Source organism: Malaclemys terrapin, chromosome 9 (genome assembly GCF_027887155.1).
Source record: "Malaclemys terrapin pileata isolate rMalTer1 chromosome 9, rMalTer1.hap1, whole genome shotgun sequence".
Classification (NCBI taxonomy): domain Eukaryota; kingdom Metazoa; phylum Chordata; order Testudines; family Emydidae; genus Malaclemys; species Malaclemys terrapin.
Window position 1 is genome coordinate 99,427,431 of NC_071513.1, and position 68,599 is coordinate 99,496,029.

General features: G+C 63.4%; 1 protein-coding gene across 1 annotated transcript; it reads left to right on the top strand.

Moving 5' to 3' along the window:
* The first annotated feature begins 3,929 nt into the window (after positions 1–3,929).
* LOC128843591 (solute carrier family 12 member 9-like) lies at positions 3,930–56,661 on the top strand. Its single transcript, XM_054040523.1, has 13 exons — positions 3,930–4,158; positions 12,149–12,283; positions 13,416–13,553; positions 14,841–15,140; positions 16,436–16,543; positions 16,624–16,735; positions 21,076–21,233; positions 30,218–30,300; positions 35,390–35,514; positions 50,957–51,149; positions 52,402–52,576; positions 52,833–52,979; positions 55,304–56,661. The coding sequence occupies exons 1-13, from the start codon at positions 3,987–3,989 to the stop codon at positions 56,095–56,097; spliced, it is 2,640 nt and encodes an 879-aa protein (XP_053896498.1). The 5' UTR covers positions 3,930–3,986; the 3' UTR covers positions 56,098–56,661.
* Positions 56,662–68,599: the final 11,938 nt, after the last annotated feature.

The following is a 68,599-nucleotide window of genomic DNA, read 5'->3' on the forward strand; positions in this document are numbered from 1 at the left end:
AGACCTGTCTTGGACTGTATTCCTGTCATCCAAATAAACCTTCTGCTTTACTGGCTGGCTGAGAGTCATGGTGAATCGCAGGAAGCCGGGGGTGCAGGGCCCTGAGTCCCCCAATACTCCGTGACACAGGGATCCTCCCGGGGGGAGGGGGGGTGTCTGCAGAGCCTGTGGCCAGCCAGTAACTGCCCTGCGGAGTCTGGGGGAGGGCGGATGTGCCCAGGGAGCCTCCTGGAGGGCAGCTTGGGACCTGGGAAGAGAGGTGATGCCACCGCATGCCACCAAGGCCCTGTCCCGTCCTCTTCCACCTGCTCCCAGCCTGCCTCCTCCACCTGGGCACGGATGAGGCATTCTGGATTTGGATTGGCTGGGCCCCCTTGCAGTCATGTCTTCACCTGACCCTTCCCTGTGCATGCACGGCAATGCTCTGAGGTTCACAGGTGGTCCTGGCCTTCCAGCCTCCCCTGGGTGCTTTGCCATCAGACGCACCATCAGTGCATTGAGCGCTGCACACCCAACACGTGCCAGCAGGAGAGGCCATTCAGAGAAAGGAGCCCGGCTGGGTCCCATGGGTCCCCTGCCAGCATGTGACATGCCCCCCACAAGAGCAGGGGATGCGCAGGACTGGCAGGGGCATGTGCCTCCCGCAGGGCTCTGCACTCTTAGAGAGGGAGCTTTGTGCCACCTGCCCGGCCCTTGGCATCCGTGGTAACAGCCCTCGCAGCACGGGGGGCAATGCCACGACAACAGCGCCCCCGGAGCCCAGGGGCGGGAGGGCACATACAGAGTGGCAGGGATCCCCCAGAGCTTTCCCCACTGACCCCACAGCCACAGGGCAATGGCCTGCGTTGGCGTTTCAGGCTTAGCCCTGCTTCCCTGGAACCTGGGGGAGGTTTGCAAGCCGGGCGCCGTGGTTCCACGGAGGGGTTATAGCTGCTGGGTTCTTGCAGGGCGGTGGTTGGAGGCTGTGACGCCGCGGGAACGGCCTGCGCTGTTTTCATGCATGATACACGCGGTGGCGGCGGCTGACTGGCCCAGGCACTGCTCGGGTCTAGATGCTCCTGGGGCAGAGCCGGTGCCATGGAGCTGTCTGGGATACGATGCCAGTGGGCGCCCCCAGGATTGAACAAGCCACACCCAACGAGAGCATGGGAACTCAGCCTGGGGCTGCGAGGGGGTGGGGGTGGGACAAGGGACGGGGAGGTGTCGGGCTTAGCCAGGATCCCTGCTCTGGCTTGTAAAGGCTGCCGGGCCTCACTGCAAAGCCCCGCTGAGGTGCACTGGTCCCTGAAGAGTGGAAACGCCTCTGAGCAGAGGCTGTCTCAGGTGGGCTTCCTGGGCCGTCTCGGAGGCGGCGCGGCCTGTCCTCGCGGAGGAGCGGGAGCCTGGGGGGTCTGGCACGCTGAAGGGGTTCCTCCGAGAGACGTGGGGAAAGCTGGGGCATAGCACCGATCCCGTGGATCCGTGGCAGAGGCCCCAGTCAGCAATCGGGGCCTGTCAGGTCCTGCAGCTCCTCACCTCCCGCTGCAGGAGACTTCCCGTGCCTGCGGGCAGGGCCGGCACTTCCATTTAGGTGACCTAGGCGGTCGCCTAGGGCACCAGGATTTGGGGGGGCGGCAATTCGGCGGCTGGGGGTCCTTCACTCGCTCCGGGACCTGCCGCCGAAGTGCACCAAAGACCGGGAGCGCAGAAGGACCCCTCCCCCCCACCCCGCCGCAGAATTGCCGACGACGACCGGGAGCGCAGAAGGACCCCCCGCCTAGGGCACCAAAAACCCTGGCACTGCTCCTGCCTGCGGGCCCCTCGCCCAGGGGGCTGCAGCTCTGCGTGAAGGTGGGCCCCACAGTGAAGGGGCTGGAGGCTGGCTGCCTGGTACTGGGGGGGCTCTGCTCTGCCTGGGCCCCGGCCTGCTGGCTGAGTTTTATTGTCTGAGTTTATTGCCTTTTTATTTTCTCTCTCTGATTATGATGGTGCCCGGGAGGACTCCACTCTTCCAGGGGCTGCTTAAATCACCCAGCCAGGAAGGGAGGAGGGTGGGCTGGAAGGGGGGGGGACGTGGAGGAGAGAGGATGGGGAGGAAAAGAGGCCAAGGATGAGAGCAGGGTGGGGTAAGAGGGAGCAGTGAAAGAGAGAGGAGGAGGTGTGGGGGTATGTGGGGAGGATGGGGATGCAGGGGGAGGAAGAAGGCTACAGGTACATGGGGATGGGGGGGCACAGGTGTGTATTGGGACATCCTGGGAGTGCAGCAGTGTATGGAGGTGAATGGGGTGCAGGGCTATGGGGGGTGAGGGCCATGGGGGTGGCGGCTCTGGGAGGTGGAGAGGATGGGTGGAAGAGTGCTGTAAGGGGTACAGGGCTGGGATGTGTATGTGGGGGGGCAGGGCAGGATGGGATGGGGAGAAATGCAGTAAGGGGGATGGGGACATGGGGGGTGGGATCGGGAGAGATGCAGTGGAGGGGGTGGGGTGGGATGCAGTGAGGGGCTGGGGTGAGACAGGGAGGGATGCAGTGGGGGGGTGGGATGCAGTGAGGGGGTGAGACAGGGAGGGATACAGTGGGGGGACTGGGGTGGGATGCAGTGAGAGGCTGGGAGTGGGATCGGGAGGGATGCAGTGAGGGGGATGGAGGGGATGGGGTGGGATGCAGTAAGGGGGCGGGGGTGAGATCCGGAGGGATGCAGTGAGGGGGATGGAGGGGATGGAGTGGGATGCAGTGAGGGGCTGGGGGTGGGATCTGCAGGGATGCAGTGAGGGGGATGGAGGGGATGGGGTGGGATGCAGTAGGGGGCTGGGGCTGGGATCCGGAGGGATGCAGTGAGGGGGATGGGGTGGGATGCAGTGAGGGGCTGGGGGTGGAATCCGGAGGGATGCAGTGAGGGGGATGGAGGGGATGGGGTGGGATGCAGTGAGGGGCTGGGGTGGGATCGGGAGGAAGGCAGTGAGGGGGATGGGGAGGGATGCAGTGAGGGGGATGGAGGGGCTGGGGAGGGATGCAGTGAGGGGCTGGGGGTGGGATCCGGAGGGAGGCAGTGAGGGGGATGGAGGGGATGCAGTGAGGGGGATGGAGGGGATGGGGAGGGATGCAGTGAGGGGCTGGGGTGGGATGCAGTGAGGGGCTGGGGTGGGATCGGGAAGGATGCAGTGAGGGGCTGGGGGTGGGATCGGGAGGGATGCAGTGAGGGGCTGGGGTGGGATGCAGTGAGGGGCTGGGGGTGGGATCGGGAGGGATGCAGTGAGGGGCTGGGGTGGGATGCAGTGAGGGGCTGGGGTGGGATCGGGAGGGATGCAGTGAGGGGCTGGGGTGGGATGCAGTGAGGGGCTGGGGTGGGATCGGGAGGGATGCAGTGAGGGGCTGGGGGTGGGATCCGGAGGGAGGCAGTGAGGGGGATGGGGAGGGATGCAGTGAGGGGGATGGAGGGGCTGGGGTGGGATGCAGTGAGAGGGATGGAGGGGCTGGGGTGGGATGCAGTGAGGGGCTGGGGGTGGGATCTGGAGGGATGCAGTGAGGGGGATGGAGGGGCTGGGGTGGGATGCAGTGAGGGGCTGGGGGTGGGATCCGGAGGGAGGCAGTGAGGGGGATGGGGAGGGATGCAGTGAGGGGGATGGAGGGGCTGGGGTGGGATGCAGTGAGGGGCTGGGGGTGGGATCCGGAGGGATGCAGTGAGGGGGATGGAGGGGCTGGGGTGGGATGCAGTGAGGGGCTGGGGGTGGGATCCGGAGGGATGCAGTGAGGGGGATGGAGGGGATGCAGTGAGGGGGATGGAGGGGATGGGGAGGGATGCAGTGAGCGGGGCAGGGCCGGGGGGAGGTGCCCAGAGTCCGGGGCGGGGCGGCCGGGGCCGGCGGCGGACTCAGGAGGACTGTCCCGGGCCGGGGGGGCGGTGCTGCCGGGCGGGCCGGGGGCGGGGCGGTGCTGCCGGGCCGGAGCCGCCCCCGACTCCCCGAGGTGGCCGGGCCGGGCTGGGCGCTGGGTTCGGGCCGGGCGGCGCCATGGCGGGCTCGGAGCGGAGCCCCCTGCTCACCTACCGTCTGTGCAGCAGCACCTCGGTGGAGGAGCCCCGGCCGGGGCCGGCGCCGGGCTCCCGCAAGCTGCGCACCTTCCTGGGCGTGGTGGTGCCCACCCTGCTCTCCATGTTCAGCGTGGTGCTGTTCCTGCGGCTCGGTGAGTCGGGCAGCCCCCTAGGGCCCCCCCAGCCTGCCCCCCCAGGTTCCCTCCAGGAACCCCCCAGGTAATCCCAGCCCGGCCCCCCAGGAACCTCCCAGGCAACCCCAGCCCCCAAGGATCCCCCAGGGACCCCACAGGTTCCCCCCAGCCTGACCCCCCAGGGAACCCCAGCCCAGTCCCCCAGGATTCCCCCCCCCCAAGGACCTCATACCCTGGGACCTAACTTCTCTCAGTCCCCCTTCCTGCCATGGGCTGTCCTGGGGTGTCAGGAGGGGTTACTGGGCATGGGGGTGCCCTGCCCTGGCGTTTCAGCAGCCTCTGTAACCAGCTCCCCTAACTGTGGCACCCCAGTGACCCCCAGGAATCCCTTATAGCTCCCATAACCCCAGCATCCTCACACCTGCCCCATAGCCCCTCACTAGCTCCCCAGTACTCCAGCACCCCAGTTCATCTCCATGCAGCCCCGAACCTGCTCATCCCACCAACTCCTGTAACCCCCACTAACTTCCCATCCCCTAAACCTCGCCACTGTCCTACCATCCTCCAACCCCTCCCCCACCATCCCCAGCCCCCCAGCAACAGCTTCTCTCCCTAGCCCCCGATAACCTGCCCAGTCCTCTGCACCAGGCCCACAGTCCACATCCCTAAACCTGCTCTCGCAGCACCCCGATATCCCGGGAACCCCCATCCAAATCAGCGGCCTGTGTCCAGTGTTCCTTGACAGCAAAAGATCCTGCTTCAAGCCCAGGCCCTGTAAGACAACGGTGCCTTTGCCCAGAGTTTGGGGAGCAAGTTTTAGCAGCTGGGAAAATAAAGCCCAGAGCCAGCGATGGTACGAGTGTGAGTTGCCCTGTGTTGCCTGGCTCTGCGGGGTTCCCTTGTGCCACCTGGAAGGGCGGCGTGCCTAGGTGACTGTTGGGCTCCAGCTGGAGGAAAGCCCCCAGTTGTGTTCATGACCAGTGTGTGGGTGGGCACAGGCAGAAGCGCATTAACCTGCTGGAGACAGAGCCTGAAATTGCTCCCAAAGCTGGGGGCTGCGGAAGTGCTGCCTGCTTGCAGCGCCGGGCTCCGCTCTCCTAGTACAAATACAAACCAGAACTGAGAAAAGACAAAGCCCCAGAAACTTGGTTTTGTGCGGGGGGGGCTGTGCTGAAATGAGCAGGCAGCACCCTTTGGAGCCTTTCCAGCTGTCACTGAGGAATGTGGAAGTAAAACTTCTTTTCAGTTGCACTTTCTGGTTCCTGGGTTTGGTTTTCGTGAAGTTTGAGGCTCAGGGACCTGCTGTGAACTTCTGCTCCCAGCCCTTAATATTTAACTGAGGGAGTCAGTGTCTTCTCGGAAACCCCACCCTGGCCTCTGTGCCATTTTCTCTCTTCTCCTCCCCCCTCTCCTCTCCCCCCCCCCCCCCCCCCCCCATGCTAGGCTTGGTCTGGTGGATGCACGTAGCTGGCGATCACGAACCAAGCTGGGTTGGCATGTAGGATGCCCCTGACAAGGGCAGAGACCCGCTGGCCTACTGCGATCCCCTCTCAGGGAGTATCAACCTCCCATCTGTTGGGACCTCAGGGGTGCCCAAAGGTGTTTTACTCCTGCTAGGAGCGGTTCTTGGCCCCTGGTGCTATGGGAGAGCAATCTGGAGACTGTTCCTCCGTTAGCAGAGTCATCAGCTAAGGTGCTGCGGGCCCCTGAGGCCGTGCAAAGTCAGTCGCCGGATTGGGGTGTAAATCCAAGATGTATGGCTGGATTCTGTCCCCCAGCTCCCCTCCCCCCGTGCAGTGGAAGACAATGGGGGATGGCATGGGTGTAACCAAGGGCAGAATCGATCCTGCAGGATCTGTTCGGTGGGTGACGCTGCCCCAGCCAGAGGGAGCCCAGCGCAACTCCGGGAGCCCAGGCTGGGTTTGCAGGGCTGACTGGTAGAGAAAACATCCCTTTGCCTGTCACCTGAGCAGATCTGCTCCAGATGCACTGGGACACAGTGAGCGTCCCTGAACCCACAATGCCTTGCATATAGACGCGCCGCTAGAACCCGCCCCCGCCGCGAACCCCTCCCCAGATTCGCTTGGCTGAAATCCAGCCTCCTGTATTCCTCACCCCTTCTGGACCCGTCTTCCCCCAGAGATCCTGGGCTGCTGTCCTTCCCTGCTGCCCCACTCCTGTTCCTTCCACGCTGTGCTGCGAATCATTCCCTTCCGTGCCCTCTCCCTGCTCTGCCGGGCAGGTCGGCCGGCACTGCTGCCCCTGATTCCCCCTTAGCCTCACTGGCTCCATTCGTGGCCCACTGGGGGGTTTGACAGATTCCCACTGCCAGGGGTCCCAGTGCAAGGCCCCATCGGCTTCTGGCATCTTTAAAATTATCGCCATGTCAGCTCCTGGAGCCTTGGCTAGACTATAAAATCATAGAATATCAGGGTTGGAAGGGACCTCAGGAGGTCATCTAGTCCCACCCCCTGCTCAAAGCAGGACCAATCCCCAACTAAATCATCCCAGCCAGGGCTTCGTCAAGCCGGGCCTTAAAAACCTCCAAGGAAGGAGATTCCACCACCTCCCTAGGTAACCCATTCCAGTGCTTCACCACCCTCCTAGTGAAAGTTTTTCCTAATGTCCAACCTAAACCTCCCCCACTGCAACTTGAGACCATTACTCCTTGTTCTGTCATCTGCCACCACTGAGAACAGTCTAGATCCATCCTCTTTGAAACCCCCTTTCAGGTAGTTGAAAGCAGCTATCAAATCCCCCCTCATTCTTCTCTTCTGCAGACTAAACAATCCCAGTTCCCTCAGCCTCTCCTCATAAGTCATGTGCTCCAGACCCCTAATCATTTTTGTTGCCCTCCGCTGGACTCTTTCCAATTTTTCCACATCCTTCTTGTAGTGTGGGGCCCAAAACTGGACACAGTACTCCAGATAAGCCTCACCAATGCCGAATAGAGAGGAACGATCACGTCCCTTGGTCTGCTGGCAATGCCCCTACTTATACAGCCCAAAATGCCGTTAGCCTTCTACTAGGGCTTGATCCTCTGGTAGCGCCTCCGTCTAAGGGTGTGTCTGTACCACAGTCGCTGAGGTGGGTGGGGGTTCATCTGTCTAGCTTGCATACTGGAGCAGAGAAGTCGTAGCAGTGCGTGGTTCGATGTGGACTGTACCACGCGGAGCCCTGGGTAACTTCTCACCGAGCTGCCGCAGCTTTGCTGCTACTGTTACGCCCGTTAGCTGGATTAAAGCCAGCTTGGGTATGTCTAACTCGAGCTGCCCTGGGACTGCGGTGCGGGCATCCCCTAGAAAACTCCGGCCTTCCCCAGGGCTGAGTTCTTCTTCCAAAACACTGGGACTGTTTTAGCCCGTGCCGAGCCTGGGATTTGTAGGAAAACCCAGGCAGATGCATGAGTCATTTCCTATGAGACAGTCCTGCTGGCCGGGCATCCTGCAGTTCTGTCTACCTCTCTTGCTTTAACTGCGGCCGAACCAACGCTGAGCCACCGGCGAAGGGGTTTACGCTCTGGGCCCTGTGAGCTCCAGTTCTCTGGGGTTCTCCTTCTCCTTTATGTAGGTTCCTTCAGCTGTTGTTTTGTGAGTGCATGTCAAGCGCTTCCCACCGGTAATCAATAAAGCCCGACTTGGGAAATTTCTGCCCTGGTTTATGATCGAGAGGAAGCTTGCTGTGGCCTGGGCAGGCCTGAACCTCCAGCTTTTGCAGAACGGGCTAGTTTCTAGCCTGTATTGTGGGAAATACCATGTGCATGTGACTGGAGTGGGCTCCAGGGTGTGAAATTACCAGTTTGCTGCCTTGGGGGAAGCCCTGCACCTTACGAGAACTGGGTCAATTTTATGCTGTTGTTGGGGAGCTGTGAGCCCAGCTGCAGAGATGACGGGGGCCGATTTTGCAGGAGTGACCTCTCATTTTGGGACCCCCAGGGCCTGTCTCTGATCTTGCCTACCCCAGCCATACAGCAGAGTCGTCCCATTGGCTTCAGGGAGTTGTTCCCGGCTCCTACTGGTGTAACTGAGTGGAGGAGGAGCGGGCCCCCAGTGCCAGTTTGTCAGAGGTGCCAAGCGCTTCCTGCTCCCGCTGGGCCTGCTATGATGGGCACCAGTGGCAGTCTGGGCGTTGTGTCTGAAGCTAGGCACCCAGAAGGGGAGCCCCCCCCCAATTAGATGCTGCATCTTGAAGTTTGATCCTATGGCTTTGGGGGTGCAGGAGGAGAGGGAGGCGGGGATGGCGCTTTAGCAGGGTGTAGCCCCTGGATGGTGGAGGCCGGCCCTCGTGCCTTGCCCCGGCTTTGGCTTCTGGCAAGCAGGGTTCACGGCTGTTAAATTCATCAAGCCCTGTGCTTCAAAGCCTTAAGGACAAGGAGGCCAGTGTACTTGGCTGGACCATCTGCCGCCCTGCGTCCTGGGATGGCGGCACGGGGAGCGCACACCATCCCGTGTCTCGGTCCTAGGAGGATGGGAGCCAGCGCCTTCGTCATGGGGCTTTGCCGCTGTGGAGCTCCTCCGTACGTGCCAGAGCCCGGCCGGGGCAGCCTTCGGGGTGAAGCGCTGCTTCCCCTTTGGGCCGTGTGGGTTTCCTGTCTGGGTCGCTCCCTGCGTCTGCCCGGCTGCCTGAGCCCGATGTGGCTTTGGTTTTACTTCCATCATCTCCAGAGCTTGGGGGAGCCTTTCTCGTGAAGCACAGCATAAAGATGGCCTTACGTCCTCCGCCCCGGCGCTCCCTGTCTATCCAGGCAGCCGGCAGATGCCGCGGTAATGGGCGTTGGGGTGGGCAGCATGCGGGAGAAGGAGAGATCTAAGCTGCCGATTTCTCTGCACTATCTGCTCTGCTCCCCGGCCATGGAGGGTTAAACCTGTCCTGACTACCAGGCACCCCCCGCCCCCATTCCGTCACTTCCCAAGCCGGCTCCCTCCCACTCGCCCAGCCATCCCTCTGCGAGGTCTCCTCCGAGTCCTCACTGCTGGGGTGCCTGGGGCTCTACGGGCCATTAAAGGGCCAAGCCCCGGCCCCAAGGAGGTCACAGTCTAATTAGCAGGATACCAGAGCATGCTTGGGGAGGGGAGCCCTGCTCCTGGGCGGTGCAGGTCTTGCAGTGTGGCTTGTTTGGCCTGTTTGGTAACCGGTCCATGGCCCCTGATGACTTCCTGGGGGTGGCAGGGATAGAACTCGGCTCCCCCTGCTCCAGAAGCTCTGTCCTCTGCCTCTGGAGCAAAGGGAGAGTCTCTGGGAGCAGCGCGGGGCCTAGGATGCCACTCTGGTGTGCAGTTCTGAGTCCATCCAGCAGAGGGCAGTGATGCTCTCCCTCTCTCACTGATCATTGCAACAGGTGGTCTGGACGTGGTACTTTACCGCCTGTGTTGTGCAAACAGTAACTACACACACACACACACACCCCGCCCCTGCCCAGAGAACCAGGTCAGTGGATTGCTGGGCCGCCCTTGCTAGGCCAGGCCTCTGTCACAGCTCACATTCCTCTCCCAGGTGTCAGATCTGAAACTGGGGCATTCCTCCTGGGAGGAGCCTCCTGGGTGGGGGGAGCGATCTTGGCCCAATTTGGGAGGGGGTGGGGGAGCGATCCTGGTCCAGCTTTGGGGGTGGGGGGAGGGAGGGAGTTATCCCAGGCCCCATGGAGAAGACCCGACTGAATGGGTCTCTCCTCTCCCTGATGTCTCTGAGTTCTTGCTGGCTATCCGTGCAGAAATGACGCGGCCCAGGCAGGCCATCTTCCCCGCCCCCCCCTCCTCTTCCGCTCCTTGGCCAAGGTGCCCAGCATGGCCGTGGCCTCTCTTCCTGGCTGGAGTCTCTGGGCCCTTTCCTGGGGGTGGGTGTGATTCACCTGGATCCCTTGGCAAGCTGGGTTGCCCTGGGCTGTGGGGACGGGGCTGTCAGCAGAGGCTCACCCTGCCTAACGCCTTCCCTCTGGGGCCTGCGCAGCCTGCGGGGGTCTCGGGCGCTTGGCGGAGTTCCTGGGATCCCGCAAATTGCCCTTCCCAGGCCCAGCCTTTCCAGTGGGGGTTTACAGTCAGTGTTGCCGGGTCTATTTCCACCCCCGGCCCCTCTGCACCGGCCTTCGGGGATGCCTCCACCGAGAGTCACATACATGTAGAACATCAGAACGGCCTCACTGGGTCAGCCCAATGGTCCATCTAGCCCTGTGTCCTGTCCTCCGACAGAGGCTGGTACCAGGTGCTTCAGAGAGAATGAACAGAACAGGGCGATCATTGACTGACCCATCCCCTGTCGCCCCCTCCCAGCTTCCGGCAGTCAGAGGCTAGGGACATCCGGAGCATGGGGTTACCTCCCTGGCTAATAGCCATTGATGGACCTGTCCTCCAGGAACGTATCTAGTTCTCTTTTGAACCCTGCTCTAGTTTTGGCCTTCACAGCATCCCCTGGCAGTGAGTTCCACAGGTTGACTGTGTGTTGTTGGACGAAATTCTTCCTTTTGGTTGTTTGAAACCTGCTGCCTATTAATTTCATTGCGTGACCCCTGGCTCTTGTGTTATGCGGAGAAAATAACACTTCCTTATTTACTAAGAGAGGCTGGGTGCGGGCATTTTAAACCTGCCGTCTCTCTCTCACCTGGCGCAGCGCCATAGCCACGCTCAGTGGAGCTGCAGCCAAAGGGCTGGCGTGGAGGGAGCCGAAGGCTGATCCCACGGTGCCTGGAAGTTAGAGCTGTCTCTCCACTCTGGCCCGCCCCTGGGGTGGATTTGTGCTGGGGACGCCCATCCCGTCTCCGCCCGGTGGGTCACCGGCGCCTGTCCCGTTTGCCCGCTCTCATTCAGGGGCTTTGTCCGCTGCTCGTTATGCTTATTGGTGCGTAGCTAAAGCTGACAGGCTGCTGGGCGGGCAGGAGAGGGCGTGGCATCGCTCACCTACTTTGTGCCCATTCCAGTTCTCTGTGGAACAGGGCCACTTCCTGCATCCCCCAGGACGAGCCTGACTGTGCCGGGTTCTTTGCATGGCGGTGGTTCTCTCCCCCCCTTTGCTCCGTCTGGCGCTGCCTGCGAATGCAGCCCAGGGGCACGTGGTGCCTGGTCCTGTGAACCTGGGCGCTCTGCCCACACGTGGGACCCACAGAGACAGTGACCCGAGTCCGGGGAGTCTCACTTTGCTGTTCCACCGGAGCAGCTGGTTGTTTCCCTGCAGCGATTCCCTCCCGGCCGGCTGCCCGCGGTGCCCGGAGGTAGCTGGTACCAGCAGGAGCAGCCGTGGGGCTGCAGGGAGCCGTGGGGCTGCAGGGAGCTGGGCTGGTGTCGTCCTTCCCCAGCGCAGGAAAGCGAAACCTACAAGAGCTGTGTCTGGGATGGGGGGGAGGTGGCAGAATGACAGGAGGGGGATCGGTGGGGGGGCAGTGACGGCTCCCTCCCAGCAGCCCCATGAAAGCTGCCCCTCCCTCACGCCCACTAGGGGCCAGGCACTTAGCAGCCACCGAATGGCCATGGTTGAAGCAGAAAGCTCCCTGGGGACACCAGGCCAGGTGGATGTACAGGGACTTGCCCTGGTGATTTGCTGGTTTCCTGCCCCTCCAGCCCCAGCCCTTCACGGGTGCTGTTCCCCCTCCCCCGTGCTGTCTCAAGGCTCTCCCTCTGCATGGGGCTGGGTGTTGCTTTAATCCCCCGGTGTTTAGCTTTAAGCCCCTTGTGCCGCAGCGCGTGGGCTCTGCTAATTGCTCTTTTCCCTGGAGCGTAGCTGCTGGAGCAGCACAGTGGAGACGGGCGCGCAGGCTCCCACTGGTCTCTAGCAGGCAGGTTGTTCCTACAGTGGGGGAGCAGGCCCAAGGGGGGCAGGTTCTTGAGGTGGGGGGACACCCCTTCCTCCAGCCTGCCCAGGACTCCTGCGCCCTGTCCCCCACCCTGGCCCTGGGGGGCGGGGACACGCTGGGCCCTGCCACTCAGGGCTGGCCTGGCTCCACAGGGAGCAGTTGGCCGGCAGGAGGTGGGAGCTCTGTGTCACGCTCCCCTTTCCCCTTACTTCCCCCCTCTGCCGGCAGGGTTTGTGGTGGGCCAGGCCGGCTTGTACGAGGCGCTGGGCATGTTCGTGGTGGCCTACGTCATCATTGGCATGACGGTGCTGTCGGTGTGCGCCATCTCCACCAACGGGGCGCTGGACGCCGGCGGAGCCTACTGTATCCTTTCCTGGCACCCCTGCCTTGGTGCTGCCCTTCTCTCGCAGGGCCGGCTCCAGGCACCAGCCGAGCAAGCTCGTGCTTGGGGCGGCAGATTCTACGGGGCGGCATTCCGCTCAATCCTAGGGCGGCACGGACGCTTTTTTTTTTTTTTTTGATTGGTTGGTTCGCCGATCTGGCTGCCCAGTAGGGGGTGGCGGCGTGGAGGAGGGGAGCGCCCCGCTAGGAGCGGGCAGTGCGCTCCGTCTGCCCCAGGTCTGCAGCAAGCCCGGCAGGGCAGCCCGCGTCCTTCCCTCCCCGCCGACCGGAGCGGCGTGGAGCCCTCCTGGCAGGCGGTGCGGCGGGAGGGGCCACATGGCGAGCGCCCCGCTAAGCCCTGGCCGCCCCTTCTCTCTCTCCCCCCGCTCCCTCCCCTTCCCCCTGCACCCGCGCTCCGGCCGCCCCACAATTGTTGTTTTTTTGCCCTGCTTTGCCGTTCTGGCCACCTTGATTTTTTTGTTTTGTTTTGTTTTGCTTGGGGCGGCAAAAAAGTCAGAGCTGGCCCTGTTCTCTTGGCAGCCCATTCGGCCCGGTTCCCCTTGGTCTGGGTCTGTGGGGCAGCAGTTCGGCCCGGCAGAGCTGGTCCCCTGGCACGCGCTGCGGGGGTGAGCTCCGGGGCTCCGCAGACAGACCAAAATCCCCACAGCCTGTGCCCCTGGCTGGCAGCCCATGTGCCAACCAGAGGCTTTGCTTCGCTGCACTCACCCCTCTTCCCAGCACGTGCCCCCTTTCCGGCTGGGCTGTGGCCTCAGGCGGCCGGTCCCGGGGGGAAGGGGAAATCCTCAGCAGCGTTAACTGGAAGTGCTTTAGAAAAGGGAAGCTGAGGGCTTTGGGCTCCCGCCCTGCTCACCACAGCCAGCTGGGAGCTGATCCAGGTCTCTAGGATGTGCTACACCTAGAGCAGCCACTGTGCTGGGCCCAGGGACACCCCCCCCCCCCCACACACACACACACATCCTGTGCCATGGGCTGGTGCCAGGGCCTGGCCCTGCACGGCCAGCGTCTCCCCAGGCTCCCGCAGCCCAGGGGGCGGGCAGGAGCTGCTGAAGCTGGGATCCCCCCAAGCCCTTGGTCTTCCTTGACCCCGGCACAGACATGATCAGCCGCGCGCTCGGCCCCGAGTTCGGGGGCAGCATCGGGATCATGTTCTTCTTGGCCAACGTCTGCGGCAGTGCCCTGTACATCCTGGGGCTGGTGGAGGCAATCATCGACATCTTCGGCGTCCCGCTGGGTAAGTGGGGTCCCCGCCCCTCACCCCCAACAGCCCAGCTCGGCTGCCTGGTCACTCCCTCCTCCACCGCCTTCCCCAGGACGGGCCCGTCTGACCCTGGCTCCAGCCCGCAGGTTGTGCCAGTGCCCAAGGTGGGCGGGCTGGAGGCAGCGCTCCCCTGCCCAGAGCTGAGGTAGGGGCATCCCCTGGGGTTCATGGGCCTGCAGACCTAGCCCTTGGTATGGGGGCTGCAGTTCCCCGCATAGCCAGAGAGCGAGCCAGGGAGGGGGCAGGGTCGCTGTTACCCCAGGAAACTGCCCGCGAACCACCCCGCTCCTGGAGGGAGGGGACCTTGCCCGTACAGTGAGTGCAGAGGCCTTGGACACCTGTGTCCCTGCCCGGCTCTGTCACTGGCTCCCTCCCTGAGTTTGGGTGAGGCCCCGCCTTGCTCTGCGCCTCAGTTTCCCCTGCTGTTATATGGAGGGCTTGTCCGGCCTTCCCCCCGGGGGCCTGTGGGGTTCTGTCTGTGCATGGTGTACGGAGGGAGCAGCCTGGGGATCCGGGCATGGCAGGGCAGCTGTGGGGCTGCCAACCCCAGGGATTACGCTGCGTAGGGCTGAGCGACACCTGCTGGTGCTATTGACAGCGACAGTGCCGTGCTGTATGTGGACGGCTGCCATCCTCACAGCCCCTGCACTCCAGCTGCCCCTTGCGTGCCCCATGGAGGCCCCTGGCAGCTGCCTGCCAATTCCCCTCCTGGCTGCACCAGCCCCCTGGCTGCTCTCTCTGATCAGCCCCATAGGCACAGAGGTGTGGGGCAGGGGAATGAGAAAGGTTAATGCCCCAAGGAGCCTGCCACTCCCAGGAAGGAATGCCCCCCCTGCCCCGGGTTACCTACCTGTGCCCGGGCAGTGATGGCCCGGCCCTCTTGAAGGGGGGTGCGTTCCCCCGACCCCCTCCCCGGCATGCCCAGGGTAGGGGGTGCACATGGGGGGATAGGGACATCCATGCAGCCCCCAAGCCAGCAGCCACCACCCTTGGGGAGTGTGATCGGACCCTGGGGCAGAGGGCCTCACCTTCTAGGAGTGGTCCTACCCCACCCAGCATGGCAGGGCCTGGCCCTCGGGGCTCTGTGTAGGGAGTGTGGGGGGCTCAGTCTGGTGCCCAGGTGGGCACAGCACAAAGCTGGCACTGGTTGGCCCCCCCACTGACAGCCCCAGCACAGGCCTGCGCTTCCGTCCCAAGGCAGGGGGTGTGTGGGGAGCTGCCCTCATGCCATGCCCCTTAACCCGCCCCATCTCCCGACAGGTCAGACCATGGGCAGCAGCTTCCAGGTCCTGCCCCGCAGCTACTGGTACGAGCTGCTGTACGGCACGGCCCTGCTGCTGGTCTGCCTGCTGGTCTGCCTGGTGGGTGCCTCCATCTACGCCAAGGCCACCTTCCTCATCTTCCTCATCGTCATGCTGGTGCTGGTCACTGTCTTCGTCAGCTTCTTTGCCGTGGGTCCCACCGTGGTGCCGCTGCTGCTGCCGGAGGGCAACGGCTCACTCGCCATCAATGGCACCTTCACCGGCTTCCGGCTTGACACCCTGCGGGGCAACCTGGCAGGTGGGCACCGTCTGGCTCTGCCCTCAGCGCAGTAACCCCTCATCTGGACTGCCCGACCCGATCACCCTGCTCCTGGCAACGTCTCACCTGGCCTGCCCACCACATTCCCGACCCTGCCTGGCAATCCCTCACCTGGCCCGCCCACCCCCTGCCTGGCAACCCCTCACCAACCCGTCCATCCCCTGCTCAACCCTGCCTGGCAATCCTTCACCCGGCCCGCCCATTCCCTGCCCGATCCTGCCCAGCAACCCCTCACCCGACCCGCCCACCCCCTACCTGGCAATCCCTCACCCAGCCCGCCCACCCACAGCCTGATCCTGCCTGGCAACCCCTCACCGACCTGACCACCCCCTGCCCGACCCTGCCCAGCAATCCCTCACCCGGCCCACCCACCCCCTGCCCGGCAACCCCTCACCGACCCGCCCACCTTCTGCTCGACCCTGCCCAGCAACCCCTCACTGACCTGACCACCCCCTTGCCCGACCCTGCCTGGCAACCCCTTGCCTGGCCTGCCCCGACCACCCCCCGCCCGAGCCTGCCCAGCAACCCCTCATTCAGCCCGCCCCCCCCCCACCCTGCCTGGCAACCCCTCACCCAGCCTGCCCGCCCACCATCCCCCCAGCCCTGCCTGGCAACCTTTAACCCGGCCCTCCAGACCCTGCCCAGCGACCCCCTCACCCGGCCTTCCCGCCCAACCCTGCCCAGCAACCTCCCACCCCACTCTGCCCCTGGCCCTGCCCCCCAGTTCCCCTCCAGGCCCCCCCACCTGACCCTGTTCCCAGCTTCCTCCCCCACCCCCAGTGCATCTTATCCCGCCCAGCGCTGCCTGCCCTGCCCTGCCCAGCAGAGCCTGGCACTTTGCTGGGACTCAACTTGGGGGTTACAGTTCCCCCAGCAAAGCCCCCGGCCATGAGCCCCACATGAGCCATCTTCCAGCTTTACTGCCAGAATGGCCGTGTCCACAACCTGCCCCCGCCTGGTACCACTAGAGGCAGATGGCAGGGGCTGTGTCCTGGCTGTTGGCGGAGCCTCACGCCCCGCCAGTGTGGCTGCGCTGGGGAGTTCCCTGGCAGCGTAGCGGCTGTGCCCCGAGTGGCGCTGCCCCATGGCCGGCAGGCGCCCATGCCAGTTTCGCTCGGCAGAGACCTGTCCGCCGGGCTGACCTCAGCCCCGCCCTTGCCCAGCGCGCTCAGCCTGGCCTGACGCAGCACTCGAGCGGGGTGGGGAGGGTGGCGGAGCCGGGGCCCGCGCTCCGGGCTGCGTTGGGGGCTCACGTCTCCCCTCTGCCCTGGCAGCCGCCTACAGCGTGGACTACACCACGGGACGCCTGATGAGCTTCAGCACCGTCTTCGCCGTCATGTTCAACGGCTGCACCGGCATCATGGCCGGCTCCAACATGTCGGGTGAGGAGGGGGCAGGGACGGGGGGCGGGGCAGGGGGAGATGGGGCAGGGCTGACGGCCTCCCCTCACTTCCCCCCGCAGGGGATCTGAAACGCCCCAGCTACTCCATCCCCAGAGGCACCATCGCCGCCGTGCTCTTCACCTACCTCATCTACAACCTGCTGGCCATCACGCTGTGCTGCACCTGCGACAGGTACGTGCCCCCCCCCGCTGGAGCATAGACACAGACCCTCCGTTGTGGGGCGAGGGGGCTGCATGCTGGTGGGGGGGCAGGAAGGGAGAGGGCAGCCCAGCCATCAGGGCGGAGTGAAGCCGGAGCCCAGAGAAGGCCGTGCTGGGGAGGATGGGCAGCTGAGTGATCGACCTGCCGAAGAGCCGCATTGATTTGGGGCTGGCAGCGCCCAGGCGTGGGCGGGCTGGGAGGCTCTGGGATTGGTGTCATCCAGGGCCGTCGGGGGCCTGCCCCTCCCAGCTGCGGGCTTGCCGCTCTCAAGGACTGGGGGCCAGGGCCTCCCCACAAGCTCATGCCGTGCCAGCGATGCCACCACGCCCGGTAGCGCTTGCTTGGTCCAGCTCCGCTCCCCGTCCCAGAGCTGGGGCCCTGCAGGGCTGCCGGGCAGTGCCCGCCTTGCTGTGCCAGCACCGGGGGCCATCCAGAGCACGCCCCGGGCTCAACTGTTAATTTTCCACTCTGGAAAGTGGTGCCATAAATCGGGCCGGTGGCAGGCGGCTGGCAGGAGTCGGGAGAGTTATAGCTGTCAGCGGCTAATATCTTAATGCACAGCCATTGCTCAGAGCGACAGGGGACAGGCTGGGCAGGGGCTGTCACTCAGGAATGGGTAATGGGCTTCGCTTCGCTCCCCCCCCCCCCCCCCCGAGTAACAAGACGGGCCCAGGGCACGGCCTCCACGCCGGCCTCCAACCCCCGGCAGTGGGGGGAGGGTCACTGGCTGAGTGCTGTCGGGGCACCCGGTGCCTTGGGAGCAGGCAGCGTGCACGGCCCCACCCAGCCCCCAAAGGCCAGGAGGTGGCACCGCAGAGCTTGGGCAATGCCAGGGACAGCTCCGCCAGCGAGATCCAAAGCAGTGGCCTCCTGCCTGCTGGACGGCATCAGGGGAGCGGCAGTGTCCGGTCCCATCCTGCCCCCCAGAGCCCTCTGGCTGCCATAGGGGGTGCCCCACTCCCCTCCCCAGCCTCCCCCCGGTGGATAGCTCCAGCTGCTCGCTGCTCAGAGCCGGGCCAAGCGGGCCAGCACCACAGGGGCCGGCCTGACCAGACTTGGTCAGGAGCGAGCACGTGATGGGGAGCTGGAAACCCGGGGGCTGTGATTTACCTCTGGCGCCCGCCCCCTCTCTGCTGCCACGGGCAAGGCTCTGTCTTGGTTTCCCCCTCCAGTCCCTGGGGATAATAGGCCTGACTCAGCCCTGCTGTAGGTCCCACGGCTCCCCAGGAAGGGGGTTGCCCCCTGTGGGAGAGCATCCCCGCCACCCCTGGAGTTGAGTAGCTGGGAGCCGAGCCCTGGGTCACGCTTGGCCCTGTCAGCCTTGAGAACAAGCCTGCTGGAGCTGCTAGTTAGGTAGAACCTACACAAAAACAATCCTCTTCTCATTTAGGATGGCCCCATCCACCATTCTTTCTACGGCTCCTCCCACATTGTGCATGTTTGGGGCCTGCCCAGCAGGGGCACCTCCTCCACACCCCCTGCTGGCAGGCACTCCACCCCCTCCATTCGCACCAGCCGTGCTATTTGGCAGGTTAGGGGCAGAAGCCTGCTCTGGGGAGGAGGACATCGGGTAGTATGTGAAGACTCGGGGCAAACCCAGCCCCGAGGGAGAGGTCCCGGGGGGGTCTCCTGTCCCTGTGGAGATGGCAGGACTTTGATTGCCAAGGGCTGGTGCAAACGCCCCGTACAATGGAACTGGGGTTGTCCAGCCTGGTGAGTGAGGGGCAGGGCGACCCTCCTGCTGCCTCACCAGTCGAGCCAGCCCTTGAAATGCAGCCGGGGGGCAGCCAGCCAGAGCGGCGGGGCTGGGCCGGGATTCCCCAGCGGGGTGCCGGGGAGCTTGTCTTGAGCCCCCACATTGGGCCATCCGCTCGGCTGCCACTCTGAGCTAGGTGATCAATTTCCAGATAATTAGGTATTAATTGCCAGATACACTGAAGTTTCAGATCTGGGCTAATTTATCTCCCACCTGCTCTCAGGCTCTTGTTAAAATCCAATTAAAGGCTGGGCCATTTGTATCCTTGTAAAGCGTCAGCAAACGGCTCCTTCCCCACTTAGTTCCTCGCTGAGTTTCGGCCAGTTGGCTGCTGCGGGGCCGGGAGCTTTATGGGCCACTGTCTCGTAAACCCTGGTAGGTGGCTTCCAGCTGATCGATGGCTCGCGTGGCTTCCAACCCACAATGAACCGCTCGTGGCCAGGCAGCTCTGAGAACCCGCCCTTCGCGCCAGCAGCGGGAATCTGCCAGCATGGCCCGGGATGCTCCTACCAAGCAGTAGTGATACCCTGCGGGCTGGGGGTGAGGGCAGCAGCCAGAGGACAAACGGGCCATAACCGGGCACTGCCAGGCCCCAGAGCTGATGCCCCAGCCTGGATGCTGCCTGGGAAAGGATATTCCCTTCACATGCAAGCTGGCCTGGCCTGCCCGTGCTCCCCCATCAGGAAGGGGTTCCCAGGGCCTCCGAGAGAGTAGCCCTAAAATCCACAAGTCCAGGAGCCGACCCAGAGGCCTGGTGGGGCCTGGTCTCTCCCACGCTGGTTTTCTGACTCTGCAAGTGACGGGTGAGTTACCCGGACGTCCACTCCCCCTGCGCTTTCCCTGGGAGTATTGGAGACTCCAGCCACCGGTGTGATGCAAATCACCGCGCCCGCCACAGCCAGACGCGGCCCACGCGGTATCTTGCTTAGTCCAGCCCTGGGGTCCCCACGCAGCTCTGCAGTGCCCCTCAATCCCAACCCACAGCCCAGCCCTGGGGTCACCCCGCCCCGCTGTGTCACTTGGGGGTACACCCTGATCTCCAGGTTCCCTGGCAGGGCTGAGTTGGAGCCACTGATCTGCCCGGTGGTGGCTGTGCTTTGCACACAGGGAAGGCCAGGCTGCCGTGGCAGAGGGGCGCGATGCCACGCTGGGGAGGCTGCTGCGCGTGGCCCGAGCTCCCGTACCAGCCTTGCCCTGCCGCGTTTACAAAACAAACCCCAGGCTGGAAGCGCCACCCGGTGCCAGCCTGACCCCAGGCACCCCTGTCCTTGACCACAGCCCCATGCTGGTGTCCTTTGTGCACCCCCATCACAGCTCCGGGGCAGGACTTGGCCATTGACGTGCCCCAGAAGAGCCGGCCCCGCTGTGGTGCTGGCAGGAGGGCAGGTGGGCTGTTTTAGGGCCTTCTGGAAATCAGCTGCCTCAGGGCTGGCTGGTTTGATTAAGCCAGGGCCCAGCGCGAGCCGTCTCCCAGCCTGGCTGTAACTGCTTTGCTATCGATCGGCCCTCGCCCCACGCGCCGCCTCCCGGGAGACTGATGGCAGCAATTGGCTCCAGCTGGGCCCTGGCCTGGTGATGGGCTGGGAGAGCAATTACCCGCAAGCCGCCTGGGGGCCCCACTGGAGGAATTGTGCTCTGCAGGGGCTGCGGTGTTCAGGGACTTGGTCAGGGAACCCCCACGACCGCCCCCCTTGGCCCGTCAGGGAACCCCCACAACCGCCCCCCTCGGCCCGTCAGGGAACCCCCCTGCTCTGGCCCTCACCGCCTCAGCCTGTCAGCGACCCCCCGCACTCCTGTGCCTGTCCCCTTGGCCTGTCACAGACCCCCCCCCCACGCTCGGCCTGTCAGGGAACCCCCTGCTCTGGCCCCCACCGCCTCAGCCTGTCAGCGACCCCCCGCACTCCTGTGCCTGTCCCCTCGGCCTGTCAGGGTCCCCCTGCTCCCGCCACACCCCTCGGCCTGTCACGCCCCCCCCCACCCTCATGCCTGTCCCATGGCCTGTCACAGACACCCCCCCCCCCGTGCCATACCTGGCCTTTTGGGGAGCCCCCGCTCATGCCCATCTCAGCCCCTTGGGGACCCCCCACGCTACCGCACCTGCCTGCACGGTGCTCATGATGGCCCTCGCACTAACAATAAACACAGTGCTTGTGAGAGACCCTGCAATAACAAACCCCTGCGGGTAGGTGATGGAGGAGCAAGGTGTGTCTGTGCTTTCCAGTTCCCCTCTCTGGGGGGTGGCTGCGCCTGGCACCTCGGGGGAGATGGGGCAGATTTCCCACTCAGCAGTGCTCATGGCTCTGGTCCAGGAAGTGTGGCCCCATGTGGCAGAGAGCGGGCGCCAAGTGTCTGGGCAGTGCCATGCGGGGAAAAGGGGTGCAGAGAGCAGGCGGCTGGGTGGTGCCTTGCCGGGAAGGGGATGCAGAGAGCCAGCCACTGGGCCATGCCCTGCGGGGGAGGGGGTGCGGAGAGCGGGCGGTGCCCTACAGGGAAGGGGGCGCAGAGAGCCGCCGCAGAGAGGTGCCCCGGCTCACCCCTCTTGCCCCGTTGGCAGGATCCTGCTCCAGAAGGACTACGGCTTCCTGCGGGACATCAACGTCTGGCCTCCCTTTGTCATCATTGGCATCTACTCGTCCACCCTCTCAGCCTCCATGAGCAACCTGATCGGAGCCTCCCGCATCCTCTACGCCCTGGCCAAGGACGACATCTTCGGTGAGTGCCTCCCTCCCCCGGCCCCTGGGTCAGTGGGGATCCCCCCCACAGAGTGACAGGGGGCTGGCCTCTGGGGATCCCCCTTCCCCAGCCCCCTAGATCGGTGGGGATCCCCCCACAACCCCGCAGAGCGGCAGGGGCTGGCCCCTGGGGATTGCGCCATCCCCAGGTTAACAGGAGGAGCATTGAAGCCATCCCATTCTCCGAGGTAGCGTCCAGGCCAGCGCTGTATGGGGCTGAACTGGCTTCAATCTCCATGGGGTGGGGCAGCCCTGGGCACTGCAGTGTCTGTGCCCCAGAGCTGTACCCCCTGTGGGAGCAGGGGGAATCCCCCAGCCAGCCCACTGCCAGGACAGCCCGTGGGAGAAGGAAGGGGCGTGCCAGGTCAGCCCTGCCCCACGAAGGCAGCCGGGAGAGCCACCAGTGCAGGGGGTTTTATGCTGTGGACCTGTGGGACTGAGGCCCACACAAGGGGCACTGAGCCGCTCCCTGCTTCGCTGCCTGGGCTTTCCTTGGGGGAACAGCTCTGCACCCCCCTTGCCATCCACTGTGCAGCCACCCTGTGGGCCTGGGCCAGATACAGCGTCACTAAAGTGTGGCCAGGCAGAGAACTTGGAGCCTCTTCGGGAGAGTCTCCACAAGCTGGAAATTGTACGGGGCCTCTGACACGCGGGTGAGCAGTTCTGATTCCATCCAGCAGAGGGCGGTGGGAACTGTCACGGAGTATTGGGGGACTCAGGGCCCTGCACCCCCGGCTTCCTGCGATTCACCATGACTCTCAGCCAGCCAGTAAAGCAGAAGGTTTATTTGGATGACAGGAATACAGTCCAAGACAGGTCTTGCAGGCACAGACAACAGGGACCCCCTCAGTTAGGTCCATCTTGGGGTCCCCGGGCATCCCAGCCCAGCCCCCCTTGGGAGGTCAGAGCCATCTCTGCCCCCCAGCCCTCTCTCCCTGCCTGCTTCCAGCACTCTGCCTTCAGCCTTTGTTCAGTTTCCCGGGCTAAGGAGTCACCTCCCCTTCAACCCCTTCCTGGGTTCTCATGTTACACACTCAGGTATGCGCCCTCGGGCAGATCCCATCCTGCAATGCAGACCATCCTAGTCACACTCCCCTGTCAGCATTCACAGACCACAGTGAGAACAGGCCCAGTTCGTCACATCTCTCCCCCCTTCGAGACCGAACTGAGCAGGGTCACTTTAGCCAGTGACCCGGGGAAGTTCGAACCTACCCCCGTTCCCATGGATGCCCCCGCATCCCTCCCATTCCTTGGTGAGAATTACACCAGGCCCCTCCAGTTTCACGCCCCCCCTTAGGTCGGGGGTGCTTGATGGCACTCGCAGTTCGCATGTGGGAAGGTTTATGCGGCCTGTGCCCTTTTCCCACCCCCATACCTCTGGGGTTCCAACTGGGCTGTGGTCTTCTCCCAGCGCTCCAGTCTGGAGGTCTGTGCTTTGGGCTCTCTTGGTTCAGAGCCGCCCTTTTAACCTTGGCCACCCTCTGGAAAGGATCCTTTATGCTGGGCAAGGGTCCTAAAGCTGTTTTCCCCTTGTCCCAGGCCTTCCTCCCCCTCTGACAGGGGTCACAGGATCGGCAGTACTGTCGGACAGTAACAAAGACCCCAGGCCAGTAAAAGCTCCGTAGCAGCCTCTGCTGGGTACGCCAGGTTCCCTGGTGCCCTGCGAGGGGAATGTCATGGGCCCGGCACAGCAGCTGGCGGCGATACTTCTGGGGTACCACCAGCTGCCTCCTGATCCCCCCTGACTCCATTTTCCCTGGGGGAGCCCATTCTCGGTACAGGAACCCCTTCTCCCACAGGAACCTTTTCCGGCCACCTCGTCCCATGGTCTGTACCGCATTGAGGTCGGCCAGGTCCCTTATCTTCCGCAAGGAGGGATCTCTCTGCAACTCGGCCTGGAACTCAGCAGCTGGGACAGGGATGACCACCTGCTCTTTCTCGCCCGCTGGGTCCGAAGCTGCAGCCTCCCTGAGCCGCGTCCCTGGGCGTTCCCTCCCCACCAGCTTAGGGTCCCGCGCCTCAGGCAAAGCACCCCCCCCAAGGCCAGGGGGCAGTGCCCCTTGCCGGCTCTGACCGCGGGTCACAACTAAGGCGGTCTGGGGGCTGCTTGGCCAGTCCTCTAGGTCCCCCCCCATCAACACCTCGGTGGGCAAATGGTGGTGCACTCCCACGTCCTTGGGGCCCTCCTTGGCCCCCCATTTCATGTGTACCCTCGCTACGGGAACCTTGAATGGGGTCCCGCCCACCCCGGTCAGGGTCAGGAAGGTGTTGGGCACCACCCGATCTGGGGCCACCACCTCGGGCCGGGCCAGTGTCACCTCTGCGCCCGTGTCCCAGTAACCATAAACTTTCTTCCCCTCCACCTCCAGGGGAACAAGGCACTCGCTCCGCAGGGACAGCCCCGCGCCAACCCTGTAAACGGAGAACTTTGAATCCGGAGCATCTGGCCCCCCAGAGAAGCTAGCCTGGGGCTCTCCTCCCTCCTTAGCAGGTGGTGCTCTGCCAGCCCCCCTTCCCTGGGAATGCTGCCTCTCGCCGGGCTGGGTCTCTACCCAGTCAACCCTCTGTGGGTTCGGCCTGCTCAGTCTGTCCCTGAGCCTGGGGCACTGGGCCCGTATGTGGCCCTTTTGGCCACAGTGGTAGCAGCCCATGTCCCATGGGTCCCCTTGAGTGGGTCGGATGGTCCTGATGCCGGATGTTCCCCTCTGATGGGGTTTTTCTGTATTTTCCCACGGGGAGGTCCCATGGTGACTCTCTCTCTGCGTTGTGGTGGGATTGCTCCTTTGGGACTCCTCCCTTTTATCTCCTGACTGGCTCTTTACGAACTCATCGGCCTGCCGGCCTGCCTGTCGCAGGTTCTCTGGCTTTCTGTCCACCAACCACAGCCTCAGGTCAGATGGGCACCGCTCATACAGTTGCTCCAGTACCAGCAGTTTGACCAGGTCCTCCTTCGTCTGGGCCCCATCAGCCCACTTGCTGGCGTATCCTTCCATGCGGGCGGCTAGTTGCAGATATGAGATCTCAGGGGTTTTATCTTGACTCCGGAACCTTTCCCGGTACATCTCAGGAGTCAGCCCAAACTCCCGTAGCAGGGCCTTTTTGAATAGCTCGTAGTCCCCTTTCTCTGCCTCTTCCAGTTGGCGGTACAATGCCACGGCTTTGGGGTCCAGTAAGGGGGTAAGGACCCGGAGTCTGTCCGCGGGATCAACCTGGTGCAGCTCGCAGGCCGTCTCAAAGGCCTCCAGGAAGTCATCCATGTCCTCCCCCTCCTTGTATGGGGCCATGATGCACTTATCAAAGCTCCGTGCAGTCCTGGGTCCCCCCTCACTCACCGCAGCCGGGGGTTCGCTGCCCCTCAGTCTCGCCAGTTCCAGTTCACGCTGATGCTGTCTCTCATTCTCCTGTCTCTGTCTCTCTTTCTCCTCCCGTTCATGCTGTCTCTGTCTCTCTTCACGCTGATGCTGTCTCTCTTTCTCCTCCCGTTCATGCTGACGCTGTCTCTCTTCATGCTGTCTCTGTTGTTCACGATCCTCCAGCTCCCTCAGTTTTAGCTCTTTCTCCCATTCCAGCCAATTCCGCTCCCCGGATGCCGAACGCCGCCGGGAGGATCCTCTGCTGGCCGGCGAGCTTCGCCGGGGGGACCCCCTGCTGGCCGGGGGGGTCACGGCGCCCTCGGTATTTGCTGGGCTCCTCCCCACCCTTCCCCTAGGCATAGGAAGGAGGGGTCTCGGGAAGCCCTCAGCAGCCGGCTGACCACTCCCAGCTGGGACAGACACTGGTGCCTGCGCTGCATTTGCCAGGCTGCTTCCCTGAGACACAGGGATCAGTTCATTCGCGCGATCTTCCGCCTCCAGCTGGGCAATGAGCTGTTCTTTGGTGAGCCTCCCAATGCGCAGCCGCCTCTGCTTGCACAGCTCCACCAGGTCGCTCTTAAGCCGCTTGGCATACATCTTCCTGCTGGCCACTCACCGGCCTGTGTGCTCACAGCTCCCCACAGTTCCTAGGGGGCCCCCTAGTGTGCCAGCCCTTCTCGAGGTCACCGCCTCTCTGCCAGGGTCGAGCTGCAGACTCCTCCGCCCCTGGGACCACTCGCTGCGATCCCCCCGGGGGACCCTGTTACTGCAAAAGTCCTTCTCGCTGGTCACACGCTCCCAGGGGTAATAACCGTCTCTCTCTCACTCTTCAGCACGCCTGGTCCCCGTCAATCCCCCTTCGTTTTACTGCTCCCCAGTCACTTACTGCAGGAAGCGCCGTCCACGGGGTGCAGTAGATCCCACCGCTGCCACCAGTTGTCACGGAGTATTGGGGGACTCAGGGCCCTGCACCCCCGGCTTCCTGCGATTCACCATGACTCTCAGCCAGCCAGTAAAGCAGAAGGTTTATTTGGATGACAGGAATACAGTCCAAGACAGGTCTTGCAGGCACAGACAACAGGGACCCCCTCAGTTAGGTCCATCTTGGGGTCCCCGGGCATCCCAGCCCAGCCCCCCTTGGGAGGTCAGAGCCATCTCTGCCCCCCAGCCCTCTCTCCCTGCCTGCTTCCAGCACTCTGCCTTCAGCCTTTGTTCAGTTTCCCGGGCTAAGGAGTCGCCTCCCCTTCAACCCCTTCCTGGGTTCTCATGTTACACACTCAGGTATGCACCCTCAGGCAGATCCCATCCTGCAATGCAGACCATCCTAGTCACACTCCCCTGTCAGCATTCACAGACCACAGTGAGAACAGGCCCAGTTCGTCACAGGAACACACACAGACACCCCCTCCACCACCACCACAAGGAGGTGGCTTAGATTCTAGCTCCTGTGTGAGCAGGGGAGGGTGGTACTGGGCTGCATGGCCCCCTCCGTTTCAGCTGGCTCCGCCCCGGTCCATACAGTGCCCTGTCACTCAGGGCAGTGGGTGGGGCACAAGCACTGGGCAGGGTCTGATGGTCTGTTCAGGGAAGGCTCTTTCCCTGGCTGGCTGTCCCTCCAGCCCGCGGGGAGTGGGGGGCAGACTGTCCTGAGGGAGCCCCCAGGTGGGAAGGCAGCCCCACCTTGGTCCAGCCCCACCCTCGCTGCTGAGAGGGTACCACTCTCAACCCCCCTGAGTCTGCCCTGTGGTGCCCTCTGCCTGGGGCCCTGCAGCAGCCATGCCAGCCCCCTCCCCTTCCAAGGGTGCCCCCTTGGCCATCTGCTGGGAGAGACTCTCCCACCCCGTCCGCCTTGCGGACCTTGCACCCCTCCCTGTGCAATCCAAGCCCCATGCGCCCTGGCTGAAGGTGAGAGGGTGCCGGCTCCACCTGGTGCCCTGGCTGGGGGTTGCCACAGCTCTGGTTCATGGCTGGTGACGGAGCTCCGGGCTCAGCTGTCTCTGGGCAGAGGCCGTTCATTAAACTTCATGGTCTGAGCAGCATGTCCTGGGTGCAGTGCTGTGACGGGGGATGGGGTGGGAGCACCACAGGGCAGCTGGAGGGCAGCCGGTGCCAGGAGTTTGCTGGGGTTCTGTGGGCACCCCCACGCTGAGCACTCGCCCCCTCTGCTCATTCTACCTCTTACCTGCCTGGCTATTCCTGCACTTCCGGTACCTCCGTGCGCTTGTCCTGCAGCGGCCCCTGCTGTGGTGCGCCAGGCGCTGCCTGTGCACAGCTTGTCTCCTGCAGCACTCCCTCCCCCAGGCTCTCCTCCCTGGGAGTGCCCTTCCCCACGCTGTCTGTCTGCCCGGCTGCCTCCTCCCCAGAGCAGAAAGGCCGGGGCGGGCGGGGGGTGTCTGGGGAATGAGCTTCGGCTCCCAGTGCAGGTGCAGCCAGGCTGAGGGCAAATGCTCTGCCAAGCGCCAGGGGGTGGGGAGCTGTGCCCGCGCCTGCTGCCGCTCGGCCTTTGGCACCGGGAGAAGAGCGCGGTCCTGGGACGTCTCCCTGCCAGTCCCCGCCGGGGGAGCGGTTCTTCTCACATCGGGGGCACAGAGCCACTCAAAGTCCTCAGCTCCCTGACCACCCTACCCCCACCCCAAATGAGCTCTTCCCCACCCCCAAAACGGGCTCTCCCTAGTGGTGGGGGGAATCCCAGTCCCTTGCCCTTCAGTCCCGCTCCAGTCATGCAGCCCCTTGCAGCTGCTCTCCCTGGCTCCCTCCCCTCCCCCCCGGCTCGTGCTCTCCGACGGTCCCTCTGGCTCTGGGCACAGGCGCCCGCACGTCCTTCCAAGTCCCCTGGCTCCTTGGCAGTCTTCCCCGGCAGGCCTGCCTGCAGCGCTGGAGTGGGGCTCTGGGGGGGCTCCCGCCTTTACTCAGCCAGCACGTTGCCTGTGCTTGGCTGGCTGCTTGGCCGGTCCCTGGGAGCCCTGGGCTGGCATGGCCGTGCCGTGCAGCGCTCTGAAGACATGAAGTACAGACCTGTAGGGGGCAGCAGTGACTTGGAGTCCAGGCTGCAGCAGCGCCAGGCCCTGCCAGGCTGGGCGCCTGCCAGGCAAGAGCGTGGGCACTTGGATTGCATTAGTTCCTCGGCCTACTTGGGCTTCTCCAGCCAACTGAATAAATATCCCTTGGCTCTCCCTGCTCTCCCCCTTCCCGGCCTTCCAATGCCAGGGGCTGCCAGCCCCTTGCTGGCACTCGGAACACCACAGCCTTGCATTGCAAGATGGGCGAGGGTGCAGTGGTTGGAGCGGGGGGTGGGAGACAGGACTCCAAGGTGCCTTGGTGCCTCAGTTTCCCCATGTGCAGTGTAGGGACACCTCTGCCCCACCCTGGAGATGCTCAGATGCAGGGCACAGGGTTGCCCCATGTCGTTGCTGAGGCACTGTGCTACAGAGCACTCCCGAGGTGCCCTGGAGAGCCATGCCAAGTGCTGCCCCTGGGCAGGACCATAGCTGTGCTTGGGGGGACACCCAGGCTTGTGTGTCCATGGAGTCCCATCCCAGGAGAGGGGCTAGTGAGCCCCCCACTCAAACCCTAGGTAAGCGGGTTGCTGATGTGGTTCCTTCGATCCGACTGGCTCCCATCGGGCCATTGATTCTCAAGCGATGCCCCTTCCCCGCCATGGAAAGCAGCACCCTTCTCCCCAGTCTGCGTGCTCCTTGGCCTGGCGGGTTGTGGGCAGGCGCCGGGGCTCAGCACGGCCCGGGGCAGAGCACGGCCCCGGTTCCCGGTTCCTGCCCCTCTCTGGTCCCCCATGCATCTGTGACGGTGGACACATCTGTCTCTCTGGCTCCGTTCGCTGAGCCTGTGCCCAGCAGTGGGGGTGTCTGGGAAAGGCCTGGCGTGGTTGGCCCTGACATGAGCTTTGCAGCCCAAAGGGGGGTGGAGGAGCTGGCTCTGCCAGGTGCCGGGACGATAACCAGAGAGCGGGTCCGTTAGGTGCCCGGTGGAGGATTTTGCTGGGCTGGGGACTGGGGATGGAGCCAGGATTCCCAAGGACGTTTGTAACAATCACTAAACCCCCTGGAATGGACTAAACCAGGCAGCTCTGAAAGCCTCTCTGGCGGGTAGTTTATGCCATTGGCGGCATGAAATATCGCACTCTCGCTCGCTAATGCATGCAGCCACTTAACCATTTGCATAGCGGCTCGGCACTGGCTGGGGTCTCTCTGAGGCTAGTGCAGGGGAGGGGGCGGCGTGGCAGTTTGCACCCCAGGCCGGAGCGAAGGGCCAGTGTTTTGGGACGTTCCCCTGCTGGCACGGTGCCTGCGACACTCGGGTCTCTAGGCAGGCGGTGGAGACCCAGCGTTTTCCTGTTTGCTAAGGCGTGTCTCTGCTCCGCTCCCCCCGCCCCGGGCCGGGCGGCTCTCTGCTCCTGGATAACTGATCACCTGCTGAACGTGCTGTGAGCGCAGGCCACGCTCCCGCTTCCCAGGGACGGGGGTTGGAGCACGTGTGGCCTGCAGCTGAACCGCCGTTGGCTTGGAGCACCTCAGAGCTCCCCAGCTACGCCGGCAGGGCCACCTCCCAGGGCCTGCAGGCATGTTGCTGATCCCCCAGGGGGCGCTGTGCTGCAGGGAGGGGGAGCTCAGTAGGGGGCGCTGTCCCCTCTGTCAACGCTGACCCCAAAGCTCCAGTGTGATGCCAGGAGGCGCTGTGCTGCAGGGAGCGGAGAAGGGGGCTCAGTAGGGGGCGCTGTGCTGCAGGGAGCTCAGCAGAGGGCGCTCTCCCCTCTCAGTCAGTGCTGACCCCAATGCTCTAGGGGGCGCTGTGCTGCAGGGAGCGGAGAAGGGGGCTCAGTAGGGGGCGCTGTGCTGCAGGGAGCTCAGCAGAGGGCGCTCTCCCCTCTGTCAGTGCTGACCCCAATGCTCTAGGGGGCGCTGTGCTGCAGGGAGCGGAGAGGGGGGCTCAGTAGGGGGCGCTGTCCCCTCTGTCAGTGCTGACCCCAAACCCCGGTGGCATTAGGGGGGGCCGTGGTGCTGGCTCTCAGAGTTAATGCCCATTGGAGGTGCCGCTCCTGTGGCATTGGACCCTGCCTGCTGGCACACCACTTCCTGTCCCCCACATTCCCCGTCACACTGCGGCTGGTCCCCGCCCCCAAGGTCTGGGCTCTCTCCAGCAGGCTGGGTCTTGATGGAGGGCCATTGATGAGCGGAGGGGCGGGGGCAGTTCCTGGGCCTCGGTGCCACGTTCCCCGTATTGCCTGGGCAAGCAAGCCAGCTTTCGGCAAGGCCCCGATCCACTGGCTGGGGGTGGGGCCATGCCAGGCTGAGCTCCGTGCGCTGTGTATCTCAGACCTCGCGGCTGGCATGGACTGAACCTTGTTCCTGCATTGGCCCTGATCCTCCCCGCCCCCTGGGACTCTGGGACGTGCTGGTTCTGCCGCTGGATGTGTGACGGGCCAGGGAGGGGCAGTGCCTGTGGCGAGGGCACACGGGCGAGGGCTGGACGGGCTGCGATCGCTGGCTTTGCTGGCCTAGTGTCCCGGCTGATCCCTGCCCCGCTCCTGGCACTGACTCTGCTCCCGTTCGAAATCCTCTCTCACACGGAGCGTCTGGTTCCTTTTCCCCTGCAGGCAGAGCTCTGGCGCCGGCAAAGAGAACCTCCCGTGGTGGGAACCCCTGGGTGGCCGTGATCCTCTCCTGGGTGGTGGTGCAGGTGAGTTGGCTGTGCAGGGCACAGCGGGAGCACTGACCGTGGGTGCTTCACCGCAGAGGAGCCCAGAGCTAGACCCAAGCAGCAGTTGGATATGCAGCCACCTCTGGGGTGGAGAGCAGCAGCCGTAGTGCCGCACGTCCATGGTGGGTGGGGACTGGCTGAGGACACGGGCCCAGACCCGCAGAAGGGCCATGGGCCCTCAGCCGTGAACGGGGCCCAAGCCATGTATTTAGAGGGGCCGGCCAGCCTTGTTAAGGCTCTGGGCTGGGATTCAGGAGATCTGGGATCTCGCCACAGACTCCCAGACTGCCCTGCTGAGCTGGTGCAGTGAGGGGCGGGACACCAGGGCCTGGGCAGTCCTGAAGGGGGAATCGCCTGGATCTGTGGGCCAACAGGGCCTTTGGGCTCCCCCCTGGCTCTCTGGTATCCCCAGCACGGAGCCCCTCTAGTTCTGCTGCCGGCGGGGTCCAGGACCCACTCTTAACCCTTTCACTGCTGCGTGCCAGCGGCCCCTCTGTGCAGCATTGGCACCTGGCAACGCCCCTTGGCTGGGCTGCTTCCACTCCTGCCCCTCAGGGTGCGTCTGTCCCTTGGCTTGGCTCCCTGTGGGGCACTTGGGGCCTCATTTCCCGCCCTCCCCATTGGAATCAACAGGAACTGGGGCCGGGGGGAGGGGGCTCGGTCCCTTTGGCAGCCAGGCAGGCACCACGTGGGCCCCATTCTCAAGTCCCAGCATGTCACAGGCATTAGGCAGCACGCGGGGGTGTCTCTGAGGGTGCTGTTCAGAGCTGAGATCCCGGGGATTCGCTCTCCGGTTCTGGGTGCAGCCGTGAGACCTCCCGGGGGAAGGAAACAATCGTTCTAATTCCGTGTGCAAAGGGCTCCCAGTGTGGGTGGGGGGTGTTGCTGTGCCGCCGCATGGATCATCGCCTGGTGCCCGGAACCTGCCATCAGCCAGTCTGCAGGAGTGGTGAGGCAGTGCTGGCTTCGCGTCTCAAGAGCGAGCTCGTCTCCACTCCGCCAAATTGGACAAATATATGTAATGCTAAAAAATTGCCCCATTAGCCGGCAGGGAACATGGACACACGCATGCACGAGGCGTCGCGGCCTCAGCCAACTCAGCCCTGATTGCAGGCGGCGGGGCTAACAATCCATTTCTGGGGCCTGGGCTCCCAGCGCCCACGTGCAGAGAGCAGGCACGTGGGGGGAGCCACTGCAGGAGAACCAGGGCGATGGACAGCAAGGAATCACAGAGCCGCAAACCCAAAGGTATTTAGGTGCCTAACTCTTATTGAAGCCAATGGGAGTTAGGAGCCTAAATCCCTTTGTGGATCTGGCCCTTTATACCTTCAGGGCCCCCCAGCCACTGGCCACGTGGGCTGCACCCGGTTGGCATGAAGAGAATCTGATTGCTGCCAGCGTCCAGCTAGAGGTGCTGCCCATTGAGATGCCAGGCCCCAGCACGCTGGGCGGTACAAACACAGAGCCAAGAGACGGCCCCTGCCCCGGGGAGCTGACAGTCTCAGAGTAAGACGGGGGCAGCCGGTGGAGACCAGGAGACACCACCGGGCCGCACACTGGCCAGTGGCCTGAGCGCAGCAGCCACCTGTCCCATGTCGTGGCATCCTGGTGGAGGAGAGGTTTAAGGAGGGGTGTGGAGGACAAGGAGGTGGTTTTGTGGCTGGCCTGGGGCCCTCCCCGTGCCCAGGCAAGGGGCAGCCGGTGCTTGGTTGGAAATGTCCCAGGTGGGTGATGGAGGCTGGGATTACTGGCCGATGGGACGGCATCTGAGGGATGATGGCTGGGGTGGGGATGGACCCGGAGCACCCTGGACAGTGAAGATGGGTTGATGCGATGAAGGGGGGAGCCGGGGGAAGGCAAAGGGAGGGGGTCAGAGCGAGGGGCCAGCTGCTGTCAGCTGGTGGGACAGGAATCGAACAGGCTGGAAAGGCAATAGCCCGACACACAATGCTGGGGCCTGGAGGGCAGAGTTGCTGTTGTGGGGGAAGGAAGGGTCAGATCTCAGAGACGCTCCTGGTGGGCCACAGGGCAGGATTAGACCCAGGCTGCAGAGAGGCCGAGGTGAAGACAAGAGCTAGAGTGGCACAATGGGGGAGGATGGGCCTGCGGGGAGGAGTTTGTATGGGGGCTGCTGCCCACCGACCCCTGGGGCTCTCTCTGGCTTCCAGCCTGTACTGCCTGGGGCCCTACCAGGGGGTGGGGGGCTCCCTCCGACTCCCTGGCCTCGGCTGGCTGTGCTCACACCCGATCCAGGAAGGGGCCAGGCCAGCGGGTGCTCAGCCGGGACCCCAGGCAGTGCTAGCACCTGGCCTCCAAACCCAGCCCCCAGGAGCCCAGCTTCTCCATGGTGTCGTCTGGCTCCAGCGGGCGGGGTACGGACCTGCCCCATGTGCCGGGCAAGCTCCTGGCAGTTGCCCAGCCCTGGCTTTTGCGGCCCGGTGCTGAATGGCAGGGCAGCGCCAGCCGGTGTGAGAGGGGGACCCGTTGCCTGGCTAGCTCGTCGGCAGCTGCTCCTCAGAGGCGTTTTTCTTCCTCCGGAGACAATTGAATCACAAGCCCCGTGGTGTGCGGGAGGAATCGCCCTCCCCTGCCATTAGCTAATGGCTTCGTCTCACTGAGGGGCCAGGCCCGGCCCAGGGAAAGGGGAGACACACACACACCCCGCGCTGGTGCAGGCCAGTCAGCGGGGAGCTGAGAATTGCCTCAAGGGCTGGTGCTGGGTTGGCTCCTGCTAGGGGAGGGGCCTGCCTGGCATCTGCCCCAGCTGGTTTGTGTTGGGGTGCTCGGGCCCAGAGGCAATGGGGGTCTCTCCAGCCCCTCAGGCACTCTGGTGACTCTCACATGAGCGCCAGCCTGCAGATCCAAAATGGCGGGCGGCAGCCATGGCTGAGGGGCGCAGGGTGCCCCGTGGCATTGATGCATGGCATGGGGTGAGGGCCTCACACACGGCTGCCGAGAGAGAGGCCAACCCCCTGCCACCGGAGTCATGGGAGCTAGGCCTGGACTGGCTCCAAGCAGACCCATCCCCACCAGCTCCGGGGCCCAGGGTGGGAGAGGCCCCGACAGGTTCCAGCAATGGGGCTGAGCTGTGGGGTGGGTGGGGATCCCAGGCTGGGATAGCAGGGGGCTGCAGTCAGGAGTGAGGGGCTCCGGCAGAGCTGCATGGGGGGCTCAGGGCTGGAGTGGCAGGGCCGGCCGGGGCACCATACCAGCGGTAGGGACTCACCCCATATCCTAGCAGCTGATGGCACTTGGCAGCCTGCCCAAGATGGCCATCTCCAGGTCTGCTCCCAGCCCACTGCAGGCTCCCAATTCCCCCCCCCCCCCAGCCCCTTCCAGCCTCTCCAACAGCAGCTAGTTGGGGGCTCCCTGCCCCCCCCACGCCTGGCCCCCCTGGCCTACGGGCTTGGGGTTTGCTACCTTTCAGCTTAGATCCTTTCCCTTGATGAGCAGCTAACTGAATTATAAATCAAAGGCAAACGGCTGGGCGAGTGAGGGCGGGGGGTGGGGGACTCCATTAGAGCAGCCAGGCACGATTACCGCGGCTCGGCGCTATTAAGCTCCCAACGAGCTGAAATTCCCAATTGCTTAAATGGGTTGAATAATCGAAAGTGCCCCACGTGGAGCGATTGCTGCGGGTCAGGCTGAACTGCCGGCTTCGCGGCACAGAGCGGCTCCCGGCCATGCTGGGGGGGGAGGGAGGGGAGAGCGGCTGGGGCGCGGCTCCCCAGGAACGCAGCAGGCCCTCCCCGAGGGCGTGGGCACCAGCAGGCCCGGGATCACCGGGCTGCCGCTCACATCGCTTCGGTGCTTAGATCTAGCTCCCTGCATCCAGCTGAGACACCCCCTGCTTTACCCAGGGCTGGGCGTGGTCCGGACGCTCCCCCGCACCTCCCCCCTTTGCCCAGGCTGCTTGCTTCCCTCCTATGCCCAGGGCTTTGGGAACAGGCCCATCCATTGTTCTCCGGGCAGGAGCCCCCGCGCCCCAGCCTCCGATCAGCCCTACCCCCAGGACTCAGTCGAGATCCCGGCTGGACGCATGCAGCCAGGCAGCCTCTGAGAAGCCGTTTCCCGGCTGACACACTGGGCTGGCCGTGGCTCCGTGGACTCCCCATGTACGGGCTTCGCTGCTGGGCTCAGCCCACTGGGACCCCCAGCGCAGCGCAGCCCATGTGGGGACAGGCCTTCAGCCATGGCTGGGCTGGCCCCCACGGGAGAGGCTGTGGCCTAGGCCGGTTGCCCCAAGAATGGATGTAGCAGTAACGGCTGGGTGGGTTTAGCTGTCGAATACATCAGGCTGCAAGGGGCCGTTATTCTCTCCCCCGCCCCCCTGTGACCACCTGCCCTGTCTCATGCCAGCTCCTCAGGCTGGGTGTGGCCCTGGCACTGCCCCCCAGTCCTGGTGCGGGAGGGGACACTGTGCCCGGCGGGTTCCCAGCAGAAAGATTTCAGCTGTTCAGTGGCTCTCTGGACCCACTTCCCCCAGGACGGGCGCTGGAGGCAGCCTGCGGGGCTGGGCGCTGGCTCCCCGTCTCTGCTGCTTGGCTGCCCCTGGCTGTCTCTGGCTTGGGGGGGGGGGGGGGGCTCCTGACCTATGCTGCTCCTTCTCTCGGGGTGGCTCTGTGGTGACCCCCAGGGCAGGAGGGGCACAGGCCCTGGGGTGGTGGGGCTGGATTTCTCTCCTGGGTCCCCCTGTGAGAGGTGGGCGTGGGGGGAGGGTGGCAGGGGGACGTGCCTGGGGTCAGGAGCAGGGCGAACGTGGTGCTAGTCTCTCCGTGCAGCACAGGTGGGCGAGGGACGAAGGGGGGTGGCGCCACCAAGGGACCCCATGGCAGAAGAACTGGCATCCCGGCTCCCCTCAGAGGGCCACGGGGGCCCAATGTCTGGCTCAGCACTGCCAGAGCCAGTGGGGCAGGTCAGAGCTGGAGGTGCCTTCGGGGTTGCCCAATGCTGCCTCCTTCCCTGCTGCTGGATGCACCAGCCAGAATAGCCTCCAGCCCTCTAAGGTGTGTGGGGCTCCGTTCGCCCGGCCAGCCACGGGGGTGCCTGATGCTATTGTCTCCCCCAGCTGGTGCTGTTCTCCGGGAAGCTGAACACCATCGCCGCCATTGTGACCATCTTCTTCCTGCTGGTCTACGCCACCGTCGACCTGGCCTGCCTGGCCCTCGAGTGGGCGTCGGCCCCCAACTTCAGGTACCCGGACCGGGGGTGGGGGGTGGGCAAAGAGATTGTCTGCTAGTGAGGTGTCCAGGAGCCGTTGGCACCAGCCACTGTGACGCACTCACACCGCCATGCTGTGCCCCGCCTGGCAACCCCCAACACACAGTGCCACTAGTGCCACTGGGCAGCAGGGGGCAAGGGTGGGCTGGTAATTGGGTCCCCCATGCCCCCAAAACCTGCAAGGGAGGGCAGGCCTGTTCTCCTCGTCCCCCCCCCCCCCTCCCCCAGCCAGCACCAAGCTGGAATCTGCCGGCCCCACATCTCTTTTCCCCCCCGTCACGGAGTATAGGGGACTCAAGGCCCTGCACCCCCCAGCAGAAGGTTTATTTAGACGACAGGAACACAGTCCAAGACAGGCCTTGCAGGCACAGACAACAGGATCTCTCCCCCCCTCCCCCCCAGTTAGGTCCATCTTGGGGTCCCAGGGCGCCCCAGCCCCCTTGTGAGGTCAGAGCCCCGTCTGCCTCCCAGCCATGTCACCAGCCAGCTCCTGAAAACTCTCCCTTCAGCGACCCCTCCCACAGCCTTTGTTCAGTTTCCTGGGCAAAGGTGTCACCTGGCCTCTAACCCCTTCCTGGGTTCTCATGTTACATGCTCAGGTATTCCCCATCCCCCAATGCAGACTATCCTAGCCACACTCCCCTGTCAGCATTTAAAGACCACAGTAAGAACAGTCCCAGTTCGTCACATCCCCCCACCCACCTCCGCCACCCCTCCCCAGGATGTGTGCATGGAGGGATGGGATGGGCTGGGCTTAGGTCCCCCTAGCCCCGCGTTGCCAGCCACTGCCACCCAACTCCAGCCTCTTGGGTGCCCCGTGCTTGGCAGACAGGGGCCAGGAGCTCGGCCAGCAAGTGAGTCGGTTGCAGGGGTCATGCGGGTCATGCTGTCTCCCCACTGCCCCACCTCCCTGGGACTGCGGGGGGCAGAGACGCCCTCGGCCTGGTCAGCGCTCCCCAGAGCAGGGATCTCAGCTGGCACTGCGGTGTCAGAGGAGATTGCCCCTATGCCCTGCTTCTCACTGATGAACCCTCCCCCCCCCCCAGCTGGTTACGAACCGATCAATGTGAGCCCCCCCACTCCCAGCACGTGTGATCTCGTTGTGCTCAATCCCCGCCCCCCTCTAATCCCATCAAGCCGAGCGCGGCGCTGGGTAATAAGCATTTATGAGCCTGGTTAAAAAGCTTTTGCCCTTGAGCAAATACCATTTTTAGCCAGGAAAAAACAACCACCCCCCAATGGAAACAGCAGCTCCGAGCGCGCCGGGCGATTGGTGGGAGATTTATGGCTCGCGTCCTGCTGCGCTCCCGGGGCAGCGCGCCAGGCGGGGCCAGAGCACGCCTTCCATTAGCGGTAATTAAACCGAGGGAGAGCCCAGCCTCCTTCCTGGAACAGTCTGCCTGCGCGTGCACAGCCGCCCGCTGCCCTGCCCCCCAGCAAAGGGGGCCTGCTCAGGAGGAGGAAGGTGGTGAAGACCCAGACAGAGTCCTGGGCTCTGCCCCATTCCCCTTGATCCAGCCACTAGATCGCTCAGGGATCACCCGTGCAACGGGTGGGCCCCCTTCTGCTGAGGAAGGGGCTAGAGGCTGAGATGAGGACCCCATCGTTAGAGTGTAGGAGACCCGAAGGGGGCCCGGGGAGGGGGAGGTCCTATCACAGGGCAGAGCAGAACCCAGCTCTGGTGAGCCTCAGGAAACGTCTTAACCACTAGCCTGCGCTGCCTCTCCCTACTGCCATTCCCCTTCCCCCCGTCCCGTTGGCTGGTGCGTGCGTGCAGGCTGGGAGCGCGTGGGGCAGGGACTCTCTTGATGGGCACGTGCAGCACCTGGCACGGTGGGGTTCTCCAGGTGCTAATGACCAGACCCGGCTGCTTGGCGGGAAGAGCGGGCTGTCACGGAGTATTGGGGAACTCAGGGCCCTGCACCCCCGGCTTCCTGCGATTCACCATGACTCTCAGCCAGCCAGTAGCAGAAGGTTTATTTGGATGACAGGAATACAGTCCAAGACAGGTCTTGCAGGCACAGACAACAGGGCCCCCCTCAGTTAGGTCCGGCTTGGGGTCCCAGGGCATGCCAGCCCACCCCCCCTTGGGGGGTCAGAGCCATCTCTGCCTCCCAGCCATCTCTCCAGCCTGCTTCCAGCACTCTCCCTTCAGCGACCCCTCCCACAGCCTTTGTTCAGTTTCCCGGGCTAAGGAGTCGCCTCCCCTTCAACCCCTTCCTGGGTTCTCATGTTACACACTCAGGTATGCGCCCTCGGGCACCCTCGGGCAGATCCCATCCTGCAATGCAGACTATCCCAGCACACTCCCCTGTCAGCATTCACAGACCACCGTGAGAACAGGCCCAGTTCGTCACATCTCTCCCCCCTTCGAGACCGAACTGAGCAGGGTCACTTTAGCCAGTGACCCGGGGAAGTTCGAACCTACCCCCGTTCCCATGGATGCCCCCGCATCCCTCCCATTCCTTGGTGAGAATTACACCAGGCCCCTCCAGTTTCACGCCCCCCCTTAGGTCGGGGGTGCTTGATGGCACTCGCAGTTCGCATGTGGGAAGGTTTATGCGGCCTGTGCCCTTTTCCCACCCCCATACCTCTGGGGTTCCAACTGGGCTGTGGTCTTCTCCCAGCGCTCCAGTCTGGAGGTCTGTGCTTTGGGCTCTCTTGGTTTAGAGCCGCCCTTTTTACCTTGGCCACCCTCCGAAAAGGCTCCTCTATGCTGGGCAAGGGTCCTAAAGCTGTTTTCCCCTTGTCCCAGGCCTTCCTCCCCCTCTGACAGGGGTCACAGGATCCGCAGTACTGTCGGACAGTAGCAAAGACCCCAGGCCAGTAAAAGCTCCGTAGCAGCCTCTGCTGGGTACGCCAGGTTCCCTGGTGCCCTGAGAGGGGAATGTCATGGGCCCGGCACAGCAGCTGGCGGCGATACTTCTGGGGTACCACCAGCTGCCTCCTGATCCCCCGACTCCATTTTCCCTGGGGGAGCCCATTCTCGGTACAGGAACCCCTTCTCCCACAGGAATCCTTTCCGGCCACCTCGTCCCATGGTCTGTACCGCATTGAGGTCGGCCAGGTCCCTTATCTTCCGCAAGGAGGGATCTCTCTGCAACTCGGCCTGGAACTCAGCAGCTGGGACGGGGATGGCCACCTGCTCTTTCTCGCCCGCTGGGTCCGAAGCTGCAGCCTCCCTGAGCCGCGTCCCTGGGCGTTCCCTCCCCACCAGGTTAGAGTCCCGCGCCTCAGGCAAGGCACCCCCCCCAAGGCCAGGGCGCAGTGCCCCTCGCCGGCTCTGACCGCGGGTCACAACTAAGGCGGTCTGGGGGCTGCTGGGCCAGTCCTCTAGGTCCCCCCCCATCAACACCTCAGTGGGCAAATGGTGGTGCACTCCCACGTCCTTGGGGCCCTCCTTGGCCCCCCATTTCAGGTGTACCCTCGCTACGGGAACCTTGAATGGGGTCCCGCCCACCCCGGTCAGGGTCAGGAAGGTGTTGGGCACCACCCGATCTGGGGCCACCACCTCGGGCCGGGCCAGTGTCACCTCTGCGCCCGTGTCCCAGTAACCATAAACTTCCTTCCCATCCACCTCCAGGGGAACAAGGCACTCGCTCCGCAGGGACAGCCCCGCGCCAACCCTGTAAACGGAGAACTTTGAATCCGGAGCATCTGGCCCCCCAGAGAAGCTGGCCTGGGGCTCTCCTCCCTCCTTAGCAGGTGGTACTCTGCCAGCCCCACTTCCCTGGGAATGCTGCCTCTCGCCGGGCTGGGTCTCTACCCAGTCAACCCTCTGTGGGTTCGGCCTGCTCAGTCTGTCCCTGAGCTTGGGGCACTGGGCCCGTATGTGGCCCTTTTGGCCACAGTGGTAGCAGCCCATGTCCCATGGGTCCCCTTGAGTGGGTCGGATGGTCCTGATGCCGGATGTTCCCCTCTGATGGGGTTTTTCTGTATTTTCCCACGGGGAGGTCCCATGGTGACTCTCTCTCTGCGTTGTGGTGGGATTGCTCCTTTGGGACTCCTCCCTGCCACCCCCTGACCGGCTCTTTACAAACTCATCAGCCAGCTGCCCGGCGTGTCGCGGGTTCTCTGGCTTTCTGTCCACCAACCACAGCCTCAGGTCGGATGGGCACCGCTCATACAGTTGCTCCAGTACCAGCAGTTTAATCAGGTCCTCCTTCGTCTGGGCCCCACCAGCCCACTTGCTGGCGTATCTTTCCATGCGGGCGGCTAGTTGCAGATATGAGATCTCAGGGGTTTTATCTTGACTCCGGAACCTTTCCCGGTACATCTCAGGAGTCAGCCCAAACTCTCGTAGCAGGGCCTTTTTGAATAGTTCGTAGTCCCCTTTCTCTGCCTCTCCCAGTTGGCGGTACAATGCCACGGATTTGGGGTCCAGTAAGGGGGTAAGGACCCGGAGTCTGTCCGCGGGCTCCACCCGGTGCAGCTCGCAGGCCGTCTCAAAGGCCTCCAGGAAGTCATCCATGTCCTCCCCCTCCTTGTATGGGGCCATGATGCACTTATCAAAGCTCCGTGCAGTCCTGGGTCCCCCCTCACTCACCGCAGCCGGGGGTTCGCTGCCCTTCAATCTCGCCAGTTCCAGGTCATGCTGACGCTGTCTCTCATTCTCCTGTCTCTGTCTCTCATTCTCCTCCTGTTCCTGCTGACGCTGTCTCTCTTCACGCTGATGCTGTCTCTCTTTCTCCTCCCGTTCATGCTGTCTCTGTCGTTCACGATCCTCCAGCTCCCTCAGTTTTAGCTCTTTCTCCCATTCCAGCCAATTCCGCTCCCCGGATGCCGAACGTCGCCGGGAGGATCCTCTGCTGGCCGGCGAGCTTCGCCGGGGGGACCCCCTGCTGGCCGGGGGGGTCACGGCGCCTTCGGTATTTGCTGGGCTCCTCCCCACCCTTCCCCTAGGCATAGGAAGGAGGGGTCTCGGGAAGCCCTCAGCAGCCGGCTGACCACTCCCAGCTGGGACAGACACTGGTGCCTGCGCTGCATTTGCCAGGCTGCTTCCCTGAGACACAGGGATCAGTTCATTCGCGCGATCTTCCGCCTCCAGCTGGGCAATGAGCTGTTCTTTGGTGAGCCTCCCAATGCGCAGCCGCCTCTGCTTGCACAGCTCCACCAGGTCACTCTTAAGCCGCTTGGCATACATCTTCCTGCTGGCCACTCACCGGCCTGTGTGCTCACAGCTCCCCACAGTTCCCAGGGGGCCCCCTAGTGTGCCAGCCCTTCTCGAGGTCACCACCTCTCTGCCAGGGTCGAGCTGCAGACTCCTCCGCCCCTGGGACCACTCGCTGCGATCCCCCCGGGGGACCCTGTTACTGCAAAAGTCCTTCTCGCTGGTCACACACTCCCAGGGGTAATAACCGTCTCTCTCTCACTCTTCAGCGTGCCTGGTCCCCGTCAATCCCCCTTCGTTTTACTGCTCCCCAGTCACTTACTGCGGGAAGCGCCGTCCACGGGGTGCAGTAGATCCCGCCGCTGCCACCAGTTGTCACGGAGTATTGGGGAACTCAGGGCCCTGCACCCCCGGCTTCCTGCGATTCACTGAGACTCTCAGCCAGCCAGTAGCAGAAGGTTTATTTGGATGACAGGAATACAGTCCAAGACAGGTCTTGCAGGCACAGACAACAGGGCCCCCCTCAGTTAGGTCCGGCTTGGGGTCCCAGGGCATCCCAGCCCAGCCCCCCTTGGGAGGTCAGAGCCATCTCTGCCTCCCAGCCATCTCTCCAGCCTCCTTCTAGCCTCCTTCCCGCACTCTGCTTTTGCGACCCCTCCCACAGCCTTTGTTCAGTTTCCCGGGCTAAGGAGTCGCCTCCCCTTCAACCCCTTCCTGGGTTCTCATGTTACACACTCAGGTATGCGCCCTCGGGCACCCTCGGGCAGATCCCATCCTGCAATGCAGACTATCCCAGCACACTCCCCTGTCAGCATTCACAGACCACCGTGAGAACAGGCCCAGTTCGTCACACGGGCGCTGCGCCTATGGGGTGGGTTGCCGCAGGTTTCCCAGGCCTGGAGAAAATGACCCTAGAATTAGGAAGAGTCTAGTGAAAACGGGCTAGTCTCTCTCCGTTTTTTGTGCTATCCCCCAGTAGCCCCAGGGTCCGGGGGCCGTGTGCTGAAGTTAATGGCTGGGGGTGGCACAGCCCTCCAGAGGCCAGGTTCTTGCGGTTGGCGCGGCTCAGGCTATGGCGCCCCTGCCTGCAGAGGGACCTGGGGCTGGGAGCTGGCACTTCTAAGGCACCCTGATGTGGAGTGTGGGCAGGGCTCCGTGCGTCAGACCGACCCTGTCTTACTCATCCTCAGTGCGGCATGGCCTGGTGCTCACTGGTAACTCTGCTCTCCCTGCCTTGTGCTGCCCAGCGTTAAACGGCCCATTGGCAATGGCGCCAGCGGCCTGTCTACACTATGGCTCCCTGCATTGCCATTGCAAGAGGAGCACCTGGGGGACTAAGGCAATGGAGGGGCATTTGCAGGAGATACTAAGGAGGAGCCTGCTGCGCCGTGGGGACCCAGGTGAGGGGCCTGGCCATGGGGGGCAGCTCCTCAGTGGGGCTGGGTTCTCCATGGTTACCTCCATGGGCACCTACAGTGCTGATCTCAGCCCCTTCACTCTGCACAAACCTGCGCTGTCCTCCCTGGGCCCCAGACCAGACCCCAGAGCGTCTCTCACTGCTGGCCAGAACCCCTGGCCCCTGCGAGGGCCCCCACGCCCTGGAGACCAGCCACTGCCACCATGGAGGAGAGCATTGGTCCGTCTGGTCTGGTATCCTGCCCCTGGGCCAGGCCTGTCCTGTTCAGTCCCCGGGGTATCTGAGCAGCTCTCTGGCTCGCCGAGGCCATGTCCTGCGTGGGGAGTTCGGTCTGGGACTGGCCCCCGAGAAAGTCCTGAACCGATGAGCCTGACCCTGGTGGTAGAGAGTTCCACTGGTCCGAGGAGCAGAGCTGCCGGCCATGGGCCCATCCCAGGATACCCTGGGCCCAGGGCGCGGAGCGCCTTGAAGGCGAGGAGCTGAGGCCTCGAGCGTGGTCCTGTTCTGCGTGAGTGGGGTGGGCTCGCGGTAGCCTGTTGCCGAGGTGAGGTGTTGCAGAGTTCTGGTCTAGCTGGCGTTTGCTGAGGCCTCCGTGCCCAGGCCCGTCCCGTGGCTGTCGTCCCGCTGAGAGGTGAGACTGGCCGGGGCGTCGTCAGCCGCAGATGGGGGAAGTGTTACTCATGGATGCTGGTAGGTGAGAGCTCAGTGTCTGCCGGGAACCCAGCCACCAGCTGACCCCAGGCTGACTCAGCCAGCCGCGGCCGTGCAGAGCAGACTGTGCCGTAGCTGCAGACTCTGCCGGGAGCTTGTCCTCTGCCCACCAGCATCCCCGCCGGCTGGCTTGGTTCAGCCACTGCCAGGAGCTGATCTTGGCCGAGCGACAGTGGGGCCCTGTGTGTCCCCTGGTCATTGCTTTCCAAAGAGCCTCTGGGCTGCCCTGCGGGATGACGTGCCAGCGGGGCCGAGGTGCGTGTTCCTGCCCCAGTGCTGCCTCGGCTGGGACGGCTGCCCCGGTGAGCTCGCAGCGGTGGGACGCCACCATCCCCGTGGGGTGCGTGGGGCCGGGCGCCAGTGCAGGGCCCCAGAACAGAGACAGGGCAGGTGACAGTGGCTTGGCCAGGCGGCTGGGGTGGCAGGAAGGGTACAGCATGAGAAGATATCCCGTGAGTGCCCAGGGCTGGGGGGAGAACGGGGAGCTGGCAGGGAGAGGTAGCCCCAGAGCGAGCCGGGGGGCAGCCCTGAGCATGTGCTGAGGGGTGGGGGACCGGGCTTGGTTACAGTGTGGCTGGGGCTGGCCTGGCTAGGGGGCTTTCTGCCCACCCCATCCAGCATCTCCCCCTCCTTCTGTGTCGCTCTCCCGCCCCCCCCCCGCCTCAATGCAGCATTCTCCCCCCCTTCCCCCCCGCTTGGCTCTCCCCTCCCGCTCCCCGCCGAGGTCTCCAACATGCGAAATAAAAAGGGGATTTTAATTACCTTTCAGCAAAAACAACAATTAGAGAAAATAACAGCTTCTGCGGGCCCGCCTCCTCTGCGCTCCCGTGCCGCGCCGGCTTGGGCGCCCTGCTCTGCTGGCTGTGGCTGCGTCTCTGAGCTGACCTGCCCCACGGGCCGGGGTGTTTCACCTGTTCTAGCCGCGCTCTGTCTCTCTCTCGTAAAGGTGAAGGGCCCCGGGGAGCGGGTTCTGCTCCACGTTCATGGCTCATGGATCTGGAGTGCAGGACGGCTCCATCAATGCTGCCTGCCGTGATCTCCCCTAGCAGCCCTCTGCTTGGGGAGAGGCATGAAAGGACAGGAGCCAGGGTGCCAGCCCCAGGGGCAGGGCACAGGTAGGACCCTGTCTGAGTCTGCAGCCAGCCTGACCCGAGCTCTGAGCAGGGCAACCTGCCCCACTCACCACAATGGCGGTGTTGACTCTGAAACCTACTGGTGGCCATTCACATGGCGCTAGGGCGACTTACTGCTCTGCTGACCATCCCAGCAGAAGCCGTCAGCTCAGTGCGTATCCCACAGCCCCAGTGCCGTCCCCCATCTCCCACCATGCACTGACCAGGGGCTTGGATTGGGGATGCCCCAGCCTGAGCCCCTGGGGCGAGGGGGCCAGAGGGCCGGGGAGCAAGCAGAGCGGGAGGAAAACTTGGCACCCCCCAGAGGCGGCGTGTCTCTTTCAAGCTAAGCGGCCAGGCCCCTCCCTTACTAATCCCTAGGGGCCAGGGTCAGTGGCGTAGGATTGGGGGGTGCGAGGGTTGCTGCGGCGATTGGGGGGGCTGCGGCTGGAGCGACCTGGGGAGGGGGTCCCTTGGCGGTGCTGAAGCGGAGAGCAATTTTCCCAGCTGGCTGCATTAGCGCAGGCGGGGGCCTGCTGGAGATGGTAATTGCCGGCGCTGGGCCCTGCCTAATGGATGTTGTGATTAAGCTCTTATTATGGAGCGGGAGGCGGGAGGGGGTGGGTGGCGATGCGGGGGGGGGCATGGGAGGGGGCGCGAGCAACTGACGGCTTTGGGGATGGAAGGAGAGAGCCTGGGGTTTCTCTGTGCCCAGTCCCACTGGAACAGCAGCCCACCCGTGGGGGGCACACAGGCCCTGCCTCACGTGGCCCCGTCCCCTCCCAAGGAGGTGCTACAGTCTGGGGGGTGGGCTGAGTCGCTCGGTTGCCCCCAAGGCCCTCCCACCCCCCCAGCCACGGCCCCTTCTCTCCCCTCAGCTGAGCTGAGCTCCCCCTCCCCACTCCAGCGTAGCTTCCCCTCCGGGCACCTGGCTGAGAAGGGGGCGCTGCGCTCCGCCCACCTCCCTGAAGTAGGAAAGTGTCCATCAGCTCCTCTGGCAGAGGAGAGGGGGACTGAGGCAAGGGATAGCTCAGGGTCACATGCCACAGCTGTATCAGAACCCAGGAGTCCTGATTCCCAGACACCCACCGCTCTAATCCACTACACACACCCCCTCCCCTCCGAGAGCTGTGCATAGAACCCAGGAGTCCTGACTCCCAGACACACACACACCCGCTCTAACCCACTACACCACCACCCCTCCTTTAACAGCTCTGCATAGAACCCAGGAGTCCTGACTCCTAGACCCCCGCCCTTGGCTCTAATCCACTACACCCTCCCTCCCCTCCGACAGCTCTGCATAGAACCCAGGAGTCCTGACTCCCAGACCCGCCCCCCCCCACCCCGCTCTAACCCCTCCCAGAGCTCAGTATTACCTGCCTGTGCATGACTCTGCCTCCCGGCCAGCCCAGCCCCCATGCTGAGCACTGCCCTCCCTCCCCCCACCGCATGCCACCTCCTGCAGTGATGGGGTCAGGCGGGTGACAAATAGCTTGTACCTCTGGCCCACTGGAGCCACCTGTAGCTCCCCAGATGCCAAGCCTGTCCTCCAGCCCGCTGAGGGTCCTTGGGCTACTCCGTGACTCAGTGACAGCTGTGATCACCCCTGGACGGCCTCCCTTGCTCTCCGCGCTGGCTCGGGAGCCATCAGCCAGTGCCAGTCACTGCCACCTCCCGGGGCCGCGGGCAGAGGAACAGGGGTGGGACTGCCTGGCCATGCCCTGCGCTCTGTGATCACAGCAGCCTGGCACCCAGCAAGCCTGGAGGAGGCCGATCCCTCCCGGCTGGGGCCACTTCACGCTGGCTCCTGCAGCCACAACACAGCCCTGGGCCGAGCCACCCGCTGGCTCTTCTGGACTGGGCAAGGTGCAGGCAAGGGATGGGGATCCCTGCTGAGGCCAGCACGCTGCCCGGCCAGAAAGCTAGAGGCTGGCAGAAGGAGGGGGCAAGTCTCAGCCCTGCCCCATCTGAGAGCGCCAGGGTGACCACAGCCAGCTTGGCACAAGCGGAACTGGCTTTGTAGCCCCCAGACTGGCAGGTGCTCCTTCTGGCTGCTCCGTGGTGGGGCCTGCAGGGGACGCTCGGCTGGCTGCACCCGCCCTGGGGGAAAGGGAGACCTTCAAGCGCGGGGCCATCGGTCCAGCCTCACTGACGCCCTCCCTCTTTGGGAAATAAAGGGCTTTGCCTTCACTTCCTGCGGTTTTCCGTCTGGTCCTCAGTTCTCTCGGAAACATCCTCTCCCTTCCTTTCCTGTCAACTTCCTGGAGCGCTGCTTGTGTTCCTGCCAGGCCCTCTCTCCTCCATTGCAGCTTCCCCCGGTAGCAGGCAGGCGGCGGCAGCACTATCTGCCCATGCCACCCACGGGCACCAGCAGCAGACTCCGGTGCTGGGCGGTTCTGTACAGTTTCCAGCCCAGCGCCCCGGCTCTTGGTGCAGACCAGCTGCTCCGGGGAGGCCGGGCCGTGTGCCTCAGAAGCCGTGGATCTGCTCTCCCTCAGTCGCCGAGTGGGATTGCACTTGGTCGATCTGGCTTCACCCTTGGCCCCCGGGGCCATTGGTGGGTGTCCCGCTTTGCCGTGGTCCGAAGGGGCGAGGAGGGTGGGCATTGGCTCCCTGCCTTCCCAAGCCCTGAATTGGCCCCATGCTAAGCCACTGGGCCATGCGGCTGAGGGCAGGAACTGCCCCTGGACGATCTGCTCCAGTGATTGCCGCCCGTGCCAGGGGTTGGCGCTGAGTCAGCCTGCAGTCTGTTGGCAGCGCAGTGGGTAATGAATTGTTTATGACCTGTGCCTGGGCTTTTCAATGAGCTGAAACGTGTCAGATAATAAGTTGTTTATAAGCCGTAAATCTGCGGCACAATAAACCAACGTCGGGCTGTTTAAGCGTGAGTTGTGAGCTGACGCCCCATTGGGCCGGGCATTGATGATGAGTGGCGAGCCGGCGTCCCGTTGGCTAGCGGATCGGCGCCGAGGCACGAGGATGGCTTCCGTTGGGCGGCGAGCTGATGATGAACCCTGAGCTGTGAGCCCATTGGGCAGCAGGTTGGTGATGCGTCATGAGCGCCGGTCTCATTGGGTAACGGCTTGATGATGAGTTGTGAGCTGAAGTCCCGTTGGGTAATGAATTACTCGGAGACATATTTGCTTGGGAGAAGTAAATCTGGTCTGTACATTGTTGCCGAGTTGTGATTATATTGTACCACGCTCTGTAAATCTCGGATAACACCTTGATATACGGCGCCGAGAGCGGGTTGTAATTGAAACCAAATGCAGGCAACTCAGAGGCGCGGCATCTCTCCAGCAGGGCCGCTCTGCTTCCCGCGCAGAGCAAAGCCGGGCAGCGATGCCCACGGCGCAGCATAGCTGGCATTTTGGGATGCCCTGGAGCCGTCTCCAGAACTCCGGCTCGGTTTCTCACCACGATAATCATCCCCAAAGAGCTCTCCGGCTCTGCCAGCGGTAGATGGAATTCGTGAGCTCACGGGCTGACCTAGATCTGGGATCCTGGACTCCGGGGTTCTGATTCTGTCTTTGGGCAAGTCACTCCCCCGCTTTGCCTCAGTTTGCCCACCTGTGAAATGGGGACGATGCTCTGTGCCCATCTCCCAGGTAGGTTAGGGATGAAGAAGTGAATGGGTCCAAGCCTTATGGCAAGGGGATTCCCAACCCTTGGCATGATTGCTGGCTCCCTCTCTCACTCAGATGGGAGATGGGGTTCCCTTGGTATCTCACTGGGGTGCCACGTCCTGCAGCACCGGGGCACCAAGCTCCCCCCATGTGAGGAACTGCAAGCCCTGTGTGGGTTTCCTCAGCCAAACACTGCCCTTTTGTTCAGCCCGGAACGGAGATTCCCAAGAGGGAATGGGCCGCAGAGTTGTCCCCCGCACAGCACGCTCCTGCTGTTCTAGTGCATGGCTCTCGCTGGAGCACGGGTGCAGGCGAGAACATCTGTGGCAACAGTGTGTGTCTCTGATCATTCCAGACTGCAGTGTCTAAGTGGTAGACCCCAGCTCAGCGCCTGTTACTGCTCCCCAGTGCTTCTGGCAAATACAGTTGCTGGCTGTTGTGGGGCAAGCAGCATAACTGGATGATGGGAAGCTGTTCTCGGGTGCGATTCCAGCGCTCACCCCGTACCCTGGGAGGAGAAATCTCAGGGAGCCGGGGAACAGCAGCGGGGTGAGAGGAGCCTGTTGCTGGACCGGCTGCTCCAGCCACACAAGGACACGTCAGGCACGTTCCCTCCAAGCCGCGGCTGTTCGCTGCTCTACCCAGAGCAGCGCTGGGCTCATTTTCGCACAAAGAGCAATTAGCGGCTTCCGATGTAATTAGCTAACGATCCCTTCGGCTCAAGCAGCCTGACACATAAGGAGAGCGCGCTGCCGGGCTGCATTGTCCTCTCCAAACCCTGCGCTCAGACGGGAGCCCCCAGTTCCTCAGCCTTTGGAAACCGGAGAGGTGGCCAGGCCCGGTGAGATCTGGCGTTTGCCCCGTAGATCTGAGCGCTGGGGGGGGGCAGGGCGCTGGGCTGGGAGTGGCTTGTTCTCTGGCGAGATGGGAAGCAACAGTGTTAAAAATCAGAGGGGGCTAGTGGCGGCGGACCGACTCTGTGCCCTCCCCCGGCACACACACACACACGTGTGCCCCCATCCACACACGCATGCACATACATGAATGTCTTCAGCGTCCCCACAAAGATGAGCTGGGCAGCTCTGCAGGGAGGCGCAGGAGCAGACAGGCTGGAGGAGCTCAGGGTAGTTTCAGGTGTGTCTGGGGTCCCGCTGGCCCTGCTGTCTGAGTGCTAATTACTAAGTGGATGGTTATTGACAGTCCCTGGCCCCCTCCAGTTTGCTGGGTACCGCAGCCAGCTAGGGAAGCAGAGAGGCCTCCATGAGAAGGAATGAATGATCCAGACACATTTTGAAGGAAAAAAAGCCCAGAATTCAGCTTGGCTAGAGACACAATCTTCCCCCTGAAGATTTGTGGGGAAACTGAGGCCCAGGGTCACACAGGGTGCCAGTGGCAGAGCTGGCAAGGAGCCATGGGGCCTGACTCCCAGTCCCGTGCCCCCTGCTCCAGCCCATGCTGTCTGGCCCTGGCGTGGCGCTGGGGCTAGGAGTCTCCCTGTGCTGCCTGCCCCAGGGCTTCCCAACCCCTCAGCCCAGAGCAGTGGGCTCCTCCCGGGCCCATCCTGCAGGGTGCTGGGCGCTTCCCCAGAGGCGCAGCCAGACCTGCTCCAGTCGCCTCCAGCGAGAGCAGAGGCAGTGCCGCTCAGCTCCGGCTCGGGACCCTCAGCCTTGATTACGCGCGGGGAGCCTGGAGATGAAGGATAAAATGCCTTCCCCAATCGATCACTGCTGCTGCTATCAGACACCCCGCACCGGCTCTCCGCGGTGATTGGCAGGCCCCGGCACGCTGAGCCATTGCATTCCCGTCACATTCTCCAGCCCGGCAACCCGGCTCCCATCCCCAGCCGCAAGGGGAAGGGCCCCTGGGCCTGCCAGGCAGGGAGCGCGCCTGCCGTGGGGACTGAGGAGCAGACCGTGTGCCAGCACCCCCTGGGCGTCATATGCTGCAGCCTGTGCCCACCTGCAGCCCCCCAGAGGGAGGGGATGGGTCCGTCTGGCTGAGCGGCCTGGCCTGCTGAGACCCCAGCCCATGGCTCCATGGTACGGGCAGTCAGGGCTGCCCCCGGCTCCCCACCCCGGGGCACGACCCAGGCACTGCTGGGCTGGAGTGGAATGGTCCTGGCAGAGCGGGACTTGGAACCGTCCGCTCCCAAAGTGGGCTGGTCCCCCTCGGCTAATGGAGCGTCCCCGTGAGGTGCTGGGACGGGGGGTAGCTGGTGCTCTGGTACCGCAGCGCTTCTGGGTGTACACATCCCCAACACGATTCAACCCGGCGGGCCCCGGAGACGAGCGGGAGGGGCGTGGGGGAACATGCACACTGCCTGTCAGAGTCCTAAGAGTTAACGTCCCAGCCAGCTGTGCTGCTGGGCGGGGGGAGCAGGCTGGGGGGAGCGTTTATGAGGATCGATTCCCCACTTAGCTGCAATCTCGCTTTATTATTCACCTTTTTTTCCCTTTAGAGGAGAAGCAGCCCCCCTCTTTCCCCCCCCCGCCTCCCTCCTCTCTGGCCTTTGTCTCTGGTTTGCAGGGTTGTTGCTGGCGGCTGGGGGTGGGGAGCATCATTACCGGCCTTCCTTAAATCTTCCCAAGCAATCTCGCTCAGACAGCGGGTGAGATGAGCACCGGTTAATTAAACCAAGTACGGCCCCCCCAAGCTGAACCCTGCGATGCTGCGCCTGTCTTTTAATAACATGCACCATTGGAAATCCCGGCCCCTCCCGAGCGCCGCCCCCGGGCCGGGGAACTGTGTTTCCACTGGGCTCATCCCCAGGTCCGAGCCCCCAGCCCCCAGTATGAAATTAAAACAACTAGGGATTGCCAGCGATAAAGCAGCCCTCGGCCCATGCCCCCCACCCCCAGCCACTGCTGCGCGGGGGGGCTGAGGAGGGCTCTTCCCCACGGATGCTGAGTGGGGAGACAGACGGGGTGTGGCCGGGCTCAGGGCCCTGTCGGATGAAGGCAAGTGGCTAGCCAGCGTCTGTCCTGTTTTCACCAGCCAGAAGGCTGGGCCGGTGCCCGCTGGTGCCACGGGGCACGAGTGGCTCCTGCCATCGCAGGCAGCTGAGCTGTGACGGATTCGCTGTGCCCAGCTGGTAGGGGTAGTGCCCGGCCTGGAAGGTCCATCCTGCAGGCCCCAAGGGCTAGGATTGGGATGGGGATTGGGAACCACAGGCTGTAGTGCTTGGCCCTCTCCCAATGCCCCTGCCAGAGGGGTCAGTCATGCTGGGTCCGGTTCTCCCCTTGGCCGCTCTCCTGGGGGACAGATCCCTCCACAAGCCCCCAGCTGGATTAGAACCAGCCCGACCCCGAGGCTACCCCCATCTGAGGCTGACTAGCCCTCGGCGCTCTGCTCGCTAGCCGAGTGGCCAGCTGCCCGCGTGGCTCCCGGCTCCTGCTGCCCACGCCCCGCGCTGAGGACCCGTCTCTGCCGTCCCCTGCAGGCCCACGTTCCAGTACTTCACCTGGCACACCTGCGTGCTAGGCATCCTGGGCTGCGGCGTCATGATGTTCCTCATTAGCCCCATCTACGCCTCGGCCAGCGTGGCCTTCATGCTGCTGCTGCTGCTGGCCCTGCACTACCTGTCCCCGAGCAGCAGCTGGGGTTACATCAGCCAGGCCCTCATCTTCCACCAGGTAAGCGGGGGCGCCTCCCCCGGGTAGGTTAGCTGGGCCGCCCCCTCCCAGGTGTCTCCCTCCCTCCCTGCAGGCGATCGGGGGCACTTTCCTCCCCCGCTGCCCTCACCTTGCCGCCTCGGGAGTCCCTGCTCGTTCCCGCCCCCCGGCGCAGCCTGTGCCTGGCCCCCTTCCCCAGCGCTGGGCTCACGCTCCGGTGCGGGAGGCACGTCGCCCACCCAGCCTGTCCTTTGGAGTCATCCGATCAGCGCTGAAAACTCCCATTAGAGCTTAATGGACGCTGCTGATCGCCCGGCTGCAGCTCCTTGGGAGCAGCACCTCTGCGCGGAGCACCGGGGCGGCGTTCGGCAACTCGCGCCTTGTTGTGGTTCCACCGGGCGGGGGTGTGTGTGTGTCTCCTCTCGTGCTGACACCGGTGTAAATCCAGGGGGACCCCGCGGAGTCACGCCCTGCAGGGAATGGCCAGCTGGGCCCTGCGTGGTGGGACCCGCCCGTTTGGCCAGACCCTACCAATTGGCTCGCGCAGTCACCCCTTGGAACTGAGGTCCAATGGGAGTTAGGCACCGCAGCCCCTTTCAGGAGCTGGACCTCAGGCCCCTGGAGGCTCTTTGCCAAACCCCTCCTGCGGGGGGGTCTCCTGGGGTCCTGCAGAGGGACTCTCCCCTCCCCGGAGGGGTACCTGAGGCTGCCTGCACCCGTGGGGCAGTGTGTGCCCTAGTGTAGATGGGGCTTGGGCACTGGTGGGACTTGGCGGGGAAGATGCTGCAGCCCTGCCTGCCCCAGCGCTCACCCCACCCTGGCACAGGGCGGCTACTGGCCCTTCCTGCAGGAGAAGCAAACACCGCCCCCACTGCCTACTCCCCCCTAAGCCCTGTCTGGCCTCCCTGCCCCTCCCCCCACTACCAGCATGGCTGTTCAACCTCCCCCCACCCTCTCCTCGGGCAGCCAGGGGCTGCCAGGCCCAGCGCCTCATTTCGCAGTATACGGCAGGCGGGCAGCACGGCCCCCACCCACCTGCTCGTTACCCCATTGCTTTCTCCCGACGGACCCAGAGCTGGGTCATCCCCTGTTCCTTGTGCCGGGGTGAGTGGGAGGGGCGGGGGCAGCTGGGGGCGGAGGTGCCTATGCCAGGCACACAGACCATGCCAGCCTGCCTTCAGGCAGGCCAAGGGCTAACGAGACGCCATTGAATCTGCCCCGCCCCCCCCCCGAGTTTATCCACCCTGACCACCCGCTCTGCCCCTGCCGCCAGGTCCGGAAGTACCTGCTGATGCTGGACGTCCGTAAGGAGCACGTCAAGTTCTGGCGCCCCCAGATGCTGCTGATGGTGCAGAACCCCCGGTCCAGCATCCAGCTGATCAGCTTCATCAACGACCTGAAGAAGAGCGGCCTGTACGTGCTGGGCCACGTGGAGCTGGCGGAGTTAGGTGAGAGCAGGGCCTGGCACAGAGGGGCTGCCGTGGCGACAGAGCAAACCCGGGCGATCCAGGCCCTAGGGGAGCAGAGCTCAGGGGCTGGGGATGACACCAGGTGGGAGGGACCTGGGGAACTGCTCTTGCAGGGGGATGCCTCGGAGCTGAGCTCCCCCCAGATGTGGCGCCCGGGGCTGGCAGCTCGGGGAGGGGGCTGTTCTCACCGCCAGCCGCAGCACGCAGGGCCTGACGCTGCCCCGTCTCTCCCCAGACTCCCTGCCCTCCGACCCCCTGCAGCCCCAGGCCGATTCCTGGCTCCTGCTGGTCGACAGGCTGAACATCAAAGCCTTTGTGAATCTCACGCTGGCCGACTCGCTGAGACACGGCGTCCAGCAGCTGCTCTTCATCTCCGGCCTGGGTGAGTCCCCGCCCGCCTCGCGGACGCCGCTCGCCACCTGCAGCCCCCGAGCTGGGCGCTGCGGGAGGGGGGCCCACGGCCCAGCCACCAGGGTTACCGCCTGCTGGTGTCTCTCCTGGCAGCTGTGGGGATGGAGCAGAGGTACCTGAACTGCCCTGCCCACTCCCTGCTTGGGGCAGCCGCGGGCTCTGGGACCAGTGGAGCCTGGGACTGCCCGTGTATCCCTCCCTGCCCTCGGCCTGGTCCTGAGCTGGGGGAGCACTCTGTGTGCATGCCAGGGGGACTCACCTGCGTGTGGGTGTCGCCCCCGCCGCCCCAGCCCTCCCCTGCCAGGTGGCAGGAGCCGGTGGAGACACAGAGCTCGGGCAGGACATGGCTTCGCTCCCCCCGGGAGGCCAACTGTCTCATCCCCACTCCTCACCGAGGGCATGGTGCCCAGCCGGGGCAGAGCGCGAGGGCTGCTGTGACGGACCCACAGGATTGGGGTCATGGGCCCAGCTTTGGAACAGTCTCTGGGAGGCCCCCTGCAGCATGCCAGACCCCCGAGGGGTCTCATCTTCCTGCATGGTGAGCCCCACGGCTTCACCGCCTCCTTAGGCCGGGCCTCTGGGCCTGCAGCCCCCCTGCTTCCCATCGGGAGCTCCGCTCAGCCAGTCCCTCTGAGGGAGACCCGTACAAACTCAGGGGGCAATGCAGCTGTCAAGGCTGCTTCCCCACTTTGAACTTTAGGGTACAAATGTGGGGGCCTGCATGAAAACTTCTAAGCTTAACTACCAGCTTAGATCTGGTCCTCTGCCACCATCCCAAAGCTACCTTCCCTGGGTAGCCTTGAGAGACCTTCACCAATTCCCTGGTGAATACAGATCCAAACCCCTTGGATCTTAAAACAAGGAGAAATTAACCATCCCCTCTCCTTCCTCCCACCAACTCCTGGTGAATCAAGATCCAACCCCCTTGGATCTAAAAACAAGGACAAATCAATCAGGTTCTTAAAAAGAAGGCTTTTAATTAAAGAAAAAGGTAAAAATCCTCTCTGTAAAATCAGCATGGGAAAATAACTTTACAGGGTAATCAAACTTAAAGAGCTCAGAGGACCCCCCTCTAGCCTTAGGTTCAAAGTTACAGCAAACAGAGATAAACACTCTAGCAAAAAGTACATTTACAAGTTGAGAAAACAAAGATAAACCTAACACGCCTTGCCTGGTTGTTTACTTACAAGTTTGAAATATGAGAGACTTGTTCAGAAAGATTTGGAGAACCTGGATTGATGTCTGGTCCCTCTTAGTCCCAAGAGGGAACAACTTCCCAAACAAAGAGCACAAACAAAAGCCTTCCCCCCTCCCCAAGATTTGAAAGTATCTTGTCCCCTTATTGGTCCTTTGGGTCAAGTGTCAGCCAGGTTACTTGAGCTTCTTAACCCTTTACAGGTAAAAGGATTTTGGAGTCTCTGGCCAGGAGGGATTTTATAGTACTGTACCCAGGAAAGCGGTTACCCTTCCCTTTATAGTTATGACAGCAGCCCTTCGCCAGCACCCGCAGGGCGCTCAGCCAGTGCTGGCACCCAGCCGGGTTTATTAGTCCAAGGACACAGCACAGGGCGTCCTTGGTGAGCCCAGAGAAAAGACAGTTACAGCCTGGGCCATCCTGGTCAGCCAGAGCCCCAGCCCCCCGGTGATCTCTCTGTGTCCCTGTTCAGGTGTGGGCCCGGACTGCTCCCCACAGCCCCCACTTAACTTCCAGCTCACCCCGCCCAGCCTTTGTTCCCCAGCTGGGCAAACACTGCGGCTTGGTGTTGGTATCAAAGTCCCAGTGATTGGATTTGCCATTGTCTTCTCAACCGCTCCATTGCTATGGGGCCCAGGCCCCAGACAGCCAGAAGCCATGAGCCTCTGAGCCTCTGCAGAGAACAAACAGCCCTTTCTGCCCCCTAGATAGCCCTGCAGCGTATAGGGGAAACTGAGGCACACATTAGCTTGGTAACAATAGTACAGAAAATCCCCACCTGGCCCCGGGGGTTCAATAGTTCCTGGCTCTGCGCAGTGGGGCAAAGCGGTGGTACAGTGAACTGCACCTGCTAGGCGCGGAGTCAGATAGGCCGGCAGAGGGAGGCACGGTGGGCCATTGCCAGCCTCGGTGCTGCTCTGAGGGCAGGCCGGCCGCCAGCACAGGGTACCTGGAGCCCGAGGCGCTGCCCCCAGGCACCGCACGGCACAGACGCGCTGGCCCCACAGGCTGGGCTGGGACTCTGGGAGCGCTCGGCTGGCAGGGTGATGTCTGTGAGCAGCCAGCCCCAGCAGCTAACTTCGGGCCGTGCTCTCCCGCAGGTGGCATGAGGCCCAACACCATCGTGCTGGGCTTCTACGACGGCGCCGCGCCCCGGGACGGGCTGGCGCAGCACCCGGCCTTCGAGGGCGGCGAGGAGTCGGCGCAGCTGATCTTCCCGCCGGTGCGGGGGGCCGCAGCCCCCAGGAGGCTGTCGCCCCAGGAGTACGTGGCTGTGGTGGCCGATGCGGTGAAGATGCTGCGGAACGTGATGCTGGCTCGCTCCTTCGAGCACTTCGACAAGGCGCGGGCGCCCTCCATCGACGTCTGGCCCCTCAACCTGCTGCGCCCCGACAGCGCCCGCTACGCCGACACCTGCAGCCTCTTCCTGCTGCAGATGGCCTGCGTGCTCAGCATGGTACGCTCCTGGCGCCACGCCCAGCTCCGCCTCTTCCTGTGCGTGGAGACCGGGGCCAGGACCCGCGGGCAGGAGGACAAGCTGCGCCAGCTGCTGAAGGAGCTGCGCATCCAGGCTGCCATCCGCATGGTGCCCTGGGACACCGTGGTGGCCTTGCACTGGCAGAAGCAGCAGGAGCAGCGGGCCAGGCCGGCGGAGGCAGCCATGAACTTCCCGGGCAATGCCACCTGCATCTCTGACGAATACCTGAAAGCAGCCAACAGGCTGATTCTGGAACAGAGCCCCTCGCCCACCATCCGCTTCCTCTACCTGCCCCGGCCCCCCGCCGACACCAACCTCTACCCTAGCTACCTGCACCAGCTGGAGCTGCTCACCCGGGACCTGGGCCCCACCCTGCTGGTGCACGGTGTCAGCGCCGTCACCAGCACCGAGCTCTAGCCCGGCCCGGCCCCCGGGCCTGGCACAGCAATGGGCCAGGGGATTGCGGTACTCGGACCGGGTCGGCTCAGGGCCTCCCAGTCTGGATTCTCTGGCAGAGAACCCCCCAAGCTCTCCCCCCATGCCGCCCTCACCCAGGGACTCCCTACACCGCCCCCGCGCTCACTCAGGCCTCCTGCACCCCCACTGCTGCTCTGCTAGTCACGCCCACAGCTGGTGCGTGTGGCTGGTAATTGCCGGGACTCGGACTGCCCCAGCTGGAGAACCGGTCAGCCCCCGAGAAGCTTGGGCAGTGGCAGTGACGGGCACGGAGACTACGGCCGGCCCCGGTGGTGACAGGCCGGTTGTCAGGAGACACAAGGAGCACATGAACGCTCTGGAGTCTCCGCGTTCCCTGGCCGGCTGGGATGTAGGGGGGCGTGGAGGGGAACAAGAGCCGGCAGGTAAAATGGCCCCAGCCCAGCATGGACGATGGGCAGAGCCCGTGCCCTGAAGCTGCCAGTAACTTCATTTGCACTGAAACGTGTTACTGAAATAAATCTGCCCTGGGAGGCTCCAGGCAGAGCCCTGGCCTGGGTTATTGAGTCTCTGGGTTTGACGCTGCCCCCAGCTGTCCCCCGCGCTAGCCCGGCGGGTGCCCCGGTGCAGCACGTGCCCACCGGCAGCCTGAGCCCGCCCTGTTTGCTGTTGGCGTCCCAGGAAGGGAGAGTTTGCAGGGGGATAATGTAGCTTTGGGGATGGTCCCGGGGAGCTCCTGCCAGGCGTGACAGGCAGCCAAGGTGGGCGAGGGAGGCTGGCAGCGTGGGCTGATGGGAGGCGAGCGTCCAGGAGAGGTGATGGGGTGGGTGGACCTGGAAGGCGAAGACAAGCAGTTTGTGTGTGCTGTGCTGGAGGGGGGGGGTGACAATGCGGTTCTGGCGGAACCCAACTGAGAGCGCCAACTCTGGACAAATTGCTCAAACAGGGCAGTTACAGCCCAAGGCTGGGTTTTTTTTCCACCTCTAAGGCAAACCAAACCAGCCAGACTAAGAGGACTTCGGTTTTACCCCACTGGCTAACCTCAAGTCTCACAAGCAATTTCCTTACACACTCCAGTTTCCCAGTATTACCACCAGTGCCACCCGTTATGGGGACAAATGGTTATGAAAACCAATACCCAAATAAAAGAAAAAAGGTTCTCCTGATCCCAAAGGACCAAGCCCCAGACCCAGGTCAATAGACAAATCAGATCTTACCCACAAATCACGCTGTTGCCAATCCTTTAGAATCTAAAATCTAAAGGTTTATTCATAAAAGGAAAAAGAGAGAGATGAGAGTTAGAATTGGTTAAATGGAATCAATTACATACAGTAATGGCAAAGTTCTTGGTTCAGGCTTGCAGCAGCGATAGAATAAACTGCAGGTTCAAATCAAGTCTCTGGAATACATCCTCCACTGGGATGGGTCCTCAGTCCTTTGTTCAAAGCTTCAGCTCGTAGCAGAGTTCCTCCAGAGGTATGAAGCAGGATTGAAGACAAGATGGAGATGAGGCATCAGCCTTATATAGTCTTTTCCAGGTGTAAGATCACCTCTTTGTTCTTACTGTGGAAAATTACAGCAAAATGGAGTCTGGAGTCACATGGGCAAGTTCCTGCATACTTTGCTGAGTCACAAGGCATATTTGCCTTCTCTCAATGGGTCCATTGTATAGCTGATGGTCCTTAATGGGCTATCAAGCAGGCTAGGCAGAGCTTTAACACCAGTTTGTCTGGGATGTCACCCAGCAGCATAGCATAAGTTTGCCATACAGACAGTATAGAGCCAATATTCATAACTTCAACTACAAAACTGATACACACATATAGACAGCATAATCATAACCAGCAAACCATAACCTTGTCTTAGACACCCCATTTGACTCTCTTTATACAAGATTTGGGTGCCACTACAGGACCTTGGTTGCAACAATGATCTATATGGTCCCAGATTATATCAATAACGTCACAGGGGGAGCGAAGAGAGGGGTGACGTGGCCCCAGCGCCGGGCTAGGGGAGAGCGTTCTGACTGGAGATGAGGGGGTGTTTGCCAAGTGCGGAGAGAGAGCCAGGCTGAAAATGTCGACCGTGTGGCTGGACAGGAAAGGCCGTACTGAGACCCGCTGAGCAGAAGGAATCAGCAGGGGTTGGACCCCGCCAGGCTGTGCAGGGCTAGAGAGAGACCACCCAGGTAATGGGCCTGAGTGACAGGCAGGGTGGTGGGGCTGGAGGAAGGCTCGGGAGGGGAGATTAGCAGCTCTGGTTGAGCCTTGTGGGGGAGACAGGCTGAGATCTTAGTCTGGCCTGGACGGGGGGAGCTGGGAGGCCTCAGCCTGGCATTTGTGTTTGTGGATGAGATCACCCGGCGCTAAGGTGTGGAGGGAGAAGGGGTCCCAGGAGTGAGCCCTGGGGAGCCCTCACAGAGCGCTGGCAGGGGGGTCAGAGGATCCTCCGCGGGGGACACTGAGGCAGCGATAGAGGACAGTGGTGGGAGCCCAGGGAGGATGAGATTTGGAGAAGGGGAGCATGGCCAGTGGGTGTTGAAGGCCGAGGAGGAGGAGGCTGGAGGGCTGGGTCATGCTTTGGCCAGGAAGAGGTCATTGGTGTGCCAGGGGCAGGGGTCTGGAGTGGACCTGTAGCTGCGTCCCGGGAGCTTAACAAGGAAAGGGAGCTGGGGCAGTAGTGGAAGAGGCATGTGGGGCCGAGGGTGGGTTTTCTGTATGGTGAGGGGCAGGCCGGGGGCGGGGAGGGGGAGAGAGATCTGGAGTGGGGGCCGTGGCCGTGTGAGAGCAGGAACGGAGGTGGTGGAGGGCTGGCAGGGCGGACCGGGCACTGGGAGGGCGGAAGAGGGACGGGTGGAGGAGAGTGAAGCGTGGAGAGACACCATGGTACCGCTGGGGGCCAGCCCAGCATACAACGCCGGTGCCCTGTCTATGATCTGGATGTGAAGGGGGCTGAGGGGTGAAGTTCAGGTGGGGGGCTGAGGGGGGGGCCGTAGTGACAGAGCCGGGGGGGGGGGGGAGACCTGGAGAGGTGAAAGGCCGTTCTGGCGGGTGGGAGGGCGAGGACCCGGGCAGCCAAGGGGGCAGCTGGTAGGGCCGGGAAGGAGGTGGGAGGCAGGCAGGGAGGAGATGAGGCAGATGGGGAACCTAGATCTGGGGGGGGGTTAGGGAAGAGGGGCAGGTAGAGCTGGGGGCGATTGCAGAGGGGCCGTTACTGAGCTCTCCAGCCAGAGGTAAGGCAGGAGACTCCTGGCTACAGCTGGGGAGGGCCGGGCTTTGCCCCATGGGGGCTCTGCCAGAGGAACCACCGCTGTGCCCCATAAGGGTGGCCCCAGCTGGCGAGCCCCCCAGTGCCCATCTTGAAGGGGCACGAACTGCCGTCTCGGGCTCACGCTGCCCCCCTGCTGCCAGGAGCAGGGCTGTTCCCCTGAAGTCGCTGTGGCCTAGGCCCAGGCCCCCGCCATGGAGCCAGTTCCTGGGGTGCAGAGAGCTCCCCGCCGGGCGGCGTTGCTGGACGCACCGTATACACACTCCTGTCCTGACTGTCCCTCCCCCCGTCGCTCCAGCCGGATAGGCCCGGCTAGCTAATGCCAACCCCTCGTTGTCCCAGCAGCACCAGGGCAACCGGAAAAGAGCGTCCCCAGGCCCTCGCCACGTGCTCCTCATTCTGGCGCCTCTCTCCAGCTGCCCCAGACCAGGATCCGCCTTGACATGCCCGGGCCCCCCAACATGCATCATCAGCCAGAGGGGATTCCAGCTCCTGCCTCAGTGCAGCCACCTCTGGTGTGGAGCGCCTCGGCTCTCGAACAGCGCAGTCTCACGACACGACAGCTCAGCGGAGCAGGCCGGTGGAGCACCATGGCTGGAAAATCAGGAGTAAGCCCTACGCATCACAGACCCCGGTACCACGAACCCTCTCCAGCAGCGGGGGCCAGGATGAGGAATGAGTTGGCAGTCGGCCAGGCCGATGCAGCTAAGAGCCCTGGCATGGAGGGAGGCCCCAGGAGCTCTTTCGTGGGCGTGAGCAGCACAGCCCCCTCAGTGCTATATGGGGGCATTGGGGGGCAGCTCTGCCAAGAGGGGAGAGCACCCCTGCTGCCCAGCCAGGCCAGTCCCTGCAGCGTGTGCTGTGGAGTGGGGCAGGTGGGTCCTTTTCGTTTGGGCCCACCAGCAGGGAAGGCTCTGCGGGAACTGGGGCCTGGCAGGCCGTGGGGCCCAGAGCCAGGGCTGCCAAGTAACCCCTGCCTGCGTCCCAGCCGGGCAGCCAAGCAGACGCAGCACCGCTGGGGCCTGACCCTGTACAGGCTGGTCTCTCCTAACAGTGGGGCAGCGCCTGCCCCCTAGGCTGCTGGACCCAGCCTGCCCAGGGGCTGGGGCAATGGGGGGGACCCGACAGCGGGATCATGCTGCTCCTGTGTGCGGCTGGGGCCCAGAATCCCCCCCCCAGCTGACATCGTGGGTAATTCACTGGCTGCTGCAGGGCCAAGACTCCTGTGACGAACTGGGACCGTTCTTAATGTGGCCTTTGAATGCTGAGCGGGGAGGTTGGGGGGGAAGGTTGCAGGGGAGTGTGGCTAGGACGGTCTGCACTGGGGGATGGGAGACTGGCCTTGAGGGAAGATACCTGAGCATGTAACGTGAGAACCCAGGAAGGGGGCTGGAGGCCAGGTGCCACCTCTGCCCGGGAAACTGCACAAAGGCTGGGGGAGAGGCGGGGGGAGGCTGGGGGAGAGACGCTGGAGAGAGTTAGGGTTTCAGGAGCTGGCTGGTGTAATGGAGGGGAGCCCAGATGGGGCTCTGACCCCCCAATGGGGCTGTGGTGCCCCTGGGACCCCAAGATGGACCTAACTGTGGGGGGGGGGCGGGTCCTGTTGTCTGTACCGGCAAGACCTGTCTTGGACTGTGTTCCTGTTGTCTAAATAAACCTTCTGCTTTACTGGCTGGCTGAGAGTCATGGTGAATCGCAGGAAGCCGGGGGTGCAGGGCCCGGACTCCCTCACACTTCGTGACAGCTCCTCCCTAGGGAGCAGCAGGGTGTCCCCTCTACCTGCTCCCTCCATCACCGACCCCCCACCCCCACCCTGCGGGGCCCTGATCCATCTTCGCAGCCCCATCACCACCCCGCATCGACCTCTGCTCCCCCATTATAGCCCCCCCCCTGCATCGCCACCTCCTATGGGGCTCTGCCACCCCATCACCACCCCTGCTGGGCTGTGATCCCCCCTGTGCCCACGATCACAGACCCCCATCTCCGCCCCTGCTGGGCTGTGATCCCCCTGTACACACGATCACAGACCCCCATCTCCGCCCCTGCTGGGCTGTGATCCCCCCTGTGCCCACGATCACAGACCCCCATCTCCGCCCCTGCTGGGCTGTGATCCCCCCTGTGCCCACGATCACAGACCCCCATCTCCGCCCCTGCTGGGCTCTGAGCTCCCTCTGGCCCCCCCCTTCGCCCGCCCCCCAGGGTTCCAGCAAGGATGCATGTGTGGGGCAGGCACATTGGCTGTCCTTAGCCCCTCGCAATTAGCATGGGAGCCCAGCGCTCCGGTCTCGTAAATCACTTGGGTGAGAGTCACTGACGGCGCTGACGGCAGGCCCCCGGCGCGGTGCATGGTGGCTCAGCGGGGCGCGCCTGGCCGGGAGCTGGGCGCAGGGCCCCTCCTGGGATCCCCCAGCCTCAGGCCGGAGCCTGGGGGCCAGCCCCGGGGGCCTGTGGAGCTCTGGGCCGCCAAGGCAGGCGGCCGCTTGAGCGACTCTGCCAGTTACGCCGGCAATTTCTCCTCCGCCTGACAGCGCTCGGGTTCATCTCGAGCCGGGAGCTATTGATTAGGGGGAGGGGAGGAAATTGCCTCAGTGACGGCAGATAAATATATCAGCCGCCTGCCACGTCGCCATGGGCTTTACAGACTAAAAGATGATGGATCGCTTCCTATTAGCCCCGGAGCAGGTGGGGAATTGCAGCGGGCTGGCCGGGGGCTGGCAGGCGAAGGAGCCGGGGGCGGGGGAGGGGAGGCAGGCAGCAAGAGGCTGGTCACGGGCGCCAGCGGGAATTGAGGCCTGGGCTGGGCTGAGCTGGGGGAGTTGGCAATGCCCTGATGCCGCTCGGTTGCCCGTTCTCTCTGGGGTCCCCAGGGTGTGTGTGGGGGGGGGCAGGAGGCAGCGTCATCCCAAGGCACTTTGCACAGTCGGGAGAACCCAGGCGTCCTGGCCGGTCCCGAGTGCCCCTGGCTTGAGGGGGCGGGGGGGCTGGAGCAGGAGCGCTGAGGCACGTCCCAGGCCTGCTCCGTGCCCGCTTCCCTGGAGCCCGTAAAGGGTAAATGCCGGCTGGGATGGATGCTGACGCCCTCAGCTTCTCCCCAGGCCTGGCACAGTCTGGTGCCCTCTTCCCTGCGGCCAGATGCTGCCCTGCCGTCGGGGGAGCGATGCACACGCAGCAACGCGCGCCAAGTCGTTTGGCCCAGGACACGGCGCGTGGGAGGCTGGGCGGAGACCTGCCAGGCTGGGAGCAGCAGCTGGCTGGTGCCCGGCGTGGGTGGTGTCCTGGGGACAGTGCCAGGCTGGGCTGCTGCTCCGCTACAGGGGCACCTGCCTGGCTCATGACCCAGGAATGGCCATGGAGGGTGAGAGCGCCCTGCAGAGGAGCAGCCCCAGCAGCAGGGTGGTGTGTGCAGAGGTGCCAGCGGGCCGCACTGCCTGGGCCCCTGTCGGAGACCAAGCCCTGCTCAGGGGTTCCTTGATTTCACCCTAGGGCTGGACTGTCTGGGCAGATTCCAACATCTCTCTGGAGCTCAGTGATAGCCTGGCCCAAGGGTCACCCCTGCCGGCCCAGCCAGTACCCAAGCCCCAGCGTCCACCCACCGACCTAGCCAGCGCCCTAAATTCCAGCGTCCGCCCCTGAGCCCCAGCGTGTGTCCCCTGCCAGCCCAGCCAGGACCCGAGCCCCAGCGTCCAACCCCCCGCTTCCTGTCGGCCCGGGTGGGACCACCCCAGGGTTGAAGGCAAGCGTCTCCCGCACACAGAGGCCCCCACCCTCCCAGCAGTGCCCCCCAGACGCGTCCGTGTGAGCCGGTGCCCGTGGCGGGGTGGGGGAAGGGCCTTGGCCGGCGTTTGTCATCGCCGGTCACCTCTGCCACGCGGCGTCTCCAGATAAATCAGCCGGGCACTGGGGCCGCGCTGCAGGCGGCATCGCTCCGAATGTCAAGTCGTCAAAGCTCGTAAAGAGACTCCCCCGGCCCTGGCCTGTCGCCATCAATTCCCCAGCAGGGGATGCAGAGCCTGACAGCGACGGCTGCTCCATACCAAGGAGCCCAGCACCACCTGAGCAGCTTGCATGGTGCCCCTGCCCCCAGGACCTGCCTCAGCCCCTCAGCCTTGGAGAGGTGGGGCTCATGGCGGGGGGCCCTTAGCACCACTCCACAGTGACCCCTTTGGCAGCAGCATCCCCGCGGGGTCAGTGTCTGCTAGAAAAAACGGAGTCCGGTGGCACCTTAAAGACTAACACATTTATTTGGGCATAAGCTTTCATGGGTAAAAAACCCACACCAGACTCCTTGTTGTTTTTGTGGATACAGACTAACACGGCTCCCCCCGATACTTGAGTGTCTCTCTGCAGGGGGCGTTAGCACCCCGGCCTCACAAGGCTGGTGCCCAAAATGGAGAGCGGATGGGAGGAGACAAGCTGCTCTCCTCGGGGGCCAGTCCCTGGGGCTTGACTGGCACCACGTGCAGCTGCCCCGGGAGCAGAGCAGGGCAGGCAGGAGGCACGCCCGCGGCACTGAGAGCGACCCCAGGAGAGCGTGAGCAGAGGATGCTGGGAAGAGCGGACGGGAGGTCAGCAGAGCGTCGCAGGGGACAGGGACCGGACGCAGTGGGCAGCAGCGCTCTGCCCTGTGAATGACAGCGTCAACTTGGCAAGCTCTACCCAGGGGAAGGGGGCGTGTGCCTATTACCCATAAGCCCCTGCTGAACATGCGGCAAGGATAGGGGGTGGGATGACTGGGCCCTGGCATTGGGGGCACGGTGGATTCGGCCGGGGGAACGTCTCCCTCCCATGCTGGAATCAGCAAGAACAGGGGTTCCCCAAACCTAGCACACTGGAGGGGCCAGCTGTGTGAATGTTGGCAATGGGGCCCTCGCCCCACTCTGCCCCTCGGCTGGACGGCCCCTGCGGAGGGGGACAAGCTGGGTTTTCACTGAGCTGGGAAATTAAGTATGCGGAAAAATCTGGCAGGGCCTGGGTGGCTGATTTTATTTACAAACAGGCTGGGTAGCTGGCGCGGGGCAGCACGGGACCCGGGCCCATCATGTTAATTACCACAACGTAATTAAAAGCACATCACCAGCCTCACACTTCATTACATTCGCTTTCCAGGCTTTGCAACCTCGTCCTCCAGGAGAGTTAACCCTTAGCACTCCAAGGAGGGGGCCGCGTCCCGGCCGGGCTTGTCTCCCGCCACACTCAGCCAGCAGGGGGCACTCTGGCTGGCGCAATTACCCCCCCAGAGTAACCGAACACCCTAAATACTGCATTGATCGCTCTCTCTCTTTCTCTCTCTCTCTCTCACACACACACCCTAACACACAATAAATGCCACAGCATCACCCACAATGCAGCTCTCCTAGCTCCATCCCTGGTCTCCAGTCTTGAGGTACCTGAGATCCTCACCCCCCCGCCATGGGGCAGGGCCGGCTGTTGTCCCATTGTGCAGAGGGAAACTGAGGCACAGTGCGGCTAAGGGCCTTGCCCGAGGGCATATGGTGCCTTGGCAAAGCTGGGTTATGAGCCCTGACTGCGGGGTCCCCACGCTCCGCCCCCACACACCCAGCGTAACAACACACACACACACACAATGCCGCACACTAGAGACGCACACACTAAATGGCTCAGTGTGTCATCCCCAGTCCCCGGCTTCCTGCACGCCACTGCCTGCCGAAGCACCCGCCCACTGTCCTGCCCGTGGCAACGTGTTCCCTAAACACACTCATCTCCGACACCGTGTCACCCACCCCAGGCACAACCCCTGCACAAACAGCCACCCCTCCCTAGCCCTTCTCCCGCCCCCCAGCCAGCGGGCTCCTCTCCCCCGCCCCTCCCATCGCGGCTTTTAGTGCTCAGTGCTGAGGTGGAGCGTGGGGTCACCCCTTCACCCCACACATGCCTGCAGCTGGTAAATTTAATCCCTTCTGACACCAGCCTCCGTGGGGGAGAGGGGCAGGAGGACCTGCCCCCCCCACCCCAGCCCCCCAGCCATGGTATGCAGCCCAGCCTCCTGCATGGTTACCTGTGCTTAGGACGAGCCAATTGACACGGGCGAGCGAGTCGGCCTGGGGAACGCCCTGCTGCAGGAGGCCAGGAGCTGGGGGAGCGGTTACACCCAGCAGCCAAGCATTCCCAGGCACCTCGCTTCGCCTACAGAGGCAGCAGACAGGGCTGGATGGGGGGGGAGGGGAAGCCGAGGCTCCTTCACACTGGCTGAGACCACGACCCCTCCCCCCCCTCCAATGCAATCAACTGGGGGCAGCACGGCAGGGCCCCTCCCGGCCTCCGGGGTCACGTGACCAGCGAACTGAGGACGGGGGGGGCTTCGTTTGCTGGAGCCTTGTCAGTGCAGTGGGGTCACTGGCCTGCAGGGCCCTGCGCTGCCTCCTGCTCCGCGGCCGATTAGCACCGAGCCGGCTGATGAGGGGTCTCTGTCGCGTCCCCAGCGCTCCAGCTGGCTGCCCCCTCCCCGCCCGGCTCGGCCTGCACCTGGCGACAGCTGACGGAGCGGCTGGAGCAGGAGCTCTGCCCGCCTGCCCACCGCCCTGGGGACCAAGAGCAGGTGGGTGAGCTACACTCTCCCAGGCTGCTGCCTCGCCCTCCCCTCCCGCCCCGCCCAGCTCAAGGGGCCCCCTCCAGCCCTTCCCAGCACCAGGTGCAAACCAGGCCAGCTTGGCTCCGGATGGGCCCTGTGCCAGCCATGCATGGGCATCCATCTGGGGGAGCCAGGGCCGGACGCTCCTGATGCTGACCTGGGGGCCCAGCACGGACAGGCAAACACACAAGGGAGCCGGGCGCTCGCTGGGAGCTGGGCCCGCTCTGCCAGAGAGATGACACCGTCCAGTCGCTGTCTCCCAGTTCGGCCAAATGCTGGGGTGCACAGCTGGGGTTAACCCCCGGGCGAGCCAGGCACGGCCACCAGCAAATCACCCAGCCCAATGCCAGGTGAGATACCGGGTGTAACGATGCGGTTCTGGCGGGACCCAACTGAGAGTGCCAATTCAGGATAAATTGCTCAAACAGGGCAGTCACAGCCCAAGGCTGGGGTTTTCCACCTCTAAGGCAAACCAAACCAGCCAGACAGTGAAGACTTTGGTCTCACCCCACTGGCTAACCACAAGTCACACAAGCAATTCCCGTAGACACTCCAGTTTTCCAGTATCACCACCAGTGCCACTTGTTATGGGGACGAATGGTTATGAAAACCAATACCCCAATAAAAGAAAAAAGGTTCTCTCGATCCCAAAGGACCAAGCCCCAGACCCAGGCCAATATACAAGTCAGATCTTACCCACAAATCACGCTGTTGCCAATCCTTTAGAATCTAAAATCTAAAGGTTTATTCATAAAAGGAAAAAGATAGAGATGAGAGCTAGAATTGGTTAAATGGAATCAATTACATACAGTAATGGCAAAGTTCTTGGTTCAGGCTTGCAGCAGCGATAGAATAAACTGCAGGTTCAAATCAAGTCTCTGGAACATCCCCAGCTGGGATGGGTCATCAGTCCTTTGTTCAGAGCTTCAGTTTGTAGCAAAGTCCTTCCAGAGGTAAGAAGCAGGATTGAAGACAAGATAGAGATGAGGCATCAGCCTTTTATAGTCTTTTCCAGGTGTAAGATCACCTCTTTGTTCTTACTGTGGAAAATTACAGCAAAATGGAGTCTGGAGACACATGGGCCAGTCCCTGCATACTTTACTGAGTTACAAGGCGTATTTGCCTTCTCTCAATGGGTCAGTTGTATAGCTGATGGTCCTTAATGGGCCATCAAGCAGGCTAGGCAGAGCTAACACCAGTTTGTCTGGGATGTCACCCAGCAGCATAGCATAAGTTTGAAATGCAGATAGGATAGAGCCAATATTCTTAACTTCAACTACAAAATTGATACATACATATAGACAGCATAATCATAACCAGCAAACCATAACCTCGTCTTAGACACCTCATTTGACCCCCTTTATGCAAGATTTGGTGCCACTACAGAACCTATACGGGTCCCAGTTCAAGTCAATAACATGACACCAGGGCACAGAGCAACGCTCACCCCCCCGCCGGGGGCTGGAGCGTGTGCTCAGAGCTCAGAGGAGACACTGGGCCATGCTGCTGCCAGGCTCTGCGTGCTGCCTGGGCAGGGGAGCGGCACGTCGGCGGGGCTGTGGCGTCAGCGTTCCCGGACACCGCGGCCAGCAGCACGGGGCCAATCGGGAAAAGGCTCAGGCACAAGCAAGCAGCAGGATTTGAGTTGAGGTCAGGGAAAGCTGCCGGAGCAGCTCAGTGTCCAGGGTTCCTCCAAGGGAAGGTTAAGCGGGGACTTGGCACCGCCACAGGGAGGAGAGTTCGGAAAGTCCAGGGCTCTGGGGTGCAGCCGCTGATGGCAGAACAAGCCCCAGCGACTGGGAGCTGACATGCGCCAGGCTCGGACTAGAACCCGGGGGCGGGGGGGGGTGTTTACCGGGAGGGGATTAACCATTGAACCAAGGCACCAGCTGGCGGGGGGAGGATGCGCCGTCACCCAGAGTCTTTCAATCAAGGGGGGGCGTCGCTCTGGCGCGATCAGAACGGACGGGCGAGATGCAGCAAGCCCTGGGCAAGGGGCTCTGGCTGGGGGAGGGTCGGATGAGATGGTCAGGATGGTCCCTTCTGGCCTTGCAAGGGATGGGCAGAGAGAGCCGCGACTCCGCTGCCAGGCAAGACTCAGCTGAAGCACCGAAACCTGCCAGCTCTCATCTGCTGCCAGGGCTAGTAACGCTGGTTAGAGCCACGCGTACGCTGCTTCCTCCCAGCTCTGCTGGTGCCCCTCACTCCCGACCCGCAGCCCCCTGCCGTCCCGGCCCTGAGCCCCACCCACAGCTCTGCCGGTGCCCCTCACTCCCGACCCGCAGCCCCCTGCTAGCCCAGCCCTGGGCTCCCCACCCACAGCTCCGCTGGTGCCCCTCACTCCCGACCCGCAGCCCCCTGCTATCCCGGCCCTGAGCCCCACACACAGCTCTACCAGCGCCCCTCACTCCCGACCCGCAGCCCCCTGCCGTCCCGGCCCTGAGCCCCACACCCAGCTCTGCCAGTGCCCCTCACTCCCGACCCGCAGCCCCCTGCCATTCCTGGCCCTGAGCCCCACACACAGCTCTGCCAGCGCCCCTCACTCCCGACCCACAGCCCCCTGCTGTCCCGGCCCTGAGCCCCACACACAGCTCTGCCGGTGCCCCTCACTCCTGAGAGCCCGGGATG

What these genes read in the sequence shown, in the direction of transcription:
- LOC128843591 (XM_054040523.1), top strand. Translation starts at nt 3,987, where the DNA reads ATGGCGGGCTCGGAGCGGAGCCCCCTGCTCACCTACCGTCTGTGCAGC. An exon ending in TCTCCTGGGTGGTGGTGCAG is followed by an intron (nt 30,301 to 35,389) that starts GTGAGTTGGCTG and finishes TGTCTCCCCCAG; the next exon opens with CTGGTGCTGTTCTCCGGGAA. An exon ending in GCGTCGGCCCCCAACTTCAG is followed by an intron (nt 35,515 to 50,956) that starts GTACCCGGACCG and finishes CGTCCCCTGCAG; the next exon opens with GCCCACGTTCCAGTACTTCA.